We start from the raw sequence: 72,089 nt of genomic DNA on the forward strand, positions 1-72,089 counted from the left end.
GTGTAAGCAAACCTGGCCTCTCAGTTGTACCCAGGGCCAGCCCTGGCTGACGCTCAGGAAAACATCAGTGATGAAGGGACGCCTCAGCTCGGCCCAGACAACCCAAGAAAGAGCCCAAGGAACAGCCCAAGAAAAATACCCATAGGGAGTGTGAGCAGATTAGACCCACAGTCCCAGAGATTATGTGTGTGTGTATCTACATAGATGTTATTTATATGTACGAAATACGTATATGATACAGGTATATACATATATATAAGATTTTGTGTGTTGTGTTTCTGTATGAGCTTCAGCTAATCTACATTCAACACCTGCCAATAAATGTGGTCTTTTGGCTAAAACCCTTTAATTTGGAAATCAAGTCTTATGTGTAACCTGTAAGTTAAATTGGACCCAAGAGTGAATTGGATCTGCATTGAAGAGAAACCAGAAATCTAGTAAGTTCTGGGGTACCCTGATTTTGCTACATCACAGTAACAAGAGTGGCAGACATTTGTTGGGTTCTTACTGCAGACCAAGCTCTGTTCTAAGTGCTTCACTCTACTAACCTCTTCCTTCAGAATCCTGGCAAACACATACTATTTGTGCCCAGAAAAATGAGGCACAAAAAGATGATGTGACTTGCCTGAGATCCCACAGCTAGTAATGGAGGTGTCTTGAGTTTGAATTTGTAACCACCATTCAGTACCAAAATGGCCCCTGACTTCACATGGCCATGTTGGAGGTTGCCTATGGGTTCTGGAGCTCCACCAAGTTCCTGTTATCCAGTGAAGTCTTGAACGAGATCTGACCCTTGGGAGAAGCCCCAAGACAAACCAATCTCTGTGGAGCAAATGGAGTGAGAAGTACTGTTGGTGGCACCCCACGAGTCTTGGAGACCTTGTTCTTTTCTCTCTTTCCCATCCTTCCTCCCGAATCCTTCCTGCCTTGTCTGTCATTAAGCTAATCGACTCCAGCTCAGCCAATTCAGAGAAGAAGACCTGACTACCCTAGCTCAACTTTGTCTTCATGTCAGCAGTGGCAAGAATGGGGCAGCATCCATCCCGAAGGACCCTATAGAAGTGCACTCTTTGTCTTAGTCCGTTCGGGTGGCTATAACAAAATACCACAGACTGGGTGGCCTATAAATGGCAGAAATTTCTTGCTCACAGTTCTGGAGGCTGGAAGTCCAAGGTCACCTTGCCAGCATGTCGGGTGAGGGCCCTCTTCCAGGTCACAGACTTCCTGTTGTGTCTTCACATGGCAGAAGGAGCAAGGGAGCTCCCTGAGGTCTCTTATAAGGGCACTAATCCCATTCATGAGGGCTCCACCCTCAGGACCTAATCACCTCCTACTAAACCCCACCTACTAATACTATCAGCTTTAGGGGTTAGAATTTCAACATATGAATGTGGGGTGGACTCAAACATTCAGACCATAGCACTCCACCTTCACTCTGCCCCCCTGGCTCAGACCCCAGCCTGCAACCTACGCAGGTGGATTGTATCGTGTCTGCCCTTATCTTGGCAATATGGCCATGTGGTTGCTTTTGTACATTGGCCTTTTTGGCCCCAGCACACAGGAAATGAGTATAATTGAAGCTATAATGTGAATTTGACAGGAACACAGAACACACTCTACTGCACGTGCTCACTCTGACAGATGCTGTCTATCTAATTAGAGGGCTTTAATTATTAACGCTCCCAACCACTTAGAACGCAGGTCACCAAGTCACCACGCACATGTGCCTGAACAGCATAGGATTAGGACGAAGCGGGCTCACATCTGGCTGTTATTGTGGATCTCAAATTTGTTTGATGTCTCATCTCAGTCACAAAGTCCCAACGGTCCTTTCCAGGCCTGGTCCTGCAGATGGAGCTCTGAATTGGCTCAGGTCCTGGATTCTGGTCCTGCCTCTGCGTTGACTCTTGGGGTCTTTGGTCAGTCCTTTTTTCTTCTCAGTGCCTCCGTAGACCCACCTGTACTGTGTGGCTACAAATATTTGCTTAGGATCATTTTAGCAGCTGTGAAGTGTCCTGGGATCTTTGAATGAAAGACGCTCTATTAAAGCTTATGAGCCAAGTGACGACTCTGGCCCCATCCGCACAGCAGAGCTCTGCAGGAGACAGACTGGGCCCATTCATCCTTCATACAGGCCTAACTTTATCCCAAAGCCTCACTGTTGGCCAGGGCTGCAGGGCTCGTCAGAGAACGGAGCGGTCCTTGCACTTTCAAAGTGCCCTCTATTTAGTAGTGTTGCTTTTTTTCTTTTTCTTTTTCTGTTTTTTTTAACCATTGCATATTAGTAAAGGTAAAACAACTATCCAAGAAAAAGGACAATCATGAAAGAAGGAGGCCCTTCTCAAGGGAGATCTGTTGATCAGGGCATTAAAAAGTCAAGGAGATCATTTTGCCTGGAGTTGGAATTTATACTATTAGCACATTGGACACTCCTGCATAAATATCAGAGTGCCATTTTTGCATGTATTTTTGCAGACTTGTGTGTGTTGGTTTAGGGTGTCCACTGTGCAGGAGAGCAGAGCTAAGAATGAATAGTAGGGTATGTGCAGGGCCAGCCAGGCTTAAGTGTGAGTAGTTTTGCTTCTCCAACATGGCTCCCCTGTTGCAACCCATAACCCTGCATCTGTCTCGGGGCGTTAGCCTTAGAGTTCGCATCTGCAGCCTGCCTGAATCTCAGGACCCTCTCTCTACCTCCCCACCCCCCTTTCCTCCAGGAACTTTACTGAAAGAACAGTAGGTCTCTGCTTGCTCCCTCCTCAGTCCATTTGGTCTTCTTTGTCTTTGAACTCATCACCAGCCCCAGGGGCCAGGTGTCCCATCAAGATACCACCCCCGGCTGTGGATGTCTAAGAAATGTGGCACTCCCTTGGGAGTCTCCACTCCCTGTGTCATCAGCAGAAACCTTCGTAGATGCTCAGGCACCGTGGTCTCTAGTATCACCCCTTTTCTGGGTGTGCAGAGCATAACTCCCCTTTGCTCTCACAGAATAATGCGAACATCTAGGCAGGCGTACCAAGGCCTCACACTCCACGGTCTGTGTCTTCCCGTTTGACTCCAACTCTCCTCCCTCACCTCTCTGCTCCTCAAGCCCGGCCACACTGTTCTCCTTTCTGTTCTTCAGACTCACCCAAGTTCATTCCCACTTTGCACTTCTGCTGGTCCCTGTCTCTAGGACACTCTGCCCACCCAAACTGGCATGTCGGCTCCTTCTTAGCATTCAGATCTTTGCTTAAATGTCAACTCTCAGAGGTTAATTCCTTGGGGATCTTGTCTAGAACAGTCCTCCCCACTCAGTCACTTACATATCGTACAGCTTGTCTTCAGACTTTGGGAACAACTGACAATTATTGATGCCGTGTATGAGCTGACACATCTATTTCTCTGTCCCTCCAGCACCAGAATAGAGACCCCATGACCAGGGGCCTAGTCTGGCACCCTCAGTGCTGTATCCTCAACACTATGTAATGTATCTGGCATTTGGTAGGTTCTCTATACAAACATTTGTTAAATTAGTCAATGAATGAACAAACTAGAAATCTTTGTTATGGATTCCAAAAGGTTGCCAGTGAACTTCATCTCTCAAACCTAACAGTGTCAGGCATTGTCACTGGGAGTCCCATCTGGACCCCCTGGAAGGCCACGGTGCTGGACCTCAGCTGGTTTGCAGCATCCCAGCCACTGGGAAGCCCAGGGCTTGCCTGTGGCTAGTAGACCATGATATTTGGGGTGAGGCAAAAATCAGCCTCCAAAACTCATCAGAGAGTCCTACTGGGCCACAACTAGTTGGAGGATAGGCTAGCAGGAAGATCCTGATATGAAGCATAGAACATAAAGTGGGGAAAGCGGCCCAGAGAGAGAGCCTGGAGGGATTCCCAGATCCACAAGAACACGTGTCCTTTGTTGAAGGCCCCTGTGGTTTGGGCTGAGCAGGTGAAGGAGCAGTTAGAGTAGCTTGGTTCAGTCACACAGTGACGACAACCGTTCTCCTGAAGGCGTGAGCTGCCTCGGCTGCCCCTCAATCTACTGCTGAGGACCTGATGCCGGGTCCTGGTGTGGGGGTCTAGGTGGGGCAGGGCGGGGAGTATTCATTGCTGATTAAGCCTTTCTTGCTGCAGAGTGGAGGATGGACTCAGAGGAGGGGCAGTTCTCATAAAAGGTCACCAAGGAGGTTACTGAGCTGTTCGGAAAAGAGCTGGCAACGACAGAAGGGAGGAAGAGAAGGAGATGCACGCAAGGGGAATTACTGATTCAGAACTGAAAAAAATATGAATTAGATCAGATTAGATGGACGGAATGGGGAAGAAGGAAGATGCCATGAGGCCTGGGAAATCTAAGCTTGTTCGTCTGCACAGAGGCTGTCAGATGCGTAAGAACAGCAAGGCCGGGGCAGGGCGAGGAGGGTAGTGCTCTTTGTCTCGGGACAGGCTGAATTTGACAAGCTCATAGGCCCTCCAGAGAGAGGTTTCTTCCATAAACAGATGGAAATGTAGGCCTAGAGCATAAGAGAATGGAAGAAATTGTATTATTTTGAGTAAAATGAGGCTCTAAAAGGAATCAAGAATTTTAGTGGAAGGAGACTCACCGGGAGGACAGTTTTTTTGTTTTATTTATTTTTATTTTTCAATTTTTAAAATTTTATTATTATTATTATTTTGTATTTTGGCCACACCATGAGGCATGTAGGATGGTTCCCCGACCAGGTATCGAACCCTGGCCTCCACAGTGAAAGCGTGGAATCCTAACCACTAGGCAACCAGGAAACTCCCCAGGAGGACATTTTCAACTTGAATAAAACTAATACTGATTAAGGTAAAGCCTGAAGCTGGTGGACAGTTTCTTATTCAAATGGAGGGGCTGGTTTAATTTTTGTAATGGATCATGAGGTTTCAGAAATCAGCTTTGCTTCGAAAAGAGAACCCAGGGCTTCCCCGGTGGCGCAGTGGTTGAGAGTCCGCCTGCTGATGCAGGGGACACGGGTTCATGCCCCGGTCTGGGAAGATCCCACATGCCGCGGAGCGGCTGGGCCTGTGAGCCATGGCCGCTGAGCCTGCGCGTCCGGAGCCTGTGCTCCGCAACGGGAGAGGCCACAGCAGGTGAGAGGCCCGCGTACCACAAAAAATAATAATAATAATAATAAAAAGAGAACCCAGGAGCATCTTTAGAGGGGCAGAGACCCACGGAGGACAACCCCGAAGGGCCAAATCCGGAGAGTATAGTTGTTCCTAATAAAACGGGGACGACGACTTCTCCTGCTTAATGCAGCTGTCCTCACCATGACCCCCAGAGAAGGTCATTTTGTGCATGCAATTCTGACAACATCATGCTTAAAAAAATCACGTTATTAATACTAACCACGAAAGCAAAACCAAATTGTGGTCTCTTCTTGCCCCCAAGTAAAGAAAACCAAAGCATCAGAGATGAAAACAGACAATACACAAAGATCGGAAAACAGAGCAAACCCTAGAGAACACGTGCAAAACCAAAACAATTAATTACTAACTATGCGAGGTGGAATACAGAACAAAAGGAGTCCTAAAAGACCCCCTGCCCCCCAAAAAAGAACCAAATAGTAACTTAAAAATGTGAGGAAAGACAGTCACATTTCATAAGCCAATGTTACAGCAATGAGAATATTCATGATGTAGCCTTGGGCCCTGCTTGCTGAGTTCTTGTAACAAGCTCTGGGCCAGGGCTAAAAATATCAAGGAACAGGAATAGTCAGGAGTTAGGGATGAGGCTACCAGCCAGCGCTGGTAACAAGGAGAAGGTAACGTGGGGTGAGGCCGATGGAAAGCAGGGCAGTTCTCGGCCGAGAACAGGAGGAGAAGCCCCTCAGGTCAGCCCCCAAGGCTACAGCAGAGAGGAACACTCACGGCCTTAGGTGGCTGGGCCTCTGCTGCGGCTTCTGCCACGAATCCTGCCCCACAGGTCACCTCCAGCTTCCCCTGGAAGTGGACATCTTCCTCTTAAAATATAGTGTGGCCAGAGAGTGGACTCTAGTATTTCTTGAGGGTCTTGGAGGGCCTCCAGGCAGTGTGGACCAGGAAATAGGAGAGGGTTTGGTGGTCAAACGAACTTGAGACACCCTGTGTCTAAAACCTCCTTTGAATTCACATGCTCGTGAGCATATTCAAGGCTCTGAGAAGTTCTGCTATTAAAAAACCCAGTTTAATTAACCCCCGAAACATGCCGAAAAGCTAGAGATCTACAAAACATGCTTTATCTTCGCCGCCTTATGCTTATTATTCTGAATAACAAGAACAATAATATTCATGGCCACCAAATCTGATCTGGCCCATCTGTGCCCGTCCCCTCTCACTGTCATGTGTTTCCGCTTTAAAGCTGCCTGTTAAATTTGAAGGGCACAACTTTCTCCAAGGAGGTTATCTGAGTAGGGATGTATCCTGGTTGGAACTTCTGAGCATCCCCCGGGGAAACCGCGGTACTAATTGTCAATGTATTTGTAGAACATCCTGTGTTACAAAGCACTTTGACGGAAATCTGATTGCTTCTCATCTCTCACTGTAATACAGTGACAGCATGTGGGAAGCTGAGCTGATTCCCTTCTAGGAGTGCAGCAAAACAAGTTTGGTTTATGGAGGAGTTAAATCAGAAAGCTGAAGATTTAGAGTAATTATATCCCCACTTTCTACAGAAGCTTCCACCGGTCAAGACTACACTCACGGCTGCCTCAGAGGTTCCTCCCCCACTGATCCCTTCTCAAGTTTAACCTCTAATTACTTCACAAGGATGCTGGCTGAACAGGTAACTTTATATTGGAAAACCTAAGACTCATATTATTTTTCAGTTCCTTGCTGAGTTATCTGATGATGATACTGTTGCCAACAGGATCAAGTCCAAGTACCTTAGCTTCTCTTCACATTTGACAGCAACCCAGCTTTCCAACTTCACCTCCAATCACTTTCCCACCCCATGCACGGTGTTCCCGCTCCCCCACAACCACCAGCCACTTCCTGAATAGGCCTTGCTTCATCCAAACCCTGCATCTCAACACACACACTCTGTGTCCTGTTCCTGGCTGTCCTTTCCTTTCTCTGCCTGCAAAACCTTGCCAGTCCCAAGGCAGAGCCAGTCACTCCTTCCCCTGGGTCCCCCAGTCCTCTGTACTTAGTTCTAGATAGTTCTAGATAACACCGATCCTTCTGGAATTGTCTGTGTGCCCTCTGGAGCTTCTGGAAAACAGCGCCTACGTTTCATCCATCATGGCATGCCCTGGGCCTCGTGCAGTGCCTAATGGCACACAGACGGTGCTGAAGAGACTTTCATTGAGTGGATGACTCAGTTAGGCACTGTCTTTGACAGAAGAATCTCTGGGTTTGTGTTGAGACAAAAAAGTGTACCAATCACCAATCAGCAGCAGTCAACGGAGAGCGGCAAGAGGGAGGCGCCAGAGCTGGCACTGGCCTCACTAAGTGAGGGAAGGGACGGGCCTGGGCCCAGTGGGCGCTGATCGCAATCTCTGGGGAAAGAGGTATATATGAGATTTTTAGAAGATGCTTTTCAAAAAGAGAATGGATTATACGAGGATGAGAAACAGTGGCCCAGGACTGCATTCAAGGTGAGCCACACTGGATAAGAAAGGGAGGAAGAGACAGGGCAAAGGACTGTCCCCTGGCCCCCTGCTAGGGTGAAGGGGGATCCTCCTGCACTGTGAGGGGCTCCTGGACTCAGAGACCTCCCGGCTGGGGGTCAGGCTGGGCAAACTCCCCATCTTCAGCCTCCCTGGCATAGATTACGCTTGTGCTCAGCTTCTCCTGGAGGGGGAGGGAAACTCATAAATTATTTACCAGTTTTTCCCTTACTTTTATGATGTTTCCTTTTCATAGTTAACCTTCGATTTCTTGATTAAGATCACTAAGAAGAGCTTAGTTCAGTCTAAGCTCAGTCCACCCTTGTTATCTTTCCCCAGAATCCCTGAACTCAGAGGGACTTAAACCAAACATCCGGACATTTAGCTCAGCAGTGCCAACAGCCTCTAGTGACCCCAGGTAAGTAGGAAAGGTGCCCCGCAAACAGGGCGAGTAGTAGAGGTTGCACCTACTTTCTTTCTGAGATTACCTATATGAGGGAGCCAGAACTGTCGTTAAATTATGTTTGTTTATAGAAGTCGCTTTACCTTTCTGAGCCTAAAAGTCACAGACCATTGCAACTAAAAGGGACTTTGGAGTTTACTTAGTTCTTCCCATTTCATTTCACAAGATGGAAAGGGACAGTGGGAGAAGTGGAATTCAAACTTTCTAACAGACTTAGTAGAATTCTATAGCTCATTTCCCCTAGAGAACTTAGATGCAGTTTAAAGTGCTTTTAAATGACCACCATGTCCTGATTTATTCTCCAGAAGCAGGACAGCAAATATGAGGAAAACACGCTGAATCAATGGACACGAAAAGAAGAGTGATTAAGAAGAGGCTGCCTGAACTCATTCGGATTAATTCCACTCTAAAGAAATCCTCGAATAGAGGAAACACCATAAAATATCGATGAAATAAAGGAAAATGCTGAGTTACCCACTCCTTCTTAAAATGTATTAATGAACAGATCCAGTGAGAAGTTTACATGTCTTAACTGTGAATTCAATAAACATCACTGGCATCTGATCTGTAGTAAGTCCATGGGGATTAGGGTAAAAGTAAGGATGTACATATGAATAATGAGAAGAGCAAACGTTTATGGAGGGCTACCACGTTGCAGGCGCTGGGCTAAGAACTAGCTCATTTAACCTTAATCGTAAGTATGATTGTTTGCCCATTTTACAGGTAAGGAAACGGAAACTTAGGACAGGGAAGTAACTTGCCTGAGGTCCCAGAGCTGGCAGGTGGCGGTGCTGAGTTTCTGACTCAGGTCAGCCAGCGTTCCTAACCATTAGGCTCTAGTGACTCCCAGGGGAAAGATCCCCGGAGCTTGTAGTCGGACGGGTAGGGCGCACGGGAACAAGGAGTCCATAATGATAGGGCTTCCCACTGGGAAAGGGGATAGTTAAGGAGGAGTCACAAGGAAGGTAACACTAGAGCAGGAGTTTAAGGAATGAAGGAAGAGACGTCCACTTGGAGAGAAGTGGGGAAAGTTTGCTTTAGGGACTGTGCCACGATAAACAGAAGCGTCATACCTGGAGCCGAGGAAGAACCACATGGTGCTGGGGTCACACCAACCACACCCCAGGGACTCAGCTTTGGGCCTAAAACCAGTTTCAGAAAGAGAATACTCTTGTTGCAATCAGCACGAGTTCTAAGACCTGCAGCCCACTGGTGGCAACTGCTGGTGGCCGTCAGCGCCGTCTCCTTGCAGCTTGGCCCACTGTGGCCTCCCCAGGTAGCGAGCTGGACACCGCTCCAGGGTAGACTAGCCTGGGGGCTGTGGAGGGTGAGGGTGCGGCGACACAGAGCTGCCACGAACCAGGCAAGTCACTGAAGACCGCGTCAGGTCAGTGCACCTCCTCCAGAATGGTCCCCCTTTCCACAGCCCACGGCTTATTCAGCCCCAGTGCCTGCAGGTGAGCCCAGTGTGGCCGTGGACAGATCCGGAAGAAAGACGAGAGATGTGACAAAGGAAAAGCAGGGTCCCACAGGTGCTACTGATGCCCAAGGCATTGCTTTGTGCTTTCTTAAAATCATGGCTAACACATGGACACTAGTCAACTGAGCAGTCCCAGGGCCCCTGGTAACATTCGCTCACTTCTCTTTAGAGAGACACCCCTTTTCTTTCTCGAAAACTAGAGTTTTTCTTTTTCCATTTTCTGCCCTTAACCGTCTCTGATGTTCCCTTTCCTTTCTCTCAGCTTCTTCCATCAGCCTCTGGGGGACTCGCCCCAGGGCCTGCAGCTCCAGGCCCAGACTTTTGCTTGGAGGGCAGCGTGCCGCTGTGGTCATGGGCCGCTCAATCTGAATCCACTTGGAGAGCTGGACCAATGCAGAGCCCTGGGCCCCGCTCCAGACCCACTGACACAGTCCTGCCGAGCTGGGAGCTGCATTTTCAACAGTGCTTCCAGCTCACTTTTTGCTCCCTAAAGTTTGAAAATCACTGCCCTGGGGACCCAGACCCTGGAAACTTTCAGATCTCCAATCTTTTCCTCCATCTCTCCCATGGAACCTTCTTTGGTAAATGGAGATGCTGAGAAGGTACAGAGCGGTCCAGGGCTTAGCCTTTCCCGGTTGTCTTGTGTTAACTCATCTGCCTCCTCTGCTAGACTGTGAGTCTCTAGGATGGACATCAGGTTCTACTCGGCTCTCCAACCCTGGGTGGTGCCTGGGTCACCGTGGACACTCCACTACTGTTCGTGGAACGAATAAATTGTTGATGTAGCAAACCCTGCTCTCTTTTCTCCTATCCTTTCCTCCTCTCCTTTCTCTTGGGGGCCCCCTTGGCCTTGGGCACAAAACACAAATGTTTTAAGAGATGGTTAATATTTAAAGGGACAGAGTCAGGCATAGGCCGGGCAATGGCTGCTTGCTCAACTGACAAACAAATCCACCTTCTTCTGTTCTTTCCTAAGCCAACAGGAAGCAGCCAGGAGATGGTCACTCACCCAGCCAGGGCCCAGAACCACCATCCTCCCCTCCCACACAGCAATTTCACAATGTTGCTGAAACCTGGGGCTATAAATAGTCTTTACTAAGAAGCCACACCTGGGGACTGAGCAGGCCAGATGGGTGATCCCTATTTGCTGCCCCTTCCAACAAGTGGAGAAAAAAATTTTAAAGTGTCACTTAGAAGAATCCAAGCCTGGGCAAAGTATTCTGCCTTTACCTTGGAGTTCTGTCAGCTCCCCCAGGTTCGGACTGCATTTTAGGGTCTCTGACACATTCTGCTTATCGTTGTCCAATAGGAAACTTTGTCCTGCTCATAATAATGAAGATAATGGTAATGAAAGTAATTTTTTAGTAGATCTTCCTCCCCCCACTCCATTCCTATGATCTCTTGTGAGTGGACCACTGTAGTGTTTTCCACACCGATTCACGTCCTCCCTCGCTCCAGTCTACAAGATCAATTCTCCTACACACTTGCTTTTTTCATGGTTTTTCCCTGTTCAGAATTTTTCACTCTTCCCATTATATGTAACAGTGGCCTACAGTGTTTTAAATGCATACCCTGATTCTCAACGTATATATCAATGTGCTACTATGGATTCATATAAAATATTAGGAAAGCTTACTTTCATTGTTAATCTTTGACAAACGTAAATATAAACAGCAGTTCTAATATCTTCTCCCTGTACTCCAATGGACCATTCTGGACACCACTGACAATGGCTGAGATTGAATCATTTTGTTGGGTCACCAAAGCCTTCTAAGACCTAGTTCCAGGTCATTCATTCATTCACTCAACATTTCTTAGTGACTAATATGGCCAGGCATGGGGCTAGGCTCAGGGGATAATAAGTAGTTAGAGCCCCAATAGATCAGGAGCTTACAGGTGAGTGGAGGAGATAAACCCATAAATAACTAACTCTTGGAGAGACTTATGTATCGTCAGAGATGTTTGCACAAAACCTTAAGGGAGAATAGAGAAAAGAAATAACTTTGCCTGTGAGAGTCAGGAAAGGCTTCTTGAGGACTATGTGAGCTGGGTCTTGAAGGATGAGTAGGAGTTCACCAAATCACAAAAAAGAAAAAGGGCCTTCCAGGCACAGAGCAGAGCATAGGCAAAAGGCACAAAGGTAATAAAAGAATATGGTACATTTGAGAAGGGACAAGTAGTTCACAGAAGTTGGTGGATTACATGGGGAGTGACAGAGGATGAGGATTAGAAAGGAAGGCTGAGGTCAAATCATGGAGGACCTTGTCTGCCATACCAATTAAGTTTGGATTTTATCCTGAAGTTAGTGGGAGTCATGGGATGTTTTGACAAACTACATTCTCGTCTAAATGTGTTTTTACCTGTCTTCCCCAGAGGAATGGCAGAATATGAAGTGGAAATAAAATCAGCAGTTCCTCAGGGCACGACTGGCACACCTCCCCTCCCCTGAATGTGCCACCAAAGATGTCTGTCCCTTCTCAGGGTGCCTATGAAGCTGGTGGCCTGGGCTACTTGGGAGGTCCTACAGCAAGGGCCACAGCCGCCAGACAGCAGGATGCGCCCCTCCCCAAAGTCTAAAGGCAAGTTCAAGAATGTCCAGTGTTAGGATGGAAGCTAACAAGGACTCACACTCCTTGTCCGGGATTAATGGTTATTAGGAAGGCTTCGTTACGAGATTCGGACATGTCTCTCGTACACTCTCAGGAGTTGATCAACCCAAACTTTAGTAAAAACCAAAGTCTTGGAATATAACACAATAACAGATGCACATAGCGTAAACGAAACTGAAATTGGAGAGTAAGAATTTTTTATTTCTTTGTCTCCCCAGTTTTCTGGGTGGCAGACACTACCATCTACCTTCTCTCTTTATTACACTCTTACTAAGAAACTGATGTTTATACAGTGTTCCCAAATAAGCCTTTCATCTGTTAGGGTCATTAGTATGTCCAATTCCTCTCCTAAGAAGCTTTACCATAAAAATCTCCTTAGAATAGAGTTTTCATTCATTTAATCAATCCGCATTGTGTGCCGAATGGTTGCCAGGCACTGTCCTTGGCTAGGCTTTTATGTCTAAAGTATGTTCCTTCATTTGTGAAAATGACACACATGGCCACCTTCTCTACAATGGGTCCTTTGGGTTGTTTTTCCCAGGAGGATGTTAGACTTACCCTGAACCCTCCACAATTTCCCTCTTGTGACCAGGGCCAGGCAGTTATAAGATCCTTGGTCCATGTTTGAGGTGGTCTGTGTTCAAAGACTAGAACTTTCCTCTGAAGAATAGAGCTTTACTCTATGCAGTGCTGCAACAGTAGTGTTGAGCTTTTAGCCCTATGCACTAACAGAATGAAATAATCATTCAGAGGGAAAACATTGCATCCAATTAGAAATGATAGAGCTCTTTATCTAAACTAGGAAAAGACTTCTCAAGATCACAACAATGCGATGACAAACATGAAGCGTAGCCCTGCAGGGATGCGGCCACTGGGGCAGCTGACACCCTGGGAAACAGCAGGATGTAGCGGACAATGGGCTGGCCCAGAGTCAAGAGACTACTGTGCTGGTCTCAGCTCTGAACACCAGCCATCTTCCTGGAAAGCTCCCACCCTTTCTGGCTGACACAGTCCTTCCTGTCAAAAGAAGGTACGAGGTAGTTGCTATCTAAGAACCTGGTTCTAAAGTGTTGTGTTTATTTCATCATATTTCCACACGGTACCAACAAAAGCAAGATTTATTAGGTCAGCACTGCCTCCTGTGTGATTATATCGGAATCTGGCTGCTTTTATTATTCTAGTCTAGATCATGCTACTGATCTGCCACTTCTCTTTGGAAATCCTTTGGAAGGGAAGAGAATGAAACAAACACCCTTTGCTCTCTGCTATTTTCATCCGGGCTTCATTCTGAGGCTCTTCTAATATCTTCAAACAAGGAGTGAGGGACAAGGAAAGAAAAAAGAGACATACCAGGGGAAGCAGGGACATGACTCTTCATCAGAGACAGAAAGAACCAGAAACCACTGCCCCACACAATCATGAAGGTTGATGCTAATGTCTTGAGTACTGCGTTTCAATATTCCCCTCTTTGTAGTGACAGTGACAAAGCCAGCTTACCTCATTAGGGCATTATGGGAGAAATGATGACACAGCTTAAAAAAATCACTGCAACAAAGTACTGTTTGTGTGCAGTCACAGGTAACACGAGTTGCTTCTTACATGGGCAGTAGTGGTCCCCAAATAAAGGTCTTAACCCACTCTTCCTACAGGAGCTATGCCCGGGCGGCACTGGCTAAGAAGGCAGGGTGGTCTGCCCCAAGTCTCATCAATATGGGGACCCAGTGAAGCTCTGAAGCCAAGTTGAGGCTGAAGGCTGGCCTCCAATTTAAGATGATTAAGAAAGTCAGCATGGGGCTTCCCTGGTGGCACAGTGGTTAAGAATCCGCCTGCCAATGCAGGGGACATGGGTTCGAGCCCTGGTCCAGGAAGATCCCACATGCTGGGGAGCAACTAAGCCCATGCACCACAACTACTGAGCCTGTGCTCTAGAGCCCACGAGCCACAACTGCCACAACTGAAGCCCGCGTACCTAGAGCCCATACTCTGCAACGAGAAGCGACTGCAATGAGAAGCCCACACACTGCAACGAAGAGTAGCCCCCGCTCACCGCAACTAGAGAAAGTCCGCACGCAGCAACAAAGACCCAACGCAGCCAAAAATAAATAAATTAAATAAACTAATTAAAAAAAAGAAAGTCAGCATGGACACTGTAGTCTAGACAGTAAAGAGCTCAGTAAATGGCAAGACAGCCTAGGAACTCTTGAACGAGACGGCCCATGGGCTGGGGTTCAAGCTGTTTCACTAATAGGGACCCAAGTTAGAAAATACCATGTGTATGTATATTTATTTATATTCACAGACTATCCATATACTATTTATTTATTAACACTTATTTAGATTTATATTTATCACAACCACTGGAGGGCTGACCCTACTTCCAGCCCTCTCCTGCGGTTTTTCTCCAGCAGAGGTTGGCTAGGGCTTTTTTTGTGCAGGCCAGGAGCTGAGAATATTTACACTTTTAAAGGGTTGTTAAACACACGCGCGCGCGCACACACACAAAGAAGAATATGCAACCTTATGTGATACACAAAGCCAGAAATAATTTACTACCTGGTCCTTTGCAGAAAAGCTTGCCCACCCCCGGTCTCGAGGCCTTATTGGTCTGTCGTGTATAACGTGATTTATGGCTGTTCTTTCATTTCATCCTTATGGCGACCCTGTGAAGTAGGTAGGGCAGCTGTTATCATGTCCATTTTAATGGCAGCCTGGAACAGAAGCCTGGAACAGTTACACAACTACTCCAAGGTCACGGTCACGGTGGTGAGGCCAGTTCTCCTCATTTTCCATCCAGGACTCTTATCAGGAGATCACAGAGAGAATCACTGACCCAGCTCATCTTCACGGTGGGGGGCGGGGGAGGGTTGAATTGCATCCAAATTGGTTTGAGGGTACCGGGTCTGTCCACCCTTTCTTAGCAGGCAGCTCATTGGGGGAAAATATCATGAAGACTCTTTGGAAATGCTGGGAATGTTTAACTAGCCTCGTTATAGATTTTGGCAGGTTAGGCAGCAGAAGTGCACACTCCCCTGCAGCCGATGGCTCAGCTCAGAGCTGACAGAGGCCCTGCCGTGGGACGCCTGCCTTCCCCTTCTGCTTTCCCCTCTCATTCATTCGCTCCCCTCTGCGTCCCAAGCGCATGCTGAGCGGAGCAGCTGGAGGGATGAATGCCCACATTGTCCCCCCAGCCCGTCAGCAGCCACAGACCCGCGCAGCTGCTGTGAGGCCCGCGCCCTCGGTGTAAACAGCTGGCCCGCCTGAGTACTGGCTTGTTCTCTTCGCTGTTCCTGGGCCAGATCTCCCCGATGCTGGGACCCTCCTCCTCTCTCTCCCCTGCTCTGCTGCCCCAGGGCTGAAGAGGGGCTTTGTGCCCTTAATTCAGACCTTAATCCCCTTGAACGCTACCAAGGTAGAGACCCGAAATAAAGACACACATGGGATGGGTCTCTGAGTCACCCACAGGCAGGAGGGGCTGGGGGCTGCCTGGCTGTCTGTGGGGGACGATTTCAGAAGTCTGGATACAAATGGTCGGAGGCTGGAGTGGGTGACTTTTCAGGACTCTTCTGCCCTTACAAGTCCACAAACATCTTTCTGCCGGCCTGCTGTGGAGTGACAGGGTGCACTCTTAGAGACAGGCTGCTAAGAGGCAAATCTGTGCAATCATTACCAACTTAGTCATTTGGGTCATTTAGTAATTGAGTCCTTACTAGGCAGAGACCTGGCTTCTCGGGAGGGGGACAGAGAGGGGACAAGGATGAAGACCGGCAGGAGTGGGACCCCGATGACGAAGTAGAGCCTGAGAACTCTCGGGATGCACACGAAGACCAAAGGCAGGGGGTCAAGGTCAGGGAGGAGGGCCACAGCACTGAGGGGGTCGGCAGGGGGAAGGTCTGGCTCTCCTTACCTCTGCCTCTGATTTGTCCTTACAGTTCCTGTTTCCACAGTGACTCAAACCTAAGGTAAGTCTCTCCCTGCGCCCTCATACAAGTCACCGTCTTCCCAGCTCACCCCAGCGCTGCCCGTCCTCCCTCCATCACTGGGTCCTTGGACACATGCGCGTTGCAAATCCGCACGTCTCATCAGAAAGAGCACGTTGATCTTTAGCTCCTTCTGCAGGACTTGTCCCTGCCTGTGTTTCTCACGGCCCTTCTTTCTTTGGACCTTGAATTATAGTTTTCAGAGCCCTGTCCTACTTCTGTCATTAGACTGAGAGCCACTTGAGGGAGGGACTCTGTCTGACTCAGCAGCACCAACACGGTCCCTTGCCCCTAGGGGACACGCAATAAATGTGGAGCCACTGCAGAATTTCCTCACGATTCTTCCGGCCAGATGCTAAGAAAAACTTTTAAAGCCCTAGGTAAGGGCCAGCTAAGGGATTGAAGGTCACTCTAAAACTAAGAGAGAGATGTTCTAGTCCAGAAGTTTTTTTTTTTTTTAATTAATGTTCTTCAGGACACCAGGTTGCATCAGACACTAACAGACATTTCCAAACTCCTGAGCAATCCACCTGTCCCAGACTCCTGCCAGCGTAAACACTGCAACCATGGGGGAGAAGAAAGGGCCTTCTTTTCGTTTCAAAGTCATTCACTTGTAAAGAGCAGTTAGGACTGACAGAAGACAATCCTTGTAAAGGCATCCCCAGTGCTTTAGCTCCGAAATCACTTCCTCAATCATGTATTTTGGAGGTCCCTGATTCTACCTGCCAAGAGGAAACCTGTTATGTCTGCTTATTTGCTGAAATCACTGCTGATTTAACTCAGCAAATAGCAACAAAGAGCTGTTTTAATGAGATTTGAAAGTTCAGCGGTGAAAATTGGAAATCACAGCATACCAAACTACCCAACCACCTGAAAATATTGTACTGAAATGTTCTCGTCACTCGCAAGAATTGTTTCCGGTATATATACACCAAATCTTCTTTATCCATTCATCCACTGATGGATACGTAGCTTGTTTCCTTGTCTATTGTAAACAGTGCTGCAATGAACATGGGAGAGCAGGTATCTCTCTGAGCTCCTGTTTACATTTTCTTGGGAGATATACCCAGAAGTGGGATTGCTGGATCCTATGTATGGTAGTTCAATTTCTGATTTTTTGAGGAAGCTCCATACTATTTTCCATACTGGCTACACTGATTTACATAGAAAGTACCTCTTGATTCCCAACGAAATTAGATTAAGGTATGAGAGCTCCAGCCTTCTTCTCATACCCTTCTCATTTTCTGACAGCTGGAATTTGTTTTTACACTGTCAAGGTTGATCATATTACATTTTTTCCTATAACCATATTTAAGTCTTCTGTGTTCTATTAGTCTGATTGTCAAGGTGGGAAACCAATAAACTTTATTTTAATATAAACTGAAATCGTTAATACATCAAATCAGTTCTTTCCATAAACACCGAGGCCGGCGCTGAGCTAGGATTATACTACGGGCCCAATGTCAGGAAGCGTGTGCTGCGCCCTCGGGCTAAATGGACTCCATTCATTGCCCTCCCGTGGTAATGTCCACCAGCCACCATTTTATGGGGCTTATTGACAGGCAGGCTTCACTCTGGTTGAGATGAAAGAGGAGTCTGGCTGGGAGGCTCTCAAGTGTCAAAAGCTGGGGGGTGGTTACCCAGGGGTCTGGAAGCCCTAATTCTCAGAAAGATGTCAACAACTATAGAAAACGGAGCTCTGATTTTTACTGGAATTTGGCTGCAAAGGCTCCAAACTCAGGGGTGGGTGAGGAGAGCGTGGGGTGCCACCCACGGCCAGCGCATCTGCAGACAACTGGAATTACCTCTGCATCTTCACCCCGCTCTCCCCACCACCATTCTGGAATATGGCTTCTGGGATCTGATTATCCATCAACGGGCTTTTATTCTCTTTACTTCTTCTGAAAATGTGTTGGGGTCTCTTCCCCACTGTCTCCTTCAATTATCTTGAGTTTGAGTTTATTCCCATGTTTTTGTTTTACTGAGGTCTCTGGAAAGAGGAGAAAGCCACAGTCATATGTATATTTTATTTCACTCCTGATTATAACATAGCTCAGCTTTATTATAAAGAAAAATTTCCAACAATCCAGAAAAAATATATATAAAAAGCAAAGGAAAACTCCATAAAATCCTACAACTTGGAAGTAATCCCAGTTAGCATCTTGATGAAAATCCTTCCAGAATCTACCAGCTTTTCCTGCTCTGTGTGGAATTTCCAGAGGGAACTTGCCTGCACTTTTATCTCTGAGCCTTTACCCCTCCGGGACCGGTTAAGCCAAAGGTGGGAACAAATAGAGGGGAATGCTCACTACTTTTCAGGTTGCAACCACAATCCAGGGCTTTACTGAAAAAGGAAGCAGGCCGGGTAGGCAAGTGTTTACCAAGGGTTGTTTCCTCTGTCTCTACTTTTCCTGCTTCTGACTTTCAGAGCATCTTATGGTGGAAACCTTGCATTCTTTAAGCATTCTTTGCATTTCTTTGCAGAGACAGGCTTTCTAGAGCAGATTCTTCTTTCTCTGGCTTGGAGTGTGGGCATTATGAAAAATCAGATTTATTGGTTTATGAAATTCACAGTTGGATCAGCCGTCCTGAGTTTTCTTGTGATCTGAAACAAACAACGACGACAAAAAAAAACAAAAAACCATTGCCCATCTCATCTCCTCTTGCTGGAGAACAGGCCTCCTCTCTGAAGGCACAGGTCCTGGGGTGGAAGGGAGAGGGCTTGGGAAGAGTGGTCGTCCTCAGCTTTCTTCCTTCCCCTTTTGCTATCTTGCCAGAACTGTGTTAGTTTGCTTGCTCGTGCTGAACAGGAATTAGAAAGAGGCAAGCTGGGCTCTTCTCCAGTGGATTGCGGCACCAGTCAGAGTTAGCAGGAACTAACTTTGCCTTCTGCTGTGTGGGGTAGCCCGCAGGGTCAGAGACGAGAGAGCTCTCCAAGGGCGTGGGCCTGGCAGACTCAGCTCCGCCGTTCCTCTCCTGAGGGGTAGACGCAGGCGCCGCAGGAAGCATCAGATGGCCCCGTGCTTCTCTGGGCCATCATCAGTCAACATGCTGAGTCTGGCCTTTACTCTTGACTTGGCCCCAACTCCTGGCAGAGAAGAGGCTGCAGAGTGGGACGCGTCTTCATCTCTCAGCCACACACAGGCTTAAAGGGACAAAAAAATCATCACATTCCTTGTCTGAGGAGGACTTTGGAATCTGCTTTAAGTGTTCATTCTTTTTTCCTTCACCCCTTTGTGAGACATTTTAGACAATCTCTGCCACCAGGATGCCGAGGTGCCCAGGCAGTGAGATGCAGAGGGCAGGACCTGCCTGAGGGTGACAGCTTGGGAAATGGCCTCTGTGAGGCCAGGCTTTGTTTTCTTGCAAACATTTGATGACTGTCACGGGGATCCAGAGGCAGAAATGGCTCACCTTCTTTGACACACAGATAGTATTCTTTGAGACTTCAATCAAATCACAATTTGTTTTGAGCCCTAGTCCTTGTGGAGATGGACCATTTTATGGTTAATTTGGAAGTGAATTCCTCTATAAGAAACATGCCTATTCAGAATCTTTTCTGACGGCCAAAAATTAGGTAGCCTGGCAATGAACCCTTGCCAACATTTTTTTTTTTTTTGGCAATTCATCATGTGATTGAACTGAGAGATCAAATACAGAAAGAAGAACACAAAAATAAAAATCACCTTACCTACCTCCCCACACCCAGGAAAGAACTGGTAATAAAACAAGGGACCCCGGAGAACAATCTTCTAGACTAAACTCCCATACTTTATTCAGTGAAGACTTTTTGGACCCTGAGAGGCAGAGTTGAAATCCCTGGTCTTTGTGTTAAATAATATGTTTCTTACTGCATCATTTTGAAAGTATCTGTTTATAATTAAACGAATTAGAATCGGAGCCCCTTGAGGGTAGGGACTCTTCGTGTTTTTGTATCTCTCTCACTGAGTACAGCCCCTTAAACATATAACCAAAAAAAAAAGTATATAAAATGAACAAATGGGGGGCTTCCCTGGTGGCGCAGTGGTTGAGAATCTGCCTGCCAATGCAGGGGACACGGGTTCGAGCCCTGGTCTGGGAGGATCCCACATGCCACGGAGCAACTAGGCCCATGAGCCACAACTACTGAGCCTGCGCGTCTGGAGCCTGTGCTCCGAAACAAGAGAGGCCATGATAGTGAGAGGCCCGCGTACTGCGGTGAAGAGTGTTCCCCACTTGCCGCAACTAGAGAAAGCCCTCGCACAGAAACGAAGACCCAACACAGCCAAAAAATAAATTAATTTAAAAAAAAAGCTTTAAAAAAAAATGGACAAATGAATGAATGAATGGATCACAGACTTTCCTTCCCAAGTCACAAATCCCAAAAAGGGTGCTGCCCCCCTGAAGCATGTTTTTCAGGCCATCAGTAATAACAAAAATAACAGCTACAATTTACTGAACACCTACTATGTGCTAGAGACCATGCTAAGAACTTTATGCATAACATAACATTTAATCTGGATCCTCCCCTAAGTTCACATATGGTATATGGAGTACATTGTGCTTCCCCATTGTGCTACCTGCTGCACTTACAAATAATGGTTCACTCTTTGTCTCTCCTTGGATTGAAAGCCCCACAAGGGCAGAAACGTTATCTTTTCTTATACCTGAATCCTCCAGCACATAGCCCTTATAATGTGTGCCAAGTAATACATACTGAATTAATTTTTTTTTTTACTTTAACGAAGTCTTACAGATCCCCGTTAGGTGATATTATAAGTATTTTCTAGTAAAGCTATGGCAATGCTGAGTGTCTCTGCTCCTTTCCCTTCCTCAGACAGAATGTAGGGAAACTGGCAAATTTTCCCTGTGGTCGCTGGAAACATTGATGACCTCTATTGTCACCAGTAGGTCACTCTGTACCTCAAACCTTGGAAGAGGCTCCTCCCCACTCCCTGATAATTTTTCCTTTTGCTTGTCATTGACACACCTGTGTTGCTGTCTCCACCAATGTGACACTGCTCCCAGGCATTACTACTGGTTCTTTGGGATCCCAGGTACCAAGAGAACTAGAATGAAGCGGACACATCCAGGAACCAGACAGGGCTGAGCAAGTTCAGTGCAGAAAGCGCAAGAGTCTGACGTTGAGACCACCAGTCCCAGGTACATCCCCAGCTTAGAAAGCTTCTCTGAAAGGAGTAAGGAGTAGCCCCCATTTCTCCCAGTCAGAGGGGGTTTCCCTTTGCCCCCAGCTGTATTCCACCCCAGCCCATTTCCTCCATGACTGCCACATCCAACATCTTCATCCTAATAGGATTTTCTGCATTGTGTCTAGAGGTTTGTTCTGCTTCTTGGGGCCCCTTGCTACCATCATGGACCTCAACCTCTCCTCACTGCTCTAAGGGCAGCCATCTCCTCGGGTTGATGTCCAAGGCCAAGAAAGAGGTGAGCAATTTCCACAAAGTGGGCTAAGAATATTCCCACTATACCAGGGCGCTGTATCCGGTTTGAAAATGGCACATTTGTTGGACACTCTTCTCCCTTTCAGCTTCATGAATTCCAGAAATGCAGATTCCAACCCCAGATCCTGGACAGACACTCTGCCAGGAGTCCAGCTTCTGGAGTTGTTGCCATTCTGGTCGGGGACATCCAGGATCTAACCAGTTCAGAGCTACAATGGCCAAGAGTCAGGAGTGTGATTTCATCTGGCACTGGGCTTGTTGCTAGGATCACGTAGAGGGACAGCGGAGACTCAGAGTTTCCACTATAATAAGAAATTGCAGATGCCTATTTAAAGCACTCAGACATTTATTTCAAAGCTTGGGAGGCAGCCCTGGATGATAAAAACCAAACAGACTAAGGGCTGGGAGTCTGGGTCACTCACTCTGTGTTCTTAACAGAGTCACCCGGTCTTCTTGGACTCAGTTGCCTCCTCTATAAAATGAGAGGATTGGGGCTTCCCTGGTGGCGCAGTGGTTGAGAGTCCGCCTGCCGATGCAGGGGACAAGGGTTCGTTCCCCGGTCCGGGAAGATCCCACATGCCGCGGAGCAGCTGGGCCCGTGAGCCATGGCCGCTGAGTCTGCGCGTCTGGAGCCTGTGCTCCGCAACAGGAGAAGCCACAACAGTGAGAGGCCCGCGTACCGCAAAAAAAAAAAAAAAAAAAAAAAATGAGAGGATTGATGGGATGGAGATGAAAAAGGGGTCCCAGACCCAATTTCAACTTGTGTGGAGGCTTCCCCACACCAACAAGCAATTCTCAGATGCCAGCAGGGTGTCTGAGAATGCAACCCAATTCTGACATTATCTGCCGAGAGACAGAATCAGATTCCACAGGTAAGAGGCTCAGCCCCACAAGACTGTCCTCCACTTCAGATGCTAGTGCAACACCCAGGTTTTAACCTGTGCTTCTTTCTGATCCGCTGGATATAAGTTGGAGGTTCTCACAACCCACTCCTTGCTTTCCATTAATTTTCTAGAATGGCTCACAGGACTCAGGAAAACCCCTGAGCTCACTATATTACTGATTTATTTAAAAAGGATATCAAGGGGTACGAATCAACAGTCAGATGAAGAGATACATAGAGCAAGGTCCTTCTGTTCTCATGAAGCATGGGGCCCAGCACAGAGGCAAGCATCTGATTCCCCAACCTGGAAGCTCTGGGAAAAAGAGCCAGAAAGCTGTCCTTTGGGGTTTTTACAGAGGCTTCCTTGCATAGTCATAATTGACTAAAGCACTGGCCAATGACAACCGATTCAACCTTCAACCTCCAGCCCCAGAAATTAGGGGGTGCAACTGTAAGCTCCAACCCTCTAATTACGGAATCGGTTCTCCTGGCAGGCAGCCTCCATTCTGGGGTGAGATCCAAAAGTCACCTTCATTAACATAAGCCCAATTGTCCTGGCAGAAAATTCCAAGGGTTTTGGGAGCTGTGAGCCAGGAACTGTGGATAAAGACCAAATACATATGAGAATGTGAATGACCAAATATATGAAATATTTCTCTTATAAATCACACCATCACAGGTGTTAGCTAAGGCTATGCTGTTAATCATTCTGCAATACACAAACGTACCGAATCCACACTTTGTACACCTTACACTTACATAATGTTATATGTCAATTACATTTCAATAAAGCTGGGGAAAAATGAGGGGTTGATTGGTTCATCTCTGAGGTTCCTCTCAGATCAAACGCTGTGGTTCTTTGAGGTCTTTTATTTCTCCAGTCAGACTCACTTCATTCTAAAGGCAAGTCTGTTGCCTGGCCCTCTCTCCCATCCCATCCATCGGCATTGTAAAGCTACTTCTGCTGTCTCATGAGCCCAGACCCCAAATCTTTCACCTCAGGAGACTGAGTGGGTTCCTTTTCTTAGCCACAACTCTGGAAAGGACCTTCACAGCCAGTTCAGTGTTACTGAACCTATCTTGTCCATTCTGAGTCATAATACACAACTTTATGTCAAGGTGGGATGACAGCTCCAAGTGGGAAATAAAACAGGTATATCATTAGAGATCATCTTTGCTATTTAGACAAGATTTTCTATGTTTTTAAAAAGTTTTTTCTTAATTATACAAGGAACTCATTTTCTTGCATAAAATTTGGAAAACTATGATAAGTTTAGAGAAAAGGTAAAATTATTCTTTTTTTAAAAAAAATCTTTTTTTTTAAAAATTTATTTACTTATTTTATTTTTGGCTGCGTTGGGTCTTCGTTGCTGCGCACAGGCTTTCTCTAGTTGCGGCGAGCGGGGGCTACTCTTTCTTGTGGCACACGGGCTTCTCATTGAGGTGGCTTCTCTTGTTGTCGAGCACGGGCTCTAGGTGCGTAGGCTTCAGTAGTTGTAGCACACAGGCTCAGTAGTTATGGCACACTTAGTTGCTTAGTTGCTCCGCGGCATGTGGGATCTTCCCGGACCAAGGCTCAAACCTGTGTCCCCTGCATTGGCAGGTGGATTCTTAACCACTGCGCCACCAGGGAAGCTGGTAAAATTATTCTTAATCCTACAATCCTACCCCTCCCCCCATAGAGAAATTGGTAGCATTTTGCTATATTCTCCATTGTTGAGATCATGCTATTTCATCCTTTTTTCCACTTAACGAAGGTATAATAAACATTTCCTCATGTTATTGAAGTCCTTTATAAATAATATTTTAATGATTTCAAAATATTCTATGTTGTGGGCATTGCCCTGAGGTTGACCAGTTAGGTTGTTTCTAGTCACATTCTTGAAAAAAAATTTTTTATTAGTAATACTGAGATGAACATCTCTGTCACTTGTCCCTGTGAATTTCAGATTATTTCTTTAAAATGCATTCCTAGAAATAAGTTAACTAAATTGAAGAGTATGAACAGTTTAAGACTCTTGATACTGTTTTGGTCTTAATTTTTCAAGCACATTTTATGACAACATCACCATTTTTTTCTCTTAAAGAATATCCTATTTATTTTAATCATGAGAATACTTGAAGTTTTTCAAACTTTCCTGAAGCAACACCTACCAACCCAAACCTCCTCCCAGGAAACATCAGAATCCAGATCTTTGTCAGGAACTGTCAATTAGCTTCAAGAATACCTGTCTGACCCCAGGCACCTGTGTCCTTAGGTCAATGACTTAAATGCTTTGAGCCTTAGTTTCTTTAACCGTATAAGCACTGAGAACAGAGCCCATCTTGTGGGGCGGTTGGGGATTAGGTGGATAAAGCATGCGACTGGCACACAGGAAGCGCTCAGGAACTACCACCTGGAGAACTGCTACGGTTCTTGTCCCAAAACGAGCATTCCTCCTAGTGCAGCAGGGAAAACTGAGGCTCAGGGAAGTTGCTCCTTGACAAAAACTGCACAGCAAGTGACCTGTGGTTCACTTGTCCCAGTTTACGCTTTGATCCCCACATAATTCAGGAAATAGCTGAGTGAAAATAAATACTTCTAAAGGTAGTTTAGGCAAATATATCATTGTTTTCTTGACCATGGTCCAAAGCCAGTTGCAGTGTTATGTGTAGACAATCACATCTTATCCAAGCAAGATGGAAAAGTCATGGCTACCACCACTACGCAACAAGGATGAGATCTACACTCTCCTGCTGGGTGCTGAAGATCTCTCTCAGCCTGCCTTCCCATGCTCACCTCCTGTCACAGCTCCCCATGGGCTCCCGTGTCAACTAAAATCCACGGCACATCATTCTCTTAACGTAGGGATTTCACCACGGCTCTGCTGGAGCTGCTGGCAGCTTCCCCCTCATCCTTCGAGGCCAAACGTCCTTCCTGGGTGAAGCCTTCCCTCTTTCCCAGGCACATTCATTGCTCCTGGCCCCAGCTGAGTTATAGAGATGCCTATGTGTGTCATCGCATTACAATATGTGACCCACGTAACTCGTGGGCATGGGAGGTCTTCCTCCTTGGTCAACTCCAGCCTAACCTAGAGAGGGTCAGATCCTCTCAAAGTCAGCTGACATCTGCTTCTGCAAGACTTCGAAACTCAGAGCATCTGAAACCTAATATAAACTCGTGGTTGTTCTTCTAAGAAGATAGTGACAGGAAAACATAATTTAATATTGGAGTCCCATCAGCAGCAAAAGCAAATAAGAACTGACTGTCTTCAGCTGGACACCTGAAACTAGCACAACATTGTAAATCAACTCTACTCCAATAAAATTTTTTTAAAAACCACATACTTTCCTAATCTAAAAAAATAAAAATAAACAAATAAATGTTAAAAAAAAAGAAAAAAGAACTGAGTATCTTCAACAGATTGCCATGCCACCACCATCATTTATGTTTTTCTCCCACTATTACAGTGGGAATCCATTTTTTTCCCATCTTTGGATCCCAATGCCTATGGCAGGGCATATTAGTACATGCAGGGTAGGTGCTCTGTGGTCTGCTGAGGGCTCTGACCACGAGTCGGTCACTGAATGACCATTACTGTGTCCAGTAATGTGCCGGGGGCTCGGGAGGCACACCTGCCTTTTCAGCTGAACTCAGCCCCAGCCCCCAGCACTTAGCCTTTTCAAGCCTGGAGATGGTCGCCATGGCTGCAGTGGAGTGAGTACTAAGGCCCCGCGGCGCAGAGATCTCTGCAGTTCTTTGCACCTGCCTTCCACACTCTCCCCTCTGCGTGCATTTCAGTTTCAGGTCACTCCCCCTCGTCCGCCAGTCTTAGCCCCACTGTGCTCAGACAGACCCCTCTCTTCCTGAAGACTTCCGGCCCAGTCCAGCCTACACAGCTTCCTCTGTTTCACTCCTGTGGTTTTGTGTTTGCATCTCTTATCTCCTCTTTAAGACTCTAAACTCCTGCCCAAGGGGGTTCTTATCTTCTTTTCGACTCTTCAGAGCACTTAGCAGATTGCTAGGTACATAACAGGCACTTAATAAATAATTCGTTCATTGGTACCGACATTCTTCACGTTCCAAGAGGTGAAACTGGGGTCCTCTAATCTTGGTACTCAAAGCTCGGTCTGGACAAGCAGCCTCGGCATCTTCTGGGAACTTGGTAGAAATGCAGAATTGCAGGCCTGCCCCAGACCGACTGACTCTGAATCTGCATTTTAAGAAGGTGCCCAGGGGATCTGTGTGTGTGAGAAGCACTGATCTAAATGACACTAAGTGCCAAGCTCCTGAGCTTGCCTTCCTCACTTGGTCCACTGTTTCTGCTTCCCCCATCCCTGCCTCTTCCCCACAGCGTCCCGAGCCCCTTCCCTTCCCTCCCCAGTGTATCACTTGAACCGTTTGCTTTCCAATATCCTCAATTCACGCACTCCTCAAGTTTCTCTTTCCCGTCCCCAAAACGCCAACAATTCACCTTCTCCGTTCCTTTCTTGCTCTTTGATCACCCGGCACCTACCATGCTACCGTCTCCTGTTTTGTTGATTCAATACACATCTTGCTCATCAAACAGCCAAGTGAGAGGGATTCAGCAAGAAATCTGAGCCCCATCTTCTCTTGAATGGGTAAAAGGTCTTTTTGCTGTTTCTGTTTATCAACTTACTCCTAACCAAACAGAAACTGAGAATTCATTGGCCCACAGAAAATGTGAGATGGCAGGGAAATCTGTGCTCGTCCATTTGTAGGCTCAGCTGCTAAAAGGAATTTGAGAAATAAGCAGTCTTCATTAGTTAAGCCTCAACGTTCAACTCAAAGAAAGGTATGCCTCACTTAAAGATGATCAAACACAGAAAACCATACTTAGAAGAAGGAATGCCAGGGTTTGCTTTAAACCATGATTCTTCCACTTAAAATAAAAGACTTCAAAAGGTCTTTAATCGAGTGACTTTAAAAATTACATTTGTTCACACTTTGATAAGAGCACAGGTGTCTTGAAATTCAGGGGAGACACCTTCAGTTTCAGTTGTTGTATTTTATGTAGAATCCAGGAAGAAGCAAGTCTGGGGCCTGATATACAAAGAAAATTACTACCCCCATATTTTGTAGCAGGAACTAAGCAGTTAAGTACTGTCCTCTCAGACTTCCTACCTGAGGCTGGATTTGCAGTGATAATTTTCTTTAGACATTTTGAAAAGTGATTGTTCATAAAGAAATGAGATATATTGGACACAGTCTTCCTTAAGGCCAAGGGCCACAATAATTGGGCTGTTTGATTTCTATTCATTTTTCTTAAATCTCTGATTGCTTGCACAATAACTTTCTTCCCCAATCAACTAGTCTAATAATTCATATCAATATTTTATTTTTAATGGTTGACTACTCATTTAATTAAAAATGTAAGTGCATTAGCTCTGTGTAAAATGATTCCATTGGGATAGGATGATTTAAATATTCATAACATAAAAAGTAATAAATCTGAGCTCAGTGTTTGCATTTTAAAATGTCAGGCTACTGCCAGCTGTATTTGGCCCTAGATGAGTTTTACTGAATTAAAAGCTTTGAGCATCATCTTTTTATCGATTCTTCTTTACAATAAAACAATAAAACAAAAATGCTATGAGAACAGTATAACTCAATAACTCACTTCCTCTTTCAGCTTCATCCACTTACAACTAGCTTCCCTCCCTTTCTGTCTCTGGTGCTATCCTCCTCTCCTATCACCTAGATTCTGGTCCCTAAATCATCCTGTCTGAAATCAAAGAAGTTACATGCTGGGGACGCATAATATTTACTTCCAGTTAATTCAATCTCTCTTTCCACTCCTCCCCCACCCCCTGTCAAAAAATAATAATAAATAAAGCCAATGAATCATAAGAGTGTACAGCAAGATCTCTAGAGAAAACTGTGTCCATTGGAATGCTTGCCAGTTGGAGGAAGAGTCATACACTTCACAGGGGGTAAAAACTGTCCTGTGTCAGTTCATGAACATATATAGCTTTAGAATCAGCCAACTTGACAAGTCTATATATTGGGTTAGGACATGGAAGACTCCAACTAGAGCAGGAACCTCTGATAAGCTACCAAAGGCTTGAGAATGTCATTTACATTATTCACAAAAATGAACTTGAAGTGCACTCAAGACTTAAATATAAGATCTGAAAAAAAGACCTTATAAAATGCCTAGAGGAAAACATACAGAAAGAGCTCCCTGACAGTGGTCCTGGCAATGATTTTTTGAATATGATACCAAAAGTATAGGCAACAAAGCAAAAAAAAAACAACTGTGACTACATCAAACTGAAAAGCTTCTGCACAGCTAAGAAAACAATCCATAAAATGAAAAGGCTACCTAAGGAATGGGCGAAAATATTTGCAAGCCATATATCTGATAAGTGGTCAATATCTAAAATATATAGGGAACACATACAACTCAATAGCAAAATAAATAAATAAATAATCTGATTTTTAAATGGGCAAAGGTCCTGAGTAGACATTTTTCCAAAGAAGATATACAAATGGCCAACAGGCAGATGAAAAGGTGCTCAACCACACTAATCATCAGGGAAATGCAAATCAAAACCACAATGAGATATGACCTCACACCTGTCTGGATGGCCATTATCAAAAAGACAAGAGATAATGAACCTGTAGTGAGGATGTAGAGAAAAGGGAACCCTAGTACACAGCTGGTGGGAACATAGATCGGTACAGCCATTATGGAAAACAGTTTGGAGGTTCCTCAAAAACTTAAAAATAAAACTGTCGTATGATTCAGCAACCTCACTGCTGGGTATATATCCAAAGAAAACAAAATCACTATCTTGAGATATCTGCGCTCTAATGTTCACTGCAGCCTTACTTACAATGGCCAAGGTATACAAACGACTTAAGTATGTATCTCTGGATGAACGATATAGAAAATGTGGTGTGATATATACACAACAGAATATTATTCAGCCTTAACGAGGAAACCCTGCCATTTGTGACACATGAATGAAGCTAGAAGGTAGTATGCTAAGCGAAATAAGCAAAACAGAGAAAGACAAATACTGTATGGTATCACTTGTATGTGGAATTCCAAAAAAAAAAAAATAGAGAGCGAAAAGGTCAATGCATAGAACCGAAGAGTAGAGTGGTGGTTACCAGGGGGGCTGAGGGGTGGAGGAAATGGGGATGTTGTTCAAAGGTACAAACTTCCAGGTATAAGATGAACAGCTCCTGAAGATCTAATGTCCAGCGTAGTGATTACAGTTAATACTACTGTATAGTATACTTGAAATTTGCTAAAACAATAAATCTTAAGTGATCTTACCACATACAAGAAAGGTAACTATGAAGTGATGGATATGGTAACGACTGTGACGATATTCCACAATGTATAAATATATCACATCACATTGTATAGTTCAAATATATGCAATTCTATATGGCAAATATATTTCAATAAAGCTGGGGAAAAAATAAAAGGAAGTGGGGGAATTCAACAAGTGCAGGGCATCATTGATAAGCTATGGAAGGCTTGAAAATGCCACTTGGAAATAAGGACACTGGCGTAGTGAAGGCATGTCCTCCCCAAGAACCCCCAGCAACCTGGTTTGGGATTACTATTGTCTCATCTTCAACCCCAAATCACTACTGTTAGCAAAGCCTGTCTGGATTACACAGAAGAGGCCTCTGCTATGAATAGGAACAGGCGGCCTGGAAGAATGGGAGGGCGATGACATTTCGCAGCCTCCCACAGTCCCAGCCCCACTAGTGTGGATGATGTTTGTGAACTGGGTTATTGGGGGGAACATGACACGTGGAGTCAGGAGACGGAAGATCTACCCCTTAGCTATCAAACCTCCAAGTTCTCTTACAGTTCTAAAATTATCTGTACAAAGAGCAGGTCTTTGAAAGGGAAAACCCAGGGCTGGACTGGTACACAGGCGATACAGAAGTGGCCCCACCCTACCCAACAGGGGCGCATGTCACACGCTTTCATTTGGAGCCCATACAGAACCCCAGAATCCTTCTCTACTCACTCCTTTGCTCCGCCTCTACAAAATGTTCATCATCAGCCCATGAGCTGAAGCCTATTTGCCATCCCTGAAGGTGACTGATTAACAGAGGAGAAACAAATTCATTTCCACTTGGGCAGGACAGGGCAGAGCAGAGCAGAGCATTACTAACTTCCCAGTGCTGGAGCTTCCATAAGCCATCCGACTTTGGAGGTCAAACGTCGGGTTTGAGGCTGAAAGGAAAGAGAAGCCATCAAAACAGCAAGGACGAGACGCCCAAGTTTGTCTGGAAGGGTCCGTGAAGTCAGGCACACAGACGCTTCTGTATTTACTTCTCAGAGATGTGGAGCTTTGTTTTTGATTCTGGTCATCCTTTATAAATTAAATTCTCCTCCTGGGCCAAGTGAGGAAAGAAAATACTCAAATCTACACACCGTATTTATTTGATTTTACCAAAAACTTATAAAGTTCAGTTGCTCTATTATAAATGAGGCACATGTGGAATCCATATACACAGTAGAGACAGATGGTGTATAGTCTCTCCCTGCATATGTACACAGAGGCTATGAATGTGTAAGATATACAAAGCATCGAATGTTTAGAGAGTCTGTGTATATTACATACAGCTGAAAAATCCTGGAGTCATCTCCTCCAGAGTTTCTCAAAGTGTGGTCTATCAACCAGCTGCATCAGAACGTGCTGGGATGTCTGTTAAACGGGGTCCCCATGCCAGACCTCTTGCATCAGTCCCCTCCACACCTCTACCAAGACTGATTCTGGGTCAGTGATGTATTACTGGATGGCAGGAAGTCTCTTGGAGGCACAGATGTTATTCTGTGACTCTGGGGACCTAGGCATGTGTTTCTGGGCATGACTGTATTTCACAGGCAAATGTAAATGCATTTTAGACTTATCAGTGGTTTTAATATTCTTTTCATCTCTCCCTTCCTCTATCAGCTAATCATGGCTTTAAGTATGCCTGTGTTGCTTTGTTTTTCATTAGCCCTTCCTTCTGGGTTTGTAGCACATTATGCTTAGCTATGGTGAAGCTTCTAGAATCATCCTTTGTTACATCTGGACTTGCTTCTTCCCCCTGAGTCATTACAGCCTCTTTGCAGTTTTCCTGCTGTGCCCTTGACACAATTAAATGGTCCTGATTTCCTGAAATCCAATAATTAAATGGGCGAGAATGAGCTACAGTAAAAATGAAGAACAGCCACGCTGCATCTTTACACCTTTCTCCTTTTCCTGGAGGCAGTCCACAAATCTAAGCTAATCTGATTAAGCAGGAATACAGTGGATCTCTCCATCATTACAGAAAAGCAGGGCCCTTGGAGGAGTAACTTACGGCACCTGTTTAGCTGCATTAAAATCACTACCTAAAAGGTAGAGATAAAAATTAAGTAATAAACCATAAGCTACAGAAACTTGAAGGAAGAACTTCAGAAGTTATCTGTACTAACCGTCTCAACCTGGCCAGGGCTCTGAGCCTTCATTTGTAGATTCCAAGATTGGATTGTACACGGTAAAGGACGGAGAGGTCAGAGAGGCTTCTAGCATCAGTCCAGGGCCAAAGGGTGGAAGGTTGCTGTCCTCTGAGGAATTACCTGGATCATCCGGCACAAGCGAGGTGGGCTGACAGCCTGCACATCAAACAGTCTGCAGCCGCAGGAATCAATGCACTACGCCAAGCTCCTGAAAAGGCCGCTGCACGTAGGGCGGAGAGGGGATTTTCTCCCCCTCTCCTGGAGAGCTTATTTTCCCTTAGAGCAGGCATCCTCTGTGCTGTCCTTTGGGAAAAGAGCTGTTGTCAAAATTTCTGCTACAGGAAGAATCTTGCAGATTTTATTTCGCTACAAATTGTTATGTCCCACGCTCCAGTAAGAATTTATGGCCAGTCTTCTGTAGGATGGAGGAGTTAGAGGTGCGGGATAACACGGGTGGTGTGGTGGGGCTGAGAGCACGCTGTGCAGCAGTAGAGGCTGCACCTCTGCTTTCCTAGGACTGCCATGGTGTAAAGATTTGACGAGGCTGCAAGCCCTGCTTTGAGCTGTGGGGATGGCAGATGTGGAAAAAGGGACCCGCGGACCTAGCCTGATAGCTCAGGGAAACAGAACAAGCACGGTGGGGATACAGTTTTTGAGCACTTTTCCTGTGCCAGTTACTGTGCTAACAGTTTTCTACGATGACTACTACCAATAATAATAACAACACACAAGTACCTAATATCGCCCGGCATGATCCCCAAGAAACCCAGGAGGTTCACATGGTAATCTCTATTATACAGGTAAAGTTTAGGGAGTGAAGTCTCTTGGTCAATCAAGGTCATGTGACTTGATCCCAAAGGGCCCTGCTCTTAACTCCTATTCTCCACGCCTCATATTTTCAGGGGATGATGGTACTTAAGACCCAAAATAGATCTGTGTGGTGGGAGGTATTATATATACCCTCTCCTATTTTACAGATGAGTAAATGGAGATCTAGAAAGCTTAGGTGAGGTCCTGCCTGGAGGGACGCCTGGTAAGTGACGGCTCCAGGACTCACGCGCAGATCGACCTGATGCGAAAGCCTGCCCCTCGAGACTGGTGGGGGCCACCTTCAGGGCAACCACAAACACTGGCTAAGACCCGTGAGGATCAGACCCTGACACAGGGCCGTGCCTAGTGCCACCTCGGCCTGGAGCTAATATCACTCCACCTTGGCTACAGTTGTGCAGACAGAACTCTTATACCTTACACTAGAGTATGCACTCAGATGGAACGGAATTGAGTGACACAATGCACGGCTCAGACAATAATGGGTGGTCAGGAAGGGCAAGAAGAAATGGTGGGGAGGCTGAAGAAATATGGAATACATTTTCTAGTCTTAAAGGGCCTGGAGTCTGGTTGGTGCGAGAGAGCACAGAGGAAATGAGTGATTGATACTAGCCAGTACCCATTTAAGGGCTAAATTATGTTCCATTATCTCCAAATACTACAGAGCTTCCAAGGATGAGAGATGATCAAGGGCGGGAAGGTTAAGAAAGGCTTCCTGCAGGAGGTGGGTCTTGAGCTGCGCCTTGGAGGAAGCAGAGGTCGGACGGGGGGTATTACATCAGTAAGCGCACGGAACGGGGAAAGAATATGGCGTGTTCATGGCTGGTGTGCTGCGAAGCACTTAGGGCTGCTGGCCGGCCTCAGGAGCACCTCCGTATCTGGGGGCTGGGATAAACCGGGTGTCTCAAAGCAACCCAGATAATTCGGAATTGAGGTTGTTACGTTATGAGTTAAACTACTAAACTTGCACACAGCGGATCAAAGCAAGAGAACAAAGTCATCTAAGAGAGACTGCCTCCAGCCTGGCAGGACTCAGTAACAATGGGGACTGAGGGACATTTCTCCATCTCTAAAGAGACTGCGGCCATCAGAAAAAGGGACAGTTGATCACAGAGCCGAGAACATCATGGGTGAGTGTCCACTCTGCCCATCACAGAGAACCTGTCCCAACCCAGGTGGTCCACTCTGAGTGGCTGGTGTATTTCTCCCTCTTCTTTTACTTGAAGTATAGTTGCTGTACAATATTATATATGTTACAGCTATACAATATAGTGATTCACAATTTTTAAAGGTTATACTCCATTTAGAGTTATTATAAAATATTGGCTATATTCCCTGTGTTATGTGTATTTCTTATTTTTAATCACAGCAGGCTCTGTGAACATGGCTAAAGTGCTTCCTTCCCTAAGTGAGGCCTCTGTTCCCCTAATAAGTGAAGTGGCCAAGTCTCTGAAACTGAAAATCCAGCCCAGACTGTGGCCAAACTGTCCCATAAGGCCATTCGGTGGGGACCTGCTTGTCTCCGCAGGACCCCAGGGCTGTTGCACGTCTCTCTGGTTGGACAATGAACGACTCCAGAGGTGTCATCACCCACACCCCTGGCCACCCCGCATGACCCCATTTAAACTTTAATAAATATATCCGGAAGGTCCCCAGCGATTCTCAGAGCTGGAGAGCTAGGAGGCCTCAGCTGGAGCCCCTTCCTGGGCCCCCTTGGGCTCTGGCAGCTGAGTGAGTGGCGTCAGGAACCGTGTATTAACGAACGCTCCTTCACCACCACAGTTGGAGGGAAGTGCTCGGCATTCACGTCCTATCTCTCACAGAGCCCCGTGTTCTGGCAACTGTCAGAAAATCACCAGTGTCCCTCCCTCGCACACGAGAGAGACAAGATTGTGGGATCAGCTCCTGCAGATACTTAAAAATTCCAGGCTGTGCTTATCTGACCCGATGCTGACCTGATTTTGGAGACAGTCTTGTTTCCTTGGTGGTTAGTTTCCTGCCAGAAAATGCTTGTGTTTTATAACTGACCCGCCAAACCCGCTGGGCAGAGCAGGGCTCCTGGCGTCAAAGTTAAGGGAAACGGCCCCAGGAATCCTGAAGGGAAAGGGGGTCAGGCCAGACAAAGAGGAGGTGGTCCAGAGCGCCCACGGAAAATGGGCTTAGTGATGGCTATCTGTCCACCCAGTGGAAGAGGCACACGCACACTGATGGAGCCAGGGCGTGACCCGTGGCGCCTCGTCAGTGATACATCCCCGTCAGTGGAAGGAAGCCCGGAGCCCTTTCAGGCCAGACACCCAGCCAGATGTGTTAGATGCCCTGGGACCTCGAGAGGAAGAAAGCAGGGGTTGGGGACTCTGAAACAGGAGGGGGAAATGTACAGGCGTGCACATTGTGTGGCACGCACACGTGTTGGACTGGGGGACAATTAGAATAAAGCAAGTAAAGCTCTGAACACTGAAGTTGTTTGCGAATTAGGGGCTCACACATAATACCCATCTTCACCTGAATTCAAAATCCATAGAGAGAAAGATACAGGCAGTCAACAGGTGGGGAGCCACATGTCAGCGTTATTACAAATAAGCCGGCTAGCGAGCGTGGTTGTAGACCTGCAGCCTGCGGGTTGTGCTAACACTTGGCCTCTGAAATACCCACAGGGACCAGAGCTCAGCAGGTCTTCCCACAGGGCTGGGCCCCTCTGCCTGCAGGGTGCACAGGAGGGATGGGAGCTGCCCGCAGGCAGGTATGGAAGAAGGAGGAACCAGGAAAAGCTGAACCACACGGGCTCAGATTCTCCTCCCAATACCCCGACCAGACGAATGACTTCCTTACCAGACGGAATGGGTGGATGGAGGCTCGGGGGTCCCTTAAAAGAAGTCCTCCTCATGGAAGTACAAACCGAGCAGAAGAAGTCCCCACCCCTTAGCAAGTTCTCCGAAAACATAAAGCAACAGCTAGAATCTAGAATCACTACATTGTAAGGTTCCCCTTACCTGACAGGAAATAGGCATCTCTCTGAGTGTCCCGTGGACTTCCAAGACGTGCCTTGGTGCTTCGGCGGTCAGCAGGCTCGGTTTTCCAGGCCCTGAGAGGCCAGTACGTTGTAACAGTGCACCGTGAGTAACGGGATCAGAAGAAGAAGAGCGTCTACGCAGATAAAAAGGACACCCGGAAACCTCGGGGTTTCTCGCGGTACCGAAGTGTTCCTCCCTCCAGCAGAAACATCCGCTCCGGGAGCGCAGAGCGCATGCTCAGTCCCTCCCAGAATTGACTGTTTCTCTGCACTTTGCACTCACTGAAGGTTTGGTGATTTGGTCCCCATCCGCCCCATGGGACAGAAAACCGGCAGATCTAGATATTAACTAGGATTGATCTTACCAGTCCTGAACTTGACACGGGTTCGAGCCCTGGTCCGGGAAGATCCCACGTGCCGCAGAGCAACTAAGCCCGTGCGCCACAACTACTGAGCCTGCGCTCTAGAGCCTGTGACGACATCTACTGAGCCCACGTGCCACAACTACTGGAGCCCACGTGCCTAGAGCCTGTGCTCCGCAACAAGAGAAGCCACCACAATGAGAAGCCTGCGCACCGGAACTAAGAGTAGCCCCTGCTCGCTGCAACTAGAGAAAGCCCACATGCAGCAATGAAGACCCAACGCAGCCAAAAATAAATAACTAAATTTATATTAAAAAAAAAAGTACAGCATGGTGACTACTTAACCACACTGTACTGTATATTTGACAGTTCCTGAGAGAGTAGACCTTAAAAGTTCTCATCACAAGAAAAAAGTGTAACTATGTGAGGTGATGGATGTTAACTAGACCTATTGTGATCATCATTTTTAATACATACATATATCAAATCAGTATGTTGTACATCTAAAATTAATACAGTGTTATACATCAATTATATCTCAGTAAAACTGGGAAGAAAAACTTTAAAAAATTTCCTTATCCATTCCTTTTAGATAGGTGTTTGCATAGCATGTATTTTGCATAACCTCCTTTAGTAACTGCACTGAATGCTGTGTTAGTTTTGGGACTGTAATCTCAATTAGTTGAATACTTTGTGGCAGGATTATGGTTAATTTCATGGTCAATTTAACCGATGCCTGGCTCCTTCTTTTGAAATGCTTGTGATAATGTAAATCTTTCTAAAACATATTGAAGGAGTTTAGGCTTTTCTTGCAGAGCCACTGCGGTGGGATTCATGTGAGACAGGACTAGGCTGATGGGATGGGGTGACTCTTTAGATGGTGGTGGGCTTGCAGCAGGAAGCAGGTCAGGAGCGTGGACCAGCACCTCAAGGTGCTCAGCCACAGACGAGAAGAGCAGACGAGAAGGCAGTCAGGGAGGTTGGGGGTCAAGGATGACTCAGTCACCCGCTGAATCCTCATCACTTACCGGGTTGCACGGTGACCTTTAGTCTTCAGCCTTCTGCTTCCTTTTAAGATTCCGGCATCCTGCTGTATAAGCACAGAAACCTGGACACAACAAAGGGCCTTGCAGCACCCAGCAGAATAATGCTGAACCTAATAGTCCTACGTGGAAAGGCCTTATATATAGTTAAGACATTCATTACTTCTGTGAAGTACTTCCATGTACATAAAAATGGTAGTAAAATATTAAATGAGGTAGAGAAACCAGATTACAGATGGAATGGAAGCTAGGGCTGCTGGCATCCAAGTTATGGAAAGTTTCGTATAATGGTATTTAACCTTATTTTCCAGCTATCATCTTGGACACCGTGGTTATGGTCATGAAGATTGGGAAGCTCTTTCTGCAAAGCTCCACCTGGATCTGAGAAAATGCTGCTCTCTCCCTGTTACGAGTAGATGAGGTCCATCTTGTCCTTTTGTGTGGCTTTGGAGGGTGTATAGGAAGAGAACACGGCTTTAGGAAATGATGCTGTCTATGATTCTAATTTATTTTTGGACTCCTGAGGCTTAAACGTTAACCAGAGTAAAATAAACATATGTGGAAGCTCTGTGAGTTGCATTCTATCTACTGTTTCCATTTCTTTATCTCTGCCTTTTAATATAGTTGAAATGTCCCAGTTTGAGCTACAAAATAAGTCTGTGTTTGTCAATGAAATCCAGTTGTTTGGATATGATGGTGTTCATAAATCCTCTGAATTTAGTCCTCTGGAATTTTCCCGGATTGAAATCAAATATTCACACTCCTGCCTGGCTTTCAGATTCCAAGTCAGCGGTGTTCCCCACTGCACACAGCCTGTAGGTGACATTTGGGAGGGAGGTTATCACAATGTAAGGACTATGTGAGTACTCAAGCCTTATCTAATCAGGTTTTCTTCACACTTGTTTTATTGTGTTCAAATCCCACTGGCTTATCGAATGACTGGACTTTCTAGTGAGATGTAAGAAAAGAGAGCTTCCCTACAAATGCTTGCCCTTGTTTTAAACCCATTCTCCTGCAAGTTTGAGGAGTTTTGCTCCCTGGCTTCGGCTACATCATTCCTGGCTGACCACTGAGTTGGAAACCTGAGCTCTGTTCCTATCTCTCTAGTTTTAGGAAACATTGCTGAGTGGGGTAGGTGTTTGGACAAGAGGATTCTTAAGGTCCCTTCCAATTTTTGGTGTTGTGGATTCTAAAATCCAGTTGCCACAGAATTTGACACAATTTTTCCTTGCTCCCTACAAAACAGGCATTCAATAAATATTTGTGGAATAAATGAATGAGGGAAAAAATGAATGGATAAATAAATAAACAGATGGACAGAACTGTCAAGTGACTATGGTTCCAAGCCCTTCTCCCAGTTCCTCCCTGGAAAACCTTTTTGCTTTGGATAAAAACTTTTGCAAAAAGAAATCCTGGTGCCAGATATACTCCCTGATATGCCAGAGTTCCAGGGGTAGACGGGCAACTTTATCTCCTCTGGAGTTTCTCACCACATGGAGATATAACGGATCCTCTTCAAAGCAAATGGCGTTACCATGTCCACCCAGTAGGTGGCTATTATTTTTTTAAAAAGGAAAATAACTAGTGTTGGTGAGGCTGTGGAGAAATTGTCACCCTCATCCATGGCTGGTGGAAATGTAAACTGGTGCAGCTGCTGTGGAAAACAATTTGGTAGTTCCTCAAAAAGTTAAACGTAGAATGACCATGTGATCCAGCAATTCCACTCCTAGATATATACTCAAAAGAACTGAGAGCAGGACTTCAAACAGATACTTGGACTTGAATGTTCATAGCGACATTATTCACAATTGTTGAAAGGTGGAAACAACTGACAGATGAATACATAAACAAACTGTGGTCTAGCCATACAATGGAATATTATTTAGCCTGGAAAAGGAAGGAAATTCTGACGCATGCTACAACATGGATAAACCTTGGGGACATTACGCTAAGTGAAATAAGCCAGACATAGAAGGGTAAGTATTGTATTATTCATTTATATGAAATATGTATTATAGGCAAGTTCACAGAGACAGAAAGTGGAATAGAGGTTACAAGGGGCTGAGGAGAGGGGAGAATGAGGACTTATTATTTAATGGGTACAGGGTCTCAGTGGGGGATGATGAAATAGTTCTGGAAATGGATAGTGGTGGTTGTACAACATTGTGAATGTATTTAATACCCCTGAATTGTACAGTTAAAGATAGTTACAATGCTAAATTTTATGTGTGTATATTTTAGTGCAACAAAAAATAGCAAAAATAAACAAAACAAAAGGGGAATGTGAAAGACCAGAGGTAGAAGAAGGCTATCAGGTAAATTATGCCTCAAAATCCTGCTAACTACAGAAGCTAGCGTTTCATGGTGCTTGCAGCTTACAGGTGCTCTCATATGTCACTACCTCAATCCTTGCAACGTCTCTGTGGGGGGATTATTATCCCATTGCACCGACGAATAAACTGAGGCTCAGTTGACTCACCCAACAGCATATCATTAGCCAGTAGCAAAGTTGTGATTTGAACACCTGTCTTCATACCTGAAATGCTGTGTTCATCCTGCTTCCCCGCAGCGGCCTGTCAAAGCATTGACCGTGCAGCTTGCAGAAACGCAGCCCACACGCGGGACCAGCGAGTAAGGCCAACGAGATGGTAAGGTGTGCTGCCCCAGAGGCCAATGGTCTGGTCTGCCATCTCCAACTGGCCTCACTGTCACCCTTCCCTGAGAGAGGAAGAAGGTCACAGTGCTTACAGCTGGGTTGATGGCATTGAAACGCATTTGCTTTGAATATATACAGTGACTATAAAATAACTATAACCCCCAACTCCATCCCCTCCTTAAAGCTTATGTATTCAGGGATCTCTTCAAGGCATTGACATCAAATTCCAATCTTCAGCATATCAGAATCCAGCACTTCTCCTTACAGCCCCCTACGCCATCTTTCAAGAAAACTTTTCTATCGTTTGACATTTGAATCCAGCGTCCCTGGCATGAAATCAAGTATCACGAGGAGTTTCCCCCATCTGGTGAAATTCATGCATATCCTTTGCACTTTGTTTGTGAGGTTAATCTCTTCAGGGCCCCATTTAGCACAGAGATAGCCATACGTTTCTCCTGATTTTATGGTTGCAGAAGTTACTCCATCAAAGCATCCACTGGCTTTTTCTGAGCATCATGATCCATCTGTGTAATTAATGGAGCCACTCTCCTGCCAAAACCTGGCCAGTTCAGTCTGCCTGTTGCTATCCGTAGCAGCTTGAAAGATGGCAAAGACGGCCCCTCAATTCTGATTTTCACCCCCAAGTCATTCCCCCATGGAGCTCCTGTTGTTCTTGGCGTTCCTGCAAGTGGGCTGTTAATTAAACTCCCCAAGTTGTTATTTACAGACAGTGGCGGCCTCAGGGTGCCAAGGGCAAACCGTGCACACCCTACCTACTGTCCATCTGTCCCTGATTTCCCGGACTCTGTCTCTGGAACAGTGAGCCTTGGGTTCCTAGGCCTGGCAGTGTGCTCACCCAAACACCCGCCCACTGCCGCTGGGGAGAGGCAATGGTGCCTAATGGTTAGGAATATGGGCTCCAACAAGACTGCTGGGGTTTCAATCCTGGCTCCACCAAGGACAAGTTCTGCACCACTGGGAAAGCCTCTGAACCTCAGTACCTCATTTCAGGACCTCAGTTTCCTCATTTATAAAATGGGGATAGTAATGGTCTACCCACCCCTTTAAGTAGTTGAGATTAAATATCCTCTAACATGTAAATTACTTAAAATAGCATTGGAAGCAGAGTAAGGCCCCAATATAGGCTAATCCCTACAGCTCTTAGCATTATTACTATGTACCTGGATTTACAGAGCAATTCACCAAAATCCTAACCTTCAAAAATTTCCTAGCAGCACCTTATCGACACCCACAACTGGAGTACTCAAGGGCAATCATGTAAGTGGCAACCCTTGGCCTTCCCCAAATCCTCTGTAAACTTTCAGAAGCTGCTGCAACTTGGAAGTCAGAGATTATGAATCTCCAATTGCCAGACCTGTTGAGTCACTTGCTCCTACGCCAACTGTTCGTGTCGGAGCAGAAGACTTTGTCTCCCGTTAGTCACTTGACTCTGTCCTCACAGCTCTCGCCTCCGGCCATATTGTTTGAGCTCTTCGACGTCACGTGAGCTCTGGTGCTCCTCAGCGTTTGCACGTGCCTTTCTCTTTGTGTGCCACGGCTCCTGGGGATATTTCAACTCTTACTCATTCTTCATAACTTCTCGTATGGCTCATCCTTCTAGACCTTCAGGCATCGGCTTCCGTTCTGCCTCTTCATCTGTCCTGGCCCAGTCTGCAGAAAGGGCTCCTTTCTGGTGTAGCCCCACACCTTGTATTCATCACACACTTCTGTTGTAGTGTGTTACTTTTCCCCACTAGACCCTAAGTTCCTTGAGGGTGGAGACTGTGTTATGGCTTATGGTCTCTCTGGTCCTTAGCACATTTGGCATTTCAAGGATGTTCAGGAAATAAATGAACCACCCATTGAGGGATGCAGAACTTTCCAGGGAGCATCCTAAGACAGGTGAAACAGTCAACACGACTGGGAAACTTGGAGAAGGTTTCACAGCAGAAGTGACACGTGGAACTGAGTCTTTAACGATGAGAATGATTTTTGACAAGCAGAAGAGGGAAGAGGCAAGTGTCTTCAGACCAAGGAACTAACAGGAGTGAGACTCACAGGCCTGGAGATCTGTTGAGGCTAAAACCTGGAGTGGGGTGGGAGGCGGAGGGAGCTAGAGGGAGGTGGTTGCCGGGCTGGAAGGCGGTGCTCATTTGGGGAGACGGATGTGAAGGATGTTCTGCACCAGTAAGAGGTTGGGCTTTATCCTGCAGAAAACTGGGGTCTATGAACATATTTTAAGCAGGATGGTGTTTTGGAAACTGTATGCCTGGAACAGCAAGGGGCAGGAAGTGCGTCGTACGCGTGGATACATAGAGACTTTGCTGGTAATGCACGTAATACCTCTGGAAAGATAAACTCTAGAAACTGGTACCGGAGGGTGGCCCTTTCGTGGAGGAACAGTGGTGGAAGGAAGACAATTTTTGCTGCATTCCTTTTGCACTGGTTCTATTTTTCCAGGCGTTTGTATTATATTTTCTAAAAGAGTACAAGTTTTAAATAGATAGTAAAACTGTGAAAATGAGGAATAAAAGAAAGGAAGACAGAAGGAAAGGCGTCTCACACCACAACGTGAAAGAGCAAATTACCCCCCAGAGTCTGGCCGGGAAGACCGGCCAGGAGACCACGGGGATGGGCAGGAGAGCGATGATTATCGCCCACCTGGGGCTCTCCTGCCCAGAAAACCAAGGCCACGGTGCAGCCTCGAGTTTGCACACTCCTTTCCCCTCGAAGATGCAAGCGGCCTATTGTAAATCCTCTTATTTCATACTCTGATCCCAGCCTCAAATGTTCGACAAGGCAAACGCAGCCCCAGTTATAGTCAGAGAGATGCCTGCTGCTCCTCCGTGAACCTCCATGCACTCTGCCTCACACCCATCAGCTTCCCCGCGGCTCAGACCTCTCTGAGCAGAGGCCCTGCTGCTGCTCACCAGCTCATTGGTGCTTTGCGCTGAGGCCAGCCCCTCGTGGGACCCCAGGGGTTGCAGGCAGGAGGGGGGAGAAGGGCTCTTCCTTCCTCGGGAGGGTGACTTGAGAGAGGCCTGCTCTCCAGACCTCCCAAGAGCTGCTGTTCTGTTTTCAGGACACGTGGAATCCGAAAAGAAGGAAAGAATGCCAGGTCATGTTCGAAGTTCAAATTCGGGCATAGCGAATCATCGGGGAGACCTACCTTGGCCCCCAAAATGACGGCTTTGGGGCTGTGAGGAACTAACAGTTTGGGACTCCCAGTGAGAGAAATTTCTAGAGACATCACAACATTTTTCACAGAGGAACTTGTGATTTCAGGTGCTGATGGCAGCACAAATCTAGGTGCACTTCGGTTTAAGAAAACCCAATTAAAAAAAAAATCTGGACTTTGGAACTGGATGTTAAGAGTAAACTGAATACAATTTTTGAAGGTTACTTTCCATTTACAGTGATTACAAAACATTGGCTCTATTCCCTGGGTTGTACAATACATCCCTGAGCCTATCTTACATCCAATAGTTTGTACCTTCCATTCCGTCAACCCTATATTGTCCCTCCACCCCACACTGGTAACCACTAGTTTGCTCTCTGTATCTGTGAGTCTGCTTCTTTTTTGTTATATTCACTTAGTTTGTTGTATTTTTTAGATTCCACATATAGGTCATATCAGACAGTATTTGTCTTTCCCCGTCTGACTTATTTCACTTAGCGTATGTATCGTACAACACAGCAAATATGGCCAATATTTTGTAACAACTGTAAATGGAAAGTAACCTTTAAAAATTGTATTAAAAATTTAAGAAAATATTTTTAAAGAGTATACTGAATAAAGTCCAGGTCTCAGGAATGCCTCTCTGGCCCTGTCTCGTTGATCTTGAGTGAATCACTTCACCTGTCTAAGCTTCAAGTTTCCCTCTAGATCTGCAAGATGTATTTCAGCTCTCCCCTTACTTCTAGCAGCATCTATTTGCACCATGAAGGGTTTCTTGATTTATTCATCGATGCCCTGTTACCTGTTATCCTAAAGTATATTCAGCGTCACTTTTCAAGATGCTCACGGCTCATCTGAGAGGTGGGTGTGGGGAGGGCATGAGTAAGTGAGGCACTTTTTGCTCAGTCTCCCAGAGCTTTAGACTTTCAAATATTGGGGAGGTGGAAGCAGCTTTATTTTGCTCTAAGAACATGTCTGATGCTGGCTGTCATCACATGACTGAAGCTGGGAGGTCCTGTGATGGGGACCCTTTAGGTGGCACCAATGACCTCCTCTTGCACAGGAATCTGTTGATATGAAAATCACGTTTCTGATACTGCTAGCAGATCAGGACCTGTGTCTGTCAGTTTTTCAAAAGCTTCTGCTGATGGGAGCTCGGCTCTTGCTTGCTAACAAGGATCTGAAAGTGGTTTGAAATAACTTGAAGACATTTTTCAAGATGTTCTGCCTTTTAGGAATATCCAGCAGACAGTAAATATCATTAATTGTGCCAAACATACTCTCACAATTTGAATTGTCAGAAATGCAAAATAAAAGATTGAAATTATGCGTCACACAAAGAATACATTTAACCAAATTATTTGACTCAAAATTAAATGAAAGGCTGAAGGTACTTACTTTTTAATATGTTTTACGTTGTTATGTGACTTCCTTTAGAGTCATTTATATTTAAGTCGTATTTCTTTAAAGCAAGTAATGTAACTTTGCTCTCTCTAGTGTCTTTTACGTCACCAAAGCAAGCAATGTGTCTTCCATATGACTCTGTTTCCTGGTGATGATAGTTGATGCAGCTTAGTATTTCTAACGTTTGCCCTGGCTCTGATTCACATGGAGAACACTCTTATTTCCACACTGTTTCACTCTCTTTAATTCTGGATGACTCCACTGGCCACAACAGCAAATGCTAAAGATATTGATTCTCACTCCCCTGGTCCAACAGTCTCTATAGTAGAATGACCAGATAAAACAAAGGACTGGACGTCTGGTATTTTTATTTGCTAAGTCTGGCAACCCACTGCCAGAGCCCTTCTAACTTCCTCAGACCTCCTCTTCCACCCAGTCCTCCTTCCCTCTCTTCACCCTCAACTTTCCCCCATCTTTTGGGGGGGGCCCGCACCCTGAGCTCTTACTCACCTGCTTGCTTCCACAGCCCACACCCACACTCAGCCACCGTGAAGTGCTGAACTTGTGGACAGGGTGCTCCCACCAGAGAGACCCTGTGTCCAGACTTGGAGGCTAAGCTTCCCTCTCACTCCTTGGGTTCAGTCTTTTGCCAAATGTTTCCTATGTCTGTCATGTCCTTGAGCTCAGCTCCTTCTTGAGGATGGCAACGGGAATTTCCTCTGGTCCTATAGCATCTTTTATTCATGATGGACGATCAAATCATAGGGATGAAACTAAAAGGAGAAAGGATTAAAGGGCCATCACTCAGGGTGTGGGTTCCTAATGCATAAGAACTTCTTAATGTGGGGATCGTGCTTCCAAGACTCCAACCAAATCATCCTCTGTGACCACAGACCATCTAGACCCTAGAGGATATGGCTTCTGCTTTCTTGTTACTGAGCCACCGTTTCCTTAAACGAGCTGGACTCAAAAGAGTGCAAGCAGAAAGCAATTATACTATTTTTTCTGTGCTAAGTTGAATGCTGCTTCTTTGCTCCTGGATGAAATCTCAGGCAGGTCCTGTGGAATTAACAAATAGCCCCATTTTTCAGATAATAAAAATGTCCAGTTCAATCCAGAATTCAAGTTTGTCATACAATCTAGAGTCCTCTCTTCCTGCCAGTTTGGGCCAGGTGCAAGATTAGGAGCTGGCGGTGGTGTAGGAGCTTGTTGGCTCCATCACTGTTTGAACTCCTTCTCGATTCAGGCTTCCCCAGAACAGGAGCAGAGTGAAGGAAAGGGTGGGAGCAAGAAAGGGCTCACCTGGTTGAGACCACTGCAGTCTGGTGTCAGGATGCTTCTTCCTCCTACTTAGCACTTCCATGGATGCTTAGAGGGTCTTCCCTTGGCACCTCGCCAACGTCATGGGAGTCTCCAACCTGCAGTTCTTTTTTTTTTTTTTTTTCTTTGCGGTACGCAGGCCTCTCACTGCTGTGGCCTCTCTCGTTGCGGAGCACAGGCTCCGGACGCGCAGGCTCAGCGGCCATGGCTCACGGGCCCAGCCGCTGCGCGGCATGTGGGATCTTCCCGGACCGGGGCACGAACCCGTGTCCCCTGCATCGGCAGGCGGACTCTCAACCACTGCACCACCAGGGAAGCCCCCAAGTTTGTTAAATTGAGTTGAGCAAGAGTAACAGGTAGGTCGAGACTCCTCCTGTGTCTTATTTTTGCCAAAGCCTCCAAACCAAAGACAAGGTTAAGTACCACCCACCTTCTAAAGGGAGGGGCCGACCACGTCCATTGTGAAGTTAGACAGAGGAGGCCGAGAGACCCAGCAACCTCCTAGGCATCTGAGGGGGCTCATGGCTTTTAGGAGAGAAGAAGGATTCTTTGGAGAGGATGGTAGGACCAGGGAGAGCCTTGTGGTTCCCCCAAGCCTCCTCCACCTCCCACTGCCTCCAGGATAAATGAAGAGGGACCTTAAAGCACCAGCGGCGGAGATTCGAGTGATTTTCAGGATAGGGGGATGGACAGCCCACTCGCTGGCCAGGTGCTGGCTGGTCCCCTCAAACTCTCCAGCCTTCCCCTTGCTGTGGCTGGAGGGGCATGGGAGGGTTCCTGGGAGGGCCTTGAAATGTGGCCCCTGACTCACCACTGAAGCAGCCTGCAGGAGGGCGCTGGCTGAAGCCCCCACTGAGGATTGGGAGAGGAGAGAGGGCAGAGGGAGGCGTACCTGTGAGGCCCCAGTTTGGAAAGGACCACAGCCAAGAGGGCTGGCGGCTTGGGGGAAGGGAGCCCAGTAGCCAAGTGCAGAGAGGAAGAGCCGAGGGGCCTCCTAAGAGCGCATCTCCAAGTGCCTCTTCCCCGACGGGGACTGGGGTCCTTGTGCAGCCTTGACCTGCGTCTGAGGGAGTGTGGGCAGTGATGGCGGGGTGAGAGCGGCGGGGAGGTTCGCCTAACCAACCCACAGAAGGCGCCAGAGCAATTCTCCAATATATGTGCATCCGCAGTGAGAGGGAACATTACGCAGTGCGGAGCCCTTTCCCTGCCCCGGCTCTGGCCCTCGGGGACCTGGAAGCAGCAGAGAGAGCAGGGGAGGGACAGGAAGAAGGAGCAGGTCTGACCCGAGCCGCGGTGGGGCTGGGAGAGAATGCAGAAGCTTCTGTTGGATGAGGGAGTGAAGTTTTGATTTGGATTATACTGGATTTTCTGGGGCTTGAAGGGGACCAGGGCATTCTAAAATCTGCCCAAGATGACACTAAGGCCTGGGGGGGGGGGCGGAGAGCTGAGGGCGACTGCAGTGGGGAAACACAAAGCTCTTTCCTGATTTCACTCCAACCTGTTCAATAACCCGTTACACTAGGAAGTGTGGGCAGGCGCCGAATGCTAAGAACAACACCGCGTTTCCCCGATCCTAAGACACGCTTTTTTTTTTTAACATTAAAATACTTCTGAAATCCAATCCCTTGGAAATCCCAGCACACATCTATTTTTGTTCCCTAAAAAAGCTTTTTGAACTGATGCTGCTTTCAAATATATCGCTTTTTAGGATTGAGAACATTTTGTAATGATAGAGCTGTCTAGAGGTCTTATGGGTTTTTCAGTGCTCTCATTGCGTGATTGCTTTCAAGTCCAATGCTACTCTCTGACCTTCTGGCCCTAGGCAGCTGTGCTGTCCAGCCTGGGTGAGGGTGTCAGGAAAAGGACAGGACAGGAGTGAACAGTGGTTGGCCTGAAAGTGTAGGCAGAAAGCACAGGGAACTCCCAGCCATGTCCCTGGCAAAAGGTGTCCAGGGAACCGCAGGACAACCCAAGGTTTCCAGTCCAAGGGGTGAGGTAGGGATCAAAATCAGAAGCAAAGATTTGGCTGCATGAGATTGTGAGAGTGAGCGAGTCTGGAGAAATTTTTAAAGAAAGGAACCTTTAAAATTTTTTAAATGGCTATCTGTTCATCTGTTGATGGGCACTTAGGTTATTTCCATGTCTTGGCTATTGTAAATAGTGCTGCTATGAACATGGGGGTGCAGATATCTCTTCAGGGTAGTGATTTTGTTTCCTTTGGATAAATACCCAGGAATGGAATTGCTGGATCGTATGGTAGCTCTATTTTTAGTTTTTTGAGGAACCACCATACTGTTCTGCATAGCGGCTGTATCAGTTTACATTCCCACCAGCAGTGCAGGAGGGTTCCCTTTCCTCCACAGCCTCTCCAGCACTTGTTATCCGTGTGAGGTGACTGATGTTAACTAAACGTATTGTGGTAGTCCTGTTGCAATATATACATACATCAAATCATTACACTTTACACTTTGGACTAACACAATGTTATATATCAACTGTATCTCAGTAAAACTGGGAAAAAATAAGCTGTGGCAATAAAATTTTTTAAAAGGGTAATAAGTGCCTTTGATTGACTCCATGGACAGAAAGAGAACTTAAGAAGACAGATGGTATAGACAGTCACTGCTACATAAGATTAGCCTAAGGAAGAATGAAACTGAACACCATAAAGTAGGGTTAAGCAACTTGTCCAAAGTGACAACAACTAATAAACAACAGAACTAATTACCTCCAATTTTTCTTCAATTTTATCCCTTAATACGAAAAGTCTTCAAAATGAAAAAAGTAAAACAAAGATACATTGAAGGAAAATAAAGCTTAGAATGGTAAAGAAATAGTAAGAAAACACTTAGCTCTAGATCGGAAATACTGAGTTCCCACACAAACACTCTTCTCATGAGGGTCAGTGAGAGACATGGCCGTGGTGTGATGTCATGACTTCCTGCTGAGACTGGACAAGGTTTAAGGATCCTGCCAGCACGGTGCCTCCCTTGGGCAATCACCCCCAAGTGAACCTGTCTGCCCCCGTGAAGCTGCCTCTTCTACGTCAGTTTCCCCCTCCCTAGTCCAGACGAGGTCTCACAGAGTCTGGAAAGATCCCAGAACCCTGGTCATAATCTTTGAGACGTTCTTTGGGGAACAGGATCTTCCAAATTTCAAAAAGATGAATTTCAAACATGGGAGCAGGAGGCCTGTTATTTCTTGGCACAGTCTGACAATTGAATATTAAGCGAAAGAAGTGAAGCTTCTTAGAAAATGAGCTAAGCGTTCACAAAAGAAGTCGTGCAATACTAACTTCATTATCTTTCACGGCATTCATATCCTAGCACGTAAGGGGAATCATAGATAGAGTAAAGCATTTGCTAAAGTTCCTTAAAAACAGATGGAAGTATATTAATTGGATGAAACATGGTTTGGCAAATTCATACGTGATTAAAAACCTGAATCAATAGAGAATAAGCAGCTCTGTGAGTGGATATTAATAAATCATTGCTGAATGAAGAGGAGCATTTATATATTATTTATTAAGGATTGATTTATTTTGTTGCTTTTAATGCCGTCAAAATTCTTATTAATGATTTGGAGAATAGAAAAAAATCTATTGGTGGAATGATCTAACATTTCGGACAAGACTGTGGTTATTTGGGTAAATAACATATGGCTGATCTTTATTTGTGGGTCAGGATAATTTACACCCCTTGTTTATGGAAAACAATGTCTCGTAGAGCATTTTAATTTATACCTGAAATACTTTTCAGGCGATGGGAGCAGGGACTTCCGTGTTGGGGCTGCCACCTTAAACTACCCCAGGTCCTTTGGTGATAAATGATGGATACTGCTTCACAGTCATAAAATCTTTACGAATTTTAGAGTACCATCTAATCAATCTTGGTGTCACTTTTGGTTGTTTCTTCTAGCCAAACATTCTGAGTTCTTTCAGGGCATAATAAATCATGGCATTTAGACTTTCAGCCCCCATGCCCTCTATTCTCTGAACATGGTCTGTTTATCCACGTCCCTCTTAAGATGTGACAACTAATTACCAACTCCAGGTAAGGTCGAATCACCTAAGAGCACAGTGTAGTGACGTCCAGCCTTGATCTAGAAACCATTCTTTTACGGAAACAGTCTAACATCACGTCAGCTCTTTAGTACGTGCTTCATCCCTTTGGCTCTTACTAAGCTGTAAACTAAAGCTCTCACGTCTGTTTCATTTGACCTGCTGTTGAAACAAGTATCCTCCCTCTTGTCCCTGTTGATATTTTGGAGACTGAATACATGGCTGTACATTCGCTCCTGTTATATTTAACTTATTAATTTCAGAGTAATCCATCAGTTAGCAGTATTCAAACATTGAAATGTGTCATCGGTGTATTCATTTAGCACAAATCATCTTGCATTCATTCAACAAACACTCAAGTACCTCTGAGACCCTGGGCATGGAATAAGCAACAAATATTTAAGTTCTGAGTTCCAAATATGTTATGACCTACCATAGAACCAATATCTTTTAGAAGAAATAATCAAGGAATTCTAGATAGCAGGAAGACATTCCATACTTCCAGGAGATTTTTCTCCAAGCATCATTTTGTCAGGGGAACATTGTCTTGAAACAGATCACCTAGCTTCCGCTGGTACCCCGTTCCCCAGCTCCCCGCCTTGCTTACTGCAGATAAAGATTAGATTCATATTTTCTTAATAATTTATCAGTGGGGAGGAAGGTGATCTCCGTGTCTCACTCTTCCACCATCTTCCCCCTCTCTTCATATTTTCTTAATAGTTTAAACAAGCTTTTCAGTTCTCTCTATCCCCAGAAAGTAGATCTACACATGGCTCCAATCATATCAGATTCCCTGGATGTACATGTCAGCTCTCATCCCTTTGATGCTGGTGGCTTGAACTTCTGGCCCTCCCATTAATTCATGACTTGAATTCGTACATGGGAACCATCGGGCATTACTTGGAGGGCATGATTGCAAGAGCAAATCACTTTGAGTGAGGAGAAATGGTTTTTCCTCAAAGTAGCTGTGTGATAGAAAGCAAATCTCACTGCCTCTCTGAGCCTTGGCTTCTTTCTTTGCCAATGCAGGGGCTAGACTTACAGCTCAGTGTTACGACCACAGGATTAGGAGCGTAACCGTGACTCTTTCTTGTGCATCAGGGATGTTAAAGTGCTCTGGTTTGGGATGCTTGGGAAGGGGGCTTGAGACCCTCCTTAGGACAATGGTAATACTTTGAGTTTGCAGATAAGGACAAAAGAGAAAGTTTGGCTTTAGCCAGAAGGGCTCTACTGGCTAAAATGAAGCTCCCAAGTTTACAAGGACCTTGACCACAGGATGGCTTGTGTACTCAGCTTTGAAAGTTCATTTGCAAAACTGTGGCCCCTTTCAGAGAGGTTTTTTCTTGAAGGAGGTGAGATGAGGGGGAAAAAGAGATACTTAACCTGTGTGTGTGTGTGTGTGTGTGTGTGTGTGTGTGTGTGTGTGTGTGATACACACAGAGAAAAATAAGTACAGTTGAACAAACAGTTGTAAAGAGAAAGCCATGTAAGCACTGGGAGGTCCTGTTGAAGTTGTTCAAAATGCAGAAAGTTCAACACCAAAGAGAACTCACTGATTCTCGGATGTCAGCTCATGAGAGCTGAAGGCCCAGGGCCTTGGGTCAGCTGCTTTTTCTCTCTCCCAGGCCTGGAAAGGGTAAATGGTCGCCGGCATGCTGGCTGCTCCTGCTTCCCCTGGCTCCAAAGAAGCAAGATGAAGAATTCTCTGGAAGGAACAAGAGAACAAGAGCCTTACTGAGGTCGTTGCAGACTTCAGCTAGAGCCCATCCCTGCCATCTGTCCGGCTGGAAAGACCAGCCTCAAAACGCGAAACAGGGACGCACGTCTTTGGGGCTCTCCCATCCCCCTCTCTGCGTCCCCTCCAGGGGCCCCATCAGACACCTGGTCGTCTTCCTAACGTCAAGGACAGGAATCCAGATTGCCATCTTCACCCCGATCACACCCCAATCCCAAGAAAACGTAACGGAGACTTGGCTGACCAGGGTTTACAGCGTAACTGCTGGAGGACAGCCTGCCAGGTCCGCAGGAAAGGAGCCCTGACGCTGGAGCGACAGGAAGAAGAATATTCCCAGCTGCCCCCTCCCTCGGTCCCACTCCAGGAACGACCGCGAGGTCGCTCTGGAGCACTGACCTTCCAGCCTGGCTCCCGTGCAGTAATCTGCCCTTCACCCTCCTCCAAGCCCGTTCTAGCTCAGAGGCCCCCGGATTCTGTTCCGGACATGGAAACACACCTGTAACCAGACGTTTATCCAGCAAAAACACGAGTTTGCTGCCACTCATCACACAGAGACTGCCATCAGTTCGTAGATAAATTTTGGTGAGCACGGAGTTCACAGCAAGACACCTCTATGTCAGCACCAACCCTTAGCCACTGTCATCTTCTCTACCAATGACAATTTAATGCCACATCTTCTAACTATTAGAAGATTTAGCATGCTCTAAGGGTTCTGAATTAATTTCTAGAAACATAAAATACCATCAAAAAAGCAAAGGGTAACTTTCCTGCCCAGCCCATCTTAGCCAGCATTTCTCTCCAAAAGCTAAGATGAATTTGAGGCAGCGGCGGATGGTGTGGGGTGTGAGGTCACATTCTCTGTTCTCTTGTCCCCTTTACCTAGTGATTGCTGTCCTAAGATGCCAGCAGGCTTCTCCCGGCTCTCCACTGCCCCTGGTGATTTGAGAGCCTTCAGGTTCCAAGCACACCAGGCTTTGAAGGGCGTGCCCTCTGGAGCTAGTAGACCGTCTGACTTCCAATCCAGCTGTGTTCAACCCTCTCTTGCGCCTCAGTTCTCTGATTTGTAAAACAGAAATATAACACAATATCCCTCATGGAATTAAATATAAACACCGTTGTTCCTGACATGCCCTGATGGGGCATCACTCCTCTGAACAGCTCCAGTTAGGGCCTCGGGCACCTTCCCAGTGGACAACAGTCACGCCTCATCTGGTCTGACTTACCCACAGCACTTGACGTGGTTGATGGTTCCCTCTTTCTCGAGCGCCTCCTGGCTTGGTTTCCAGAATAACCGTTGATTCTGGTTTTCCTTCCATCTCACTGGTTACATCTTCATCTCCCGCCTGGATCCTGCCTCCTTTTCTAGACCTTGGCGTGCCCTACAGCTCTGTGCTGGGACTTTTCTTCTAACCTCATACACGCTCAGTTCATGTGTCTGGTCTGGGATTTTTCAACACCATCTCCGCCCACTTTTATATTCTTAGTCTGGACGCCTCCCTGGAATGGCAGACCAGCACCGAAATGCCCGCCTCGAGTTCTTTACTGAGATCGTCATGAGAATCTCAAACTTAATAATATCCCGAACTGAACTCTTCCCATTCCAGCTCTCCCTCTAAACAGCTCCTCCAGCACTTTCACTGTCTCAGGAAATGTCAACTCTACCCTTGAAGTTGCTCAGGACAAAATCCTCGGGATCATCTCCGACTCTCCTCTTCTCTCACGTACCACATCCAGTCCACCAGCAAATCCCATGGGCTCTACCTTCAGAGATAACTGGCGACTGACCACTTCTCACCACCTCCAGTGTAACTGCCACAGCCCAAGCCACCGGCCCCTCCAGCCTGGATTTGGCACTAGCCATATAATTGTCCCCCTGATTTTCAGCCTGATGCCCTAGTCTATTTTCAGCACAGCAGCTGGAGGATGCTTTTAAAACAAGGCATTCACGTGGTCAAAGCACTCTAATGTGTTCCCCGTCCAACAGAGCCTGTGAGATCCTGCTTAGTTTCCCTCCCAGCTCCAACTGACCTTGTTCACCCCTCTCCCCCTTGTTCCCATCACCCCTTCCTCCCTTGATTTTTCTCAGGTAGGCCAAGCACACTCCCACCTCAGGGTCTATGTACTGGTGTTTCCTGTGACTTGATTTTGTCATGTTTACTCGCTCTCTGCTCAAATGTCACCTCATCAATGAGACCTAAATACAGCAACATCTACCTGGCACTCTGCCCGTTTGCCTCAGCTGATTTTTCTCTGTAGGACTTAAAATCACCTGATACACTGTACGTTTTCTTGTTTATTTGTGCATCGCCTGGCAACCCTCAATAAAGTATCATCTCTGTAAAGGCAGAAGCTTTGTTTAGCTCACCACTATAGAACCGAGATCAGTGCCTGACACACAGGAGGCTCTCGGTAAATACTTGTTGAATGAATGGATGAATGAATGAATAAATGAATGAAAAGCCTTTATAACAATACTTGACACATAAGAGGCCAAGCACTGGATGAATAGATGAATAAACAGCATTTAGAAGTGACTGGCACATAGGATGCACTCAGTAAGTACTTGTTGAATAAATGAATGAATTAAAGCATTTAGAGCAGTAGCAACACGTAGTAAGCCTTTGGTAAGTTTTCTTTTTTTCTTCTTTTTAATTTATTTTATTTATTTATTTCTGGCTGTGTTGGGTCTTCGCTGCTGTGCACGGACTTTCTCTAGTCACGGCAATTGGGAGTTACTCTTGGTTGCAGTGTGCGGGCTTCTCACTGCGGTGGCTTCTCTTGCTGCGGAGCATGGGCTCTAGGCACGTGGGCTTCAGTAGTTGTGGCTCGCGGGCTCTAGAGCGCAGGCTCAGTAGTTGTGATGCACGGGCCTAGCTGCTCCGCGGCATGTGGGATCTTCCTGGACCAGGGCTCAAACCTGCGTCCCCTGCATTGGCAGGCGGATTCTTAACCACTGCGCCACCAGGGAAGCCCCTTTGGTAAGTTTTAGTATTTATTATTTAAATGTCAAAACTCCAACATCAAGGGGTGCTCCTTCTGCCTGCACTCCCAAAGGACAAAGACACTCCTCACTTGGCACTGCGAGTAGGGAGGAAAGGAGAATAAATAGGAGTGGGAGGCCCATCCCTGAGAACCCCTATCTCAGGGGTCCCCAGGATAAGGACCAGTAATTCTAGGACCCTGTGTGGGCTTGCTTTTCCTTTCTTGTATGTCCAAAGAGGCTTCCATGATTCTTATCTATCCTCATGGTGGATCTCTGAATATTGGGGAGTTAACCATCTGCTATTCCCAGATGCAGCATTTCCTTATTATCAGATTAAGCAACACAGAGGAAAGGAGATAACTCTTACGATGCTAAAACTTTTTTTTGCCCTTGACCTTAGTGAGTGAGATGCCACCATTCAAGAGGTTAACTTTTAAACCCTGAAATTGTATAACTGAGATACTTGAATTCATAAAAAGTGTTAGGACCTCTCCAAGAATTTATCAGCTGTTTGCTATTTAGTGTGAATTAGTTCCCTCAGCGTTTTCACTCCAAACTCCTTACTGATACTTGTCTGAACTCAAGAATGGGAGTTTTGCTTGGGATGGAAGAAAGATTGAGGGAGAGGAATTTCACAGCCACGTCACCAGGAGAAAGGACAGTGGTGAAGGCACTTTTTGCAAATATATGGGCCTCAGAATGATAGAGTGAAGCATATAGGAAGGCAGGAGTCTGGGGGTAAGGGTGGGATCAGATGAAAATTTCTTCCAAATGAGAACCAGGCAGCTTCCATACTGACTGTGCTCATTGTGTGAGGCCGGGAAAACCACTTCTCATGACCCTTTTCCAGGGCAACGGTTTGATGCTAATTCAGTTGGGCAGCTGCAACCCAAGGGAAACCTCTATGTAAACGTTCCTCTAAACTTATTTTTTCTTTTCACTCCTTTGAAGGGTCTCAGTTTACAAGGCTATGTCAGTACTCAAGCAATCCGGCCAAAGCATCTACGTACGGGGCTCTGTGGCCTGGGACTGGTGTTGATTCGGTGAATGTACAGGTCTGGCAGCCATTTGTCCTCCTCCTTCCTCCTTGCGTGGAAACTGTATTCGTTTTGTAGGTTTGACTGTTAGCTCTGCAAATGTAGCACTACCACCTCCTTGCCTGGACTTTGCAGCCATTTGCTACCGTCCTCAAAGATCAGGGGAGAGGTCTTTCCCCCAGAGATGCACGAATCAAATTATACACAGGAACCAAGTTTCAAGAAAACTCACCAAGGAAAACCTGAAAGTTGATCAATTAGGGGCTTGCTTCTAACGTTTATTTATAGTTTCTCAATTACTTGATGGGTAGTCTGGAAGACCAAAGAAACTTGAGGCAAAAACGACAGATTACCAGGACTGCTCAGAGAGCTGTGAGGCACATCTGGAATTTTACAAAACTTTAAGTCATCAACAAAAACCATTACCAGCCCTTCAATGTCTTCTAATACGTTCCATCCAGGCGGTCCTCTGCCCCACCCTTCAGCCACCCCTGCTATGGTGATGAGCCCTCCCACCACTGAAGCAACCAGTCCATCTCTGGTTAACTTTACCTGTCAGAAAATTCTTTGTCACTGATAATAACAGGCAGCTCAAATTAAAAATACATTCAAATTTCCAAGATTAAATCTGATTGTTTTTCATGACAGTGGGGATAGCCAATAACTACTCCTAGTTGAGCTCTTGCGAATCGGTGGTAGTCAAAACTCAAAGTCCCAATGTCGGTGAGAGTGGTCCCCAGCCCAGCATTACAGGCTGTGAGCCTTTAAAACAGGAAGGGCAATTAGACTAGTTAGTGATGCTATTATTAACAGCTACTGATGATGCACTGCTTACCATGAGATGGGCATTACCACAGCCCAGGGAAGAGGGTGGCATTACCTGCATTTTTCAGATGAGAAAACAGAGAGGTTAGGTTGATGCTGCCAGTCAGTAGCAGAGCTGGGAGTTGAACCCTGGAGGGTTTAATATCCAAGCTCATGCTCTACCCACGATGTACCCTCTGAGGGTGGTCCTTAGCTACTCTTCATGGACCCTGCAGGGCTGCGCTGGATGGCAGCAGTCAAAGAGGAGCTCTCAGCCGACCACAGAGTGGCCCACACAAGGTCAGCTCAAGGTCATTTCCCTTCTGATTTCTCCTCAGCCTAGTGGAAATATGACCCCAACTGTCAATGCCTAAAAGAGATTCCCAGAAAGCACTAATATCCAGTGACGTTTCTGGATGCCCTTAACACCTGTGATGCATATCTTTATCTTTTATAGAACATTAAGCTATATAACAACAGAATGAGAGAATTTCAGAGTTGTCGGAAATTTGCAGATCATCTAGTCAAGGTTTCCTCCTGATATACCTGTTGGGAATAATCTTGCCAAGAGGGAACTGAAGAGATGAAAAAAAGTAAATAAATGTGGGTAGCAAAGTTAGAATAGTTGCTTCTGCTATGCACCCCTTTGGGGAAGGCAAGAGTATCTGAGACCCAGCCCTGGCCTCTGAAGGGTTTGGAGATGAATAGGAATCAAGTTAGAGGGTCGAACTGAGCCCTGACACTTTCTACCTCTAAGTTCTCATGGACCAGCTCCTTCTGCACAGCTCTGTATGTTGAGGCAGAGGACAGAGAGATATCCCTGGACATGCAAAAAGCTCCCTGCTAGCTACATGGGACGAAGAAGAAAACTGACCTTTTCCACACTTTTCCTAGAAGCCATAGGGACAAGAAGGGTGGAGTCCATGGATGTCCCTCCTGTACGAGGCTGACACCATGCTTTCAGGAACCCAAACCGTTGGGGTGTTCTTCCACGCAGTGAGCTGCTGTATGCCTCCCCGTAAGTTAGTTATCATCTCTAAGCCCCAGTTTGCTTATCTCCGAGAAAGAATAAGAAAGGTATCTACCTCCTAGGAGTCCCGTAAGGGTTCAATGAGATAATCTCAGTAAAGTGCTTGGAACAGACTCGAAAGCTCTTGACTAATAACGCCAATTAGCGTTATTATCACTCTACCCACTGGTGAAAGTCAGAGACAAATAGGGACACACTCCTAGAATAAAAGGGGGGAGGAAAAGCTTTACATTGTGTTTCATTTTGTCTTTTAAATTTTCTTTAAACGTCTAATATGTCTGTTTTTCTATATTTTTCAGGTTATAGAGCTTTTAGAACTAGTACTGAGATTGGACTTAATTTGTAGCTGTGTCCCCAGGCCAATATGGGGGGAGGGAAGGAAAAGGGAAGGGGAGAATATAAATAAAAGAACCCAGAGATTTTGGTCTCGTTTCCTAGATACCTTAGCCCAGAGGGACTATTTCTGCAGTGCTTTTTCCTCAGAGGAAACTCTTAGAGAGTTGTGGTTAATTTTGTTAATGAACTGTCACTGATGGAGGATTTAATGTGCTTAATCCTTGCATACGTTAGCTCGTTGAATCTACCACCACTAGTTGAGACAGGTTCATCTGTCCCATTCTCCAGATAGTTTGCAGAGGCAGGACTCGAACCCATTTTTGTCTCACTCCAAGACAGGCTCTTAACCACCACGCTAAACAAATCGTTCACCCAAAACCCAGTGGATCTGGGTCCTGCCTTAAGGCTCGGCCCAGTGAAGCTGAGAAAACAGGAGAGTGTCCTTGTGCCCTTACCCAGAATTCCTGCCCTGGCCAATCTAGGGATCTTTGAATAAGTCTCTGTAAGGGTAGCTGTCTGAGAAAGCGGTGTTGCAGCTCTGAGGAGGCCAGCTGGGCAGCTTATGAGAGCAGCTTCTAAGAGGGAGGTTCACTGCGAGAGGCTCCGAGTGGGTCAGACCTGAGGTAATTCATTCCCAGGAACGAGAAGGCGCATCCAAACAGCCTCCAAGTTACCTACTGGGAAGAATGACTCTGTTCCTGCCATCATCCCAGGATGAAGGGCCAAGGATGGCTGAGGTGGGGGCCCTGAGCTCACAGCCCCAATCTCTATCAGTCTCCTCCAACCCACCCCAAATAAAAATAACATTGGATGGGGCAAGCAATATTTTCTTAACCTTATATTTAGAGTAAGTAAAATCTCGTTGAAAAGTTTTATTTAAAGTGCTATGAAATCTAAGTTTTTAAGAATGTAGCTTGTAGACAAGACCCCAGGGCTGGCCTCCTACCCCCTCATCTAGATTTCTACCCAAACCCCTCTTGATAGAAATTCTAGAACTGAGGCAAGATGAAGCCTCACTGAGAACAAAAGGGTTTGCTTAGTATCCCAAGGATGTACAGGAAGGCTGGAGAGACAAGTCTTCAGGAGAGAGGACTTTCTGGTCACAGGTGGAGCCTGGATGGAAGAGGGATGAGAATAGATGCAGAGGACAAACAGTAGTCGTCACAAAGTCCTTGGTTTAAGTACTTCTCTGATAAGTGTCTCTGCGAATCAGAAGTTGATACTTTAACAGTGATCACTATCCAGTTCTTATTATAAAATTTAACCTCTCGATCCGAAAACTTCGAAAACTGAGACTGTTTTTATTTTATTTATTTATTTATTTATTGGTTGCATTGGGTCTTCGTTGCTGAGTGCGGGCTTTCTCGAGTTGTGGCGAGCAGGGGCTACTCTTCGTTGCGGTGCGCGGGCTTCTCGTTGCAGTGGCTTCTCTTGTTGTGGAGCACGGGCTCTAGAGCACAGGCTCAGTAGTTGTGGCGCACGGGCTTAGTTGCTCCGCGGCATGTGGGATCTTCCCGGACCAGGACTCGATCCCTTGTCTCCTGCATTGGCAGGCGGATTCTTAACCACCACACCACCAGGGAAGTCCCTGAGCCTGTTTTTAAATGTCTTTATTCTACCCTCACGTTGGATGATACTTATTCTGTCTCCCCATAGGATTAATCGTCTACCAGGGTATAGAATTCAACTTTGGACACCATCTTCCTTCAGGCTCTCTTCTTTGTTCCATTGTCCTCCAGGATCCAATGTTGCTCCAGAGACATTTGAAGCTGGTTCTTAATCCTTAGTATGCACCTAGGTTTTCTTTTTGGAAACTTGCAGGATCTTCTCTTTATTCCCACATTCTGAAATCTGACAATGACATGTCTGGATACAAATCTATTTTCATCCAATGTCTGGACACGGTGTGGATCCCATCTAGGGCTGTATGGTCTTCAATGCTGGGAAACAATTCTCAGTTCTTTCATTATATCTCCCCTCTGCTTCCTTTGTCCGGCTCACTTTCCTAGACTAACCTTCAGATGTTTCTTTTTTTCTCCCCCTGTTTTTTTTTTTTTTTTCTGTCTTTTTGCTTCACTTTTTAGTGTTTGGTTGAATTCTTCCTTTCTACTACCATATTTAAAAATTTTCAAAAGCCCATTTTCATTGTTTTTCAAAGGACCCCTTCTTAAAAAAAATAGTCACCTCTTCTTGTTTTCATGGATGAAATATCTTTTCTTACCCCTCCAACGGTATTAATGTTAGCTGTTTTCCAAGTTTAATTTTCCCTGAAAAGTCTCTTTTTCCTCCAAGATTGTTATTTATTTCAATTTATTTTGTTCTCCATCTTTCTTTAGATATCTGCTCACCCTTGATCATCTGCTCACATTTATAAGGAAGGGACATTTTGTGTCCATGGTGAGCTTTGCTGAAGAGCAGTAGTTCTCAACTTTACTGAATAGGTGGGGGACTTCTTAAAGTAGATCTCAGGGTCCTACCCCAGTGGTTCTTATTCTGTAGGTCTGGAGCAGGGTGTGAGAATTTGCATTTTTAGCGGGTTCCCAGGTGTTGGCGATACTGCAGGTTTGGAGACCACACTTTGGGAGCCACCGCTCTGACTGTCTGTTTTCTTGGGAACTCCCTGAGAGAGGCATTTTTAGCTATTTCTCCTTGGGATGGTCAGATTCCTCAAAGAAGCATCTTCCAATCTCATGCTCAGGGTCTAGGCCCTGCTGCTAGCACTTTGCTGACCTAAGAGGGCTTGGAGGGAAGGTCTAATCATTAGATGTGTAAGTTTTCATCTGATCCCCTGTTGTATTATGGTAGACTTGCCATCAACCATTGCTAGAATCTTCCAGTCCAGAGACCCTCTGTTCCACCCTCTCCAGAGGGAAAAAACCTCTCGACTTGTACCAGTGGAGATGAGTGACTGTCCCTCTGCCGGGGACCAAATGCTTCCCAAGCAGACTCTCAGCTGATCCTCCTCGAGCCCCACCTTTAGCTCCACTTACTGGAACCGCTAATTCCTGCACATCCGGGGGGTGCTGAGCGCAATGAGTTTGCACCTCACCTCCTACTCTGTCGGCTTCCGATTCTGGTTCTTGGGTCTGAAATGTCGATAGTCCTTGTCCTTCTGCCTGCAGCTGCCAGGACTTTGTTGCTCTGTTCTTCCCCTTCATTTTCTTTGTCCTTGTAGGTTTCTACCCCTTTGAAACCTCCGTTGCTGTCATTTCAGCGGGATTTCAAGAGGAAAGAGCGATAAACGAAAACGTTCAATCCGCTCTCTTTACCCCGAAGTCCCTAACAGCGCTCTAAAAACATTTGGGTTAGCATTAAGTGCGGGTCATTCTGAGCTCTCTGTATCTGCAAAGATAGATGTGGCCTCACTGTGACTATTTCGGGTTTATGGACTATTTTTTTCTTTCTGTGCTAAAGAAAGCTTCCTAATTCAAAATGATTTTTTTAAAAACACATCTCCAGTAATGACCCCCAGAAGAAAATATGAAGACTGTAACTTTTTCTGGTTTCTCAGACTTGCATTAATTAGAAAATGCCCTCAAGAAACAGTAAAGCTCTAAATCAGATTCATTTCAATATTCAAGTTGTCAGTTTTACAATACTTCTAATGAAGCGCTCAGCATAATGAATTGCACAATTATAATGAAACGGGGTTCTAATGAGCAATTACAATTCCAAGCAAGAACATTTCAGGGTTTTTGTTTTTTTTAATTGTCTTTCTCTCAAACTGGAGGCTAACAAGTAGTTATGAAAAAAATTAATGCGGGGGCTCCCCTAGTGGCGCAGTGGTTGGGAGTCCGCCTGCTGATGCAGGGGACATGGGTTCGTGCCCCGGTCCGGGAAGATCCCACATGCAGCGGAGCGGGTGGGCCCGTGAGCCATGGCTGCTGAGCCTGCGCGTCCGAAGCCTGTGCTCCGCAGCGGGAGAGGCCACAACAGTGAGAGGCCCGCATAAGGCAAAAAAAAAAAAAAAAAATTAATGCGGCGTATCTGTAAGTGGCGCGGCACTCGGTTGAAATGACTCTTACAAACCCAGTTTTCCGCCGTTTGTAGGTGGCAATATAGCTTAAGAAAATGGGTTCTGTATATGTATAACTGATCACTTTGTTATAAAGCAGAAACTAACACACGATTGTAAAGCAATTATACTCCAATAAAGATGTTAAAAAAAAAAGAAAATGGGTTCTGTGGACCCTTGTGCACTGTTGGAGGGAATGTAAATTGGTGCAGCCACCATGGAAAACAGTACAGGGGTTCCTCAAAACATTAAAAATAGAACCACCATATGATCCGGCAATTCCACTTCCTTTTCATACCCCAAGGAAATGAAACCAGAATCTCTAAGAGATAGCTATACTGTGTGTTCATTCACAATACCCAAGATACGGAAACAACCTAAGTGTCTATCAATGGATGAATACGTAAGAAGATGTCTATTCAGCCATAAGATAGAAGGAAATCCCGCTATTTGTAACAACATAGGCAGATCTTGAGGCCATCACACTAAGTGAAATGAGTCAGAGAAAGAAAAATATTATATGATATCATTTATATGTGGAATCTATAAATGCTGAACTCATAGAAACAGAGATTAGAATGGTGGTTACCAGGGCCTTGGGGGGGTGGATAGGGAGATGTTGTCCAAAGGATACAAACTTCCAGTAATAAAATGAATAAGTTCTGAGGATCTAATGTATAGCATGGTGATTATAGTTAATAATGCTGTATTATATACTTGAAAGTTGCTAAGAGAGTAGATCTTAAATGTTCTCAACACAATAGAATAACTAGTAATTATATGATGTGAAGGAGGTGTTAGCTATGGTTGCAATCATTCTGCAATATATAAGTATCAAATCAACACATTGTACACCTTAAACTTACACAATGTTATATGGCAATTATATCTCAATAAATCCGAGGAAAAAAAAGAAAATGTGTTCTCAGGTATGGTCCCAGGATCTTTCCTGATGCATACGAGCTTTCACATATGGAGATGGAGTTGTTTGGATGTGGGTTTCAGGCATGAAGTAATGACTCACTGATCACAGCTGCAAATTGAGTCTCATTCATGGAACACTCTCCTTCCCTTCTGGCCTATGAATTTATGGTGTCAAGCGACAGTAAGAGGATAAATGACCCAGAGGTTCCTTGCTACCATCAAAGATCTGAGGCAGAAAAAGTTTGGGAATCATCACGCTTGTTAAAATAAAAGCTGCCTTTACTGAATGCCCATAGTGCATGGGCTGTAAGCACCACACTACACGAATTATCATGCATTATTTTGTATTCTCACAGCAACCTGCGAGGCATATATCTTACAGATGAGAAAAGCTGAAGCTTCGAGATGTGGAGTGAAGTGGCCCAAGTTTATGGGCAAAAGGAATCAGAGCTGGCTGAGCCAGGCTCCATGCTCCAGCTGACCTTCAAGGAGGAAGCCACTGTCTTGGCTGCCTTCTTCCTGGCTTTCTTCTTGGTCCCCTCGGTGACTCAAATGAAGCCATTTGCTCACTCCCTGCTTTCCGGAACCTGCTTTGTGCAACTCCAGGGGCACTGATTACATTATAGCTTAGAGTGATGTAACGTGAGTGCTCTGCTCTGACCATCTGCTTTCCTCACTGGGATGGTAAGAAACGCTGTGAATTGCCATTGTTATTGGTTACAGTGCTTCTGCTGCAAGCAACAGAAAAGTCCAAACTGATCGTCTTAGAGCAGTAAAGAAAATGAATCATCTCACATAAAAGCGGTCCTGGTAGAACTCCTTGGGTTTGGTTAAGCCGGTGACTTTGCAATGCCACCAGAGCCCTAAGCTTTTCTTGTCCTCCTGGCTCAGTCATCCTCAGGGCACTGGCATTGCTCCAGCTGGGCTTCCCCAGGGCTGCAAGGTGGCTACTGCTGTTCCAGGTACCATATCTTGATGGTGGGAGAAGAGAAACAAACACTGGCATCGGCGCTCTTCAAAATCAAGGCAACATTTCCAAGAAACCCCCAAGCAGACCTGTACTCATGCGTCATTGTCTACACTGGGTCACCCCTAAATCCATTACTGATAAGGGGCACAAAATTGCTGTGATTAGATTAATTTGGATTTATACCTGAGTCAGATTAGGGAAAAGTCCAGGATATCTGGACAAAATCATGGCTTTGACACCAAAGAGTAAGTAAGGAAAGAACTGGCCATTGGATGCAGAACCAACAGAGACTTCTACTTAAGTGAAGTGTGCTAAACTTCTCTGGAGAAAGATCACTTAGCATCAAGGTTTTTACGTTTCTGTATTTTCAACTGTTCTCCAGGTTGGGGATGTGGGAATGAAAAGGGTTGGGACCTTGGGTGAGGAGCTACAAAGAAACTAAAGATACTTCAACTATGTTAGGACTTAAATGAAATTTCCATACATTTAGACAAATGCTGTAATGGAGAAATACATTTGACTATCAACACGACGACGAAACAGTAGGATTGAGAATCCATGAAGAGATGGATCTTTATCTTTTAGGTTAAAGTTTAAGATATGGGCTGTTATTAGCTGATCAGAAACAAGTTGAAAACTGGAACCCAAACGTACTGATGACAATAGACTCAAAGTGTTGCCCAAAATCCCTGAACTCGTATGTCAGTATTCTGGGCTCCGCTGGGGAGCTGGTACATGGCTCTGCCTCTCCCAAAAGAATTTGGACAGAGTTCTCTGCAAGGCTGACAGATGATGCAACCTGTAACATTTTTTATATGTCTTTTGGGCCACCAGCATGAGGTTCTCTCAGTTCGGTAAAGTACGTAGGTCACAGAGGGATATTTAATTCATCTGTGCTGTTCTTGAAGAAACTGAGGATTAATGAGCTTCTCCAGCACATATAAAGTGTTGTCAATTCTTGGAAGAAAAGAACTACCTGTTATGAAGCAGCAACATCCCTAATTATCACTCATTAAGCTTCCCACCAACCTCAGCCAACAGCCAAATACATGGAAAAGAAAGTATCTTTTTTTAAACACAAATCTCATGATATTACCACCTATTCAAAAAGCTTTCATGATGTCCTATTTCCCACAGAACAAAATCCAACTATTTAACTTCACATCCAACACCCTTGGGAATGTGGTCCCTCTTTTTTCCCCACTCTTCTTACCAGATGCCTCATCGTTTCTGGCTGGTATGAACTTTCACATTTTTGTGCCTTTGTCTAACTTCACTTTTTTATTCCTACCATTTAAATACCTATTCATCCTTTAAGACCCCGATTAAACCCAGTTCCTCTAGCAGACTTCCCTTATCAGCTCTCCCTTATTGATTAATCAGAATTAATCAATCTCATCCCTGTGGACTCCCATCTTTGATTCCACCTCTATTTAATGTTTTTAACAGTTGCCCCTCCTAAAGATACTTTAGTGTCTGCTGGACTTTCTGGGCCACTAAATTAAGAGCTTCCTACAATGGAGGGCAGCTATATCTTCATCAATCCCATTTCTTCTTTCTGGGAACATAGGGAGACCTCATTTCTTAGTCTTCCTTGCTGTTAGAGTGAGACTATATGTTTGGGTTCGGACTGATGGAATTGGGTGAAAGTATTGTAAGCAACTTGCAAGACTGGTCTTTTAAAATATTTGATGAGGGCTTCCCTGGTGGCGCAGTGGTTGAGAGTCCGCCTGCCAATGCAGGGGACACAGGTTCATGCCCCGGTCCGGGAAGATCCCACATGCCACGGAGCAGCTGGGCCCGTGAGCCGTGGCCGCTGAGCCTGAGCGTCCGGAGCCTGTGCTCCGCAACGGGAGAGGCCACAATAGTGAGAGGCTCACGTACCGCAAAAAAAAAAAAATAATAATTAATTAATTAATTAAATTAAATATTTGATGAGCCTCCAGTGCACTCTTCACCTTCTGTGGATAGAGGCCAGAATCACAAGATGAAAGGAGCCTGGATTTCTGAGTACCAACTTGTAGGAGAGCTACCCAGGAGAGCTGCTGACCCGCTTTGGAAATTGTGTGAGTGAGAAATAAACTACTAGTACATCAAGCCACCGAGATTCGGGGATTACTTGTTACTGCGAAGCAGCCTCACTTCCCTTGACTAACACCATTCCTAAGGTAGAGGGGGCCATGCATCATTCAGTGTTTATTCCCCTGGGGATCAGTGCTTTGCACATCTTTCCAAAGTGGGATGAAGAGTAAATAAAATAGTTGTCATAAACGTATATTTTCACCTAAGGAAAGACTGAAATCCCCTTAAGAGCAACATCTCTATTTTCTGTGAACATGAGATTAATGATTTAACAGATGTGTGTTTCTGATATTTGCTGGCCGACTTCAGCAATGAGATTGAGGGGAAAGCGGGGTGGAAACAGTTGCCAGGCATTCTCCCCACAGTTGGCTGGCCTGCTCCTTCTGGATGTGGCTTAGCTGTCACCTTCAGAGCAAGGTCTTCAGGGCTCACCATGCTACAGGAATACTCACCTGTTTTCTAACATTATTCTCTATCTTAGCAGTTATCTTCATAGAATTTACCTCAGGTACTTCCCTGGTGGTCCAGTGGTTAAGACTCCGCCCTTCCAATGCAGGGGGCACAGGTTCGATCCCTGGTCAGGGAACTAAGGTCCCACAAGCTGCGCGGCCAGAAAAAAAAAAAAAAGAATTCACCTCAGGTTGTAATTATTCGCCTGGTTTGTTTGAATTCCAGATTAGACTGGAAACTTTGTAAAGGAACCACATCCGTCTTGTTCACTGTTGTTTCCAGGTACCTAGGGCATGTCTGGCTCACGGTAATGCACACTCGTGATGATTGGTAAGGTAAGGAAGGAGAATGAAGAAGCCCCGAATAAAAAAAAAAATCACTGTAGGGTGGAGGCAAATAGCTCACACTTCCAAACCTCAAAGTCACAGTTGTACACAGTAAAATAACCAATGAAAAGGCAAAATTATGTTCCATAAAATGCATTTAAGAAGAAAGGAACATGACTGAAGCACTAAAAACATGACCATATAACATGTTTAAAAGCAGGTGACTTCACATCTATAGGAGGAAATCTTAGTTAACTGGAAAAATCATTCAACATAATTCCACAAAGAGTCAAAATAAATGAGACATGACTAGTCATTCTTTCACCAATTCAGCAGTTCATTTCTCAACAAATATTTACTGTGTATCTAGAAGATACAGAATATTTTTCTGGAAGTTGCTGGAAATTTTAAGTAGCAGATAACACCCTCCTCTTTCTCTTCCTCTACAGTGACTTATAATTGAAAACATTCAAGAAAAGTGGCCTTGTCTCCTGTTTCCACCTGAGCCCAGGTGCCATAGTTCTCTCTGTTCCCATTGTGGGTCCTTTGTTGTACCTGACATAGAACTTTTTTTCGGTATGCGGGCCTCTCACTGCTGTGGCCTCTCCCATTGCGGAGCACAGGCTCCGGACGCGCAGGCTCAGTGGCCATGGCTCACGGGCCCAGCCGCTCCACGGCATGTGGGACCTTCCCGGACCAGGGCACGAACCCGTGTCCCCTGCATCGGCAGGCGGACCCTCAACCACTGCGCCACCAGGGAAGCCCCAAGGCAAGTGACTTTTATACTAAGCATAACTCCAGGTCTTCAATCCTCACTTCCATCTACCCACATCTCCTTTTATCATCATTTCATGAAAGGATGCATTTCACATAGAAAAGACTCAGTAAATGTGTGCTACACAGTGAAACAATCACACCCACAGAGTTCGCTTTTCTGTGGATTTCCCCTCCTGGAGAGAACGTGTCCCCCCTATCTTGTCCCCCCACCTGGAATGTGTCCTCCTTATCGCTCAGTTCCTGCAGTCTGTGGGCCACAAGCCAGTAGTACTTCCTGAAACTCTCAAGATCGCTAGGACATTTTCAAGCCACTTCCAGGCTGTCTTCAGACTTGCCAAAATCGCTGCCTGCCCCCCTTACCCCACCCTGAAACTGCAGTTCAATCCAAACCTGGGGCAAGGTGGGCTCTGAGAGATGGAGCCTCTTTTTCCCTTACACTTGAGAGCTGTCTATCTCAAGTGTAAAGCAAGTTGAATATTTCTGTTGAATTTTTTTAACTCCAGGGATTCAAATGTGTTCCCTAAGAGGCAGCTCAGTGAAGTAGAAAGAGCACTGAATCAGCAGTCCAGAAAACGTAGTGGTTTCATGTCCTGGGTCTGCCTCTGTGTGTAGAGCACACAGGGTCTTAACCTCTCTGGGTTGGACCAGAAGGTCAACACCTTTAACCCTAAAAAACCCATGAGTGTGTTTTTCATCCTAACAGTATGGGTTCTATTGACCAATATACGGTATTATCTCTTGGGAGAAAACAGTTTGCTGATATAGCAGGTGTCTGAGAGTTCTGCCTGCTGAATTGTCATCAAAGCAAGACAGTCCCACGGTTGTCGGCTGCCCAATGAGGCTCCATGGAAATATCTAATACAATGAGGTGTTTCTTTGATGTTTCTTGGTCCCAGTCTTTGCTTGACTCTTGGAGCTTTGTTTCTATGAAAGCTTTTCTAGCAAATAAGAATGTTTATATCAGTAGGTCCTAAGGCATTATTTAAGTTCAACAAATAGCACTTTTGAGTGGAAGCAGATTTGAATGGCTAGAATTTATTTGCCTGTGCAATGATAATTAGCTGTATAATTCACTTCTTTTTTCGGGTTAGTACTGAAATCCTATGTCCCTGGACTGGGATTAGATTCCCTAATGATTCAAATGGCTGTTCGGAGATTATCTCCACTCCACTGTGGAGACGGGCATCTGAAGGATACTTTCCCTCGATTCTTGAATACGAAGTAACAGCACTTACAAATCATTCATTAAATAACCATTTAGCTATCAAGGTCATGAAACAAAGGACTCAATCAATCTTTTAAACATAGGCTTTTTTTTTTTTTTTAAGCAACATTCATTGTCATTATCATAACTACTTCTGCTAACAGGAGGGGGAAACATCACCACCTAGTTTCTTCCTGCCAAGCAGTAATTTGCTTCAGCAAGTTCTCTATTCAGAATGCAAAGGTTTTACTAAGTCAAAGAGACTTAGTGAAAGGTGACAGGTGGCTGGGGGTGATCTCTGCTTTGAATTCCAGGAGCTGGCTGCCCTGTCTCCATTGCCTCAGGTGGGTTGATCTGGGGACAGATTCCCCAGTGAGCCTGCCCTGCCTGTTCTTTTGTTCCTTGAGCAGCAGTCCAGAGCTGCTCGTGACGCTGGTCCTGTGCAGGGAGAAATCACTCTCTCTCCATCAACACGCATCAGGCAAAATGATTGGATATCAATTACTTGGCTGAGTGAGGATGATATAACTGAACTTGACTGTATGGCTTGCTCGATGTCTGTAGCTTTGGGTTGGCATTTATCTAGTCCTGCAGCAGCAAGCTCTTCTCCCATGAACGGCTGTTAATTAGAATGCTTTTGTTTTCCTTATTGGATTGATAATTCTTCCTCTTACGTTTAAAAATAATTTTAAAAGTTCCTTTCCTCGGGAGAGATGGCAAAAACTGAAGGGGATAGTGGGAAAAGTCAGGCATTGGATGTTTCTAACGTAGGATTTTTCTAACAGCATTTTTCTAATGCTATTAATCTAGAAAGGCTCCAGACATTTCACAGTGGCGTTTCAAGGGATCCCACCATCTGCCTATGTCTCAGGCTCAGTGAATTACTTAGCAATGCTTTTAGGAGGCAGATTCGGACATTGTGCTGCTGCTTTTATATTTTCCACATGCTATGTAATTGACTAGGGTAGTCACCCTCCTCTTCTTCTAATGTAGGATCCAGTGGGTCCCCAGGTACTCATGCCACATGCCAAGATGACGTGCTAAATCACCTATGTTTACTCTGGCCTCTTCTTGGATCTCACAGAAAACTTGGGGGACTAAGGAGCTACAACTTGTTGGCCCGTTTTCTCCTATGTTCTTTTCCTATAAGAAATGGTATTTTAGTGGGCTTAATATGTGCCAGGAACTACTTCAAGGGCTTAACATGCATTCACTCCTTTTATCTTCACCACAGCCCTACTGGGTAGGGACTATCATGGTTCCCATTTTGGTGGGGGGGAGTAGGGCACGAGGCATGCGGGATCAGGGATTGAACCCGTCTCCCCTGCATTGGAAGCATGGAGTCTTAACCACTGGCCTGCCAGGGAAGTCCCTTGACCCCATTTTAAAGATGAAGTAGTTGAGATACAGAGGGTCGAAGTAACATATTCAATTTCATCGTAGATGGCAGGGTCAGGATTCAAACCCAAGCTCTCTGACTCCAGTGCCCGTGGTCTTTACCATTTCACGAACTGAAATTAGTGAGCAGACACTAAATTCCAGCCATGTGATGACAGTAGGAATATCAGTGATATAAAGATCCTTGGGGAAAAACCATATATATGGTCTTAAGCATTCAGGTCATTTGCCTCTAGAGATTGCTTTAGTTTGCACTAAAAAACAAGAACAGAAAAAGACAAAACAAAACAAAACAAAAAACTGAAAACAAAGCTAGACTGCATTGCTTAGTCCCTGAAATCTACCCTCTACCCTCAGCCCAGATCTTCTGCTACCTGCTTATCTGGGAAGCTCACATCTCTTCATAGTTGTAATCTGTATCTTCCACACTCAAGTTAGAACGCATCCTTTCTCCAGATTCCTGGTCCTCGAGGAAATGAGCTCATCTATTCGGTTCTTCAAGACCCTCCACTGGGTTCTTTCCATCAGATGCACAGGCAATCCTGACTCTCTCCCCTCTTTCCTGACGGGCTGCTGGCTTTCTCTCCCACCTCAACTTTCTGCAAACTAAACATCTCATCTCATATGCTCTCTTTTTCTTTGATTATCCACTGTTTATCCCCAACCTAAATAGAAAGAAGCCCAAACGCTAACCACCCAATCCAGGGTAACTGAGGGTCGCATGTTGGGGTCTATGACCCAGTTGTCTCTCTGCCTTCTGGGTGTCCTTGGTCTACCTGCCCCACTGCCTCTCCCATCTGCAATGCAGATGCCCCGGGGAGGTCTATAAAGGGAAAGAAAAGCTGAGCACAACCAGAGACCAGGAGGGGCCTCTCTAAATGGAAAATTAGGACATCTTCTCAAGTCTATGACATCACTGTTGCCATTAAAGAACAACCAACTCTTGTCCAGAATCTCAGGCAGGAACTTGAGTGGAGTTTCTAGAGCATGACACAGGAAGCTCATTTAATTCAGACAAATAGAGGCAAACCTAGACTAAATCAGAGAATGTTTAAAGGAATATATGTCTCACAAGCAATGTCAACTTACTGTATTTAAAACTGAACTTGTCATTTCCAGCTAAAACACCTGTTTGCCCCCCAGTCTTTGCATCCGCTGGCTTCCTTGATTTCTCCTTTTCCGTTACACCCTGTCAGCGGGTCCTGCCAGTGCCACTTCTAACATGTACCCTAAATCCTTCCATTCACCCCCATCTCCATTTCTACTTCCCTCGTCCGTGCCACCATCGCCCTCACTTGTACTCGCCCACCCGCCTCCTAACTGGTCTCCCTATTTCTCTTTGCCCCTCCACGTCCATTCTCCACACAACAGCCAGAACAATCTTTCGAAAACATATATCGGATCCCGTGACTACCCTGTTTAATGCCCTTCAAAGTCTCCCGACTGCACGTGAAATAAAACTCAAACTCCTTGCAGGGCTCTGCAGTTCTGGACGCCGCTGACTTTTCTGACCTCATTACACGCCACTCTCTGACTTGGTCCCCAAACCGCGGCCACACCAGACTTTGTCTCCTCGTTGCCCTCAACTGTGGGCCCCGCACTGGCTGTTCCCTTGGCCTGGAAGACTCTTCTGCAGGAATCCACGTGGTTGGCTCCACATCATGCAGGCCTCAACTCAGATGGTATCTAGAAACTCACAATGTGCTACAGACTTGAACCGCGTTGGATGGCAGTGTGTGTCCTAAGTGAGCTCCGAGGGAGTCTAAGGATTCACCGATGAACGCAGCTGAAGGGCATCTATGCAGACAGGCCTTCCCTGACCTCCAGTCTCAACTATCCAGTGTTTATGAAGAAGATGTGGTACATATACACAATGCAATATTACTCGGCCATTAAAAAGAATGCAATGATGCCATGTGCAGCAACATGGATGGACCTAGAGATTATCATACTAAGTGAAGTCAGACAAAGACAAATATCATATGAGATCACTTATATGTGGAATCTAAGAAAATGATACAAGTGAACCTATTTACAAAATAGAAATAGACTCACAGACATAGAAAACAAACTTACGGTTACCCAAAGGGGAAAGTGGGGGGATGGATAAATTAGGAGTTTGGGATTAACAGATACACACCACTATATATAAGATAGATAACCAACAAGGAAGGACCTACTGTATAGCACAGGGAACTATGTTCAATATCTTGTAATAACCTATAATGGAAAAGAATCTGAAAAAAGAA

This window comes from Lagenorhynchus albirostris, chromosome 21 (genome assembly GCF_949774975.1).
Source record: "Lagenorhynchus albirostris chromosome 21, mLagAlb1.1, whole genome shotgun sequence".
NCBI classification, from domain to species: Eukaryota; Metazoa; Chordata; class Mammalia; order Artiodactyla; family Delphinidae; genus Lagenorhynchus; species Lagenorhynchus albirostris.